Source organism: Triturus cristatus, chromosome 8 (genome assembly GCF_964204655.1).
Source record: "Triturus cristatus chromosome 8, aTriCri1.1, whole genome shotgun sequence".
Classification (NCBI taxonomy): Eukaryota; Metazoa; Chordata; class Amphibia; order Caudata; family Salamandridae; genus Triturus; species Triturus cristatus.
The window spans coordinates 1,611,245,630-1,611,317,718 of NC_140591.1; positions in this window are offsets into that span (position 1 = coordinate 1,611,245,630).

The window sequence follows — 72,089 nt, forward strand, 5'->3', positions numbered from 1 at the left end:
CATCCTCTTACGTGTCTCAACCAGTGTATAACTTTGTTCTGCAGGGATTCGCTGCCCTCAGAAGCATAGCAAGATTTTAATTTTGGCGCATGGGTCATGAAAACAGAGATACCCCTGCACCCGAGATGGTGAATTGGCAGGGGAGGTGGGGAGTAAGATGTAAAATTACCTCGACTAAATGTAGGAAGACTAGGAGGACGTCTAGAGAGGGGAATTCCAGAGGTTGCACTTGATGGTACAGGGCTTATCAATGGATCTAGGTGTAGCCTGGAGTGGTCTGGGTGCATTGATGGGAAAGTTTTGGTTTTACTTTTTCTCTCTTTTTAGTCTCCAGTCTGATGGTGTCCTGGCTGTGGGTGTGCCGAGAACTATCGTAGGTGATGAGCTTGTCTGCAAGATAAGCAGGGGTGCTAGTCGTGATGGCCGTATAAAAGATGCAGCTGGTTTTGAAGATGGTGTGGGCTGGCAAGGGGAGACAATGTCGTTCTATCAGGATGGAGGTGATGTGAACATGTTTTTTTTAGCCCTTTTGCTTGTTTATTGCCCCCTATTTTCCCACATTAGTTTCTGAAAGCAGATATACAGCACTTTGCTTCCACAGTGGTTCTTTTACTCCTTGTACAACTGTACTCCACAGTGGTTCCCCACAGCTCTTATGCAGCATTTTGTTGGTTTAGTGTCCCCAAAGAGTATCTTCCTAAAGTGCCTTTGGTAGCTCTTCTGTGGCTTTGTGCTCTCTTATTGGTTCTTGATGCCACTGATGGAGCAAGGATGCGAGAAAATGAAACTAGCTCGTATTACTCCTCCATTAACGTTCACTAATCATTATGGGGCATATCAACAACAACCGGTGATAATTATCGCTAAGCGCACTTAGCGCTCGGATAATTATCGCCGGGTAACGTGGATTTTTATCGCTGAGATAGCGTGCTATTAGCAACGCTTATCTCAATAGCGATAAAAATCCTCACGCTAAGTGGCTAACGTGAGATTATCGCTGGAAACCCAGCGATAATCTCACGTTACCTTGTTGATAGGGACAGGCAAACTTAGCCATGATATCCTCCTTCCATAGGATATCATGGCTAAGTCTGAAAAATACCAGACGTAAAAAAGCAGCGTTAACCGAGGTTAGCGCTGCTTTTTTTGTCTCTAACAGGGTTAGCGATATTCTTGATAATAGGAGAAATGTCGCTTAGCGACATTTCTCCTATTATTTTACTCTGGAACGCCCCCTTTGCATCTCATTAGAGATGCAAGGGGAAGCGTAGAGTAAAAGGGTGCAACATGCGAATTTGCGTGTTAGCACCCTGTTGTTGATAAGGTGCTAGTTTTATCTCTGCTTTTTTGGCTTTTAAAGCCAAAAAAGCAGAGATAAAGCCCTTGTTGATATGCCCCTAAATTAGTAGATGAATTGAAAATAACATACAATAGACAGTGACATATGGGGAGAAAAGCTTAAACATGCTTAAATTAATGAAAAATAAAATGCAACGTGACTAAAACCGCTTAATTTGCGAAAAACGCTTTGCGCATGTGCAAACTTGAACTACGTAAGGAGGGAGAAACCTTGCGCATGCGCAGGAGAAACTAACTTGCAGTCTTGAGGTACCACATGCCTCGCAAATGCTTGCTTGATTTAAAGAAAGCTGCTGTTATTAACGCTTTTGCCCAAGTAGTAATAATGACATGGGATAGAGTAGAAGTGGGTGGTGAACAGTGAGGATTACATGTTTACGAAAATAACATCTGTTTATGATTCTTTTATTAATAGTGTGCATTTGGGCCTGTTGATCCATGACTGTAACAGAGAAAATAGCGAGAGCTACGCATGCTCAATGAATCCATGAAATGACCCGGTGACCGAGAGAGAGTTGAATAACTGCCAAGCTCCAAGGACAGAAAGGATGGGAAAAGAAGAAGATGTATCGCTCATCTATTAAGCTTGTACTAAATAAATTACTGCATTTGCAACAAAATATGCACGTGAAAACAAAATATATGAATGAGTCGAAGGGGAAGGGTTAGCAAACAATAGGTTTTGCTGATAAAAATGAATTCATCAGCCTGGTGTGATGAAGACTCCCCCTAACCCCGTCCAATCATATTCCGTATTTTAGTAAAATTTGCAACTCTTGAGGGTGGGACATGAAGAAAGAAAGACTATAACTAGAATGACTTGAGTTAAGCGAGTGAGAGCTACAGAGACATTTGATGGAGCTGAGAGAGAACTGTTGCTGAGCACGAGGGAGCAGAGAGGGAGAGACGAGAGCAGACTCGGAAGATCCAGACTGCTGCCTGATTAGATTTGAAGATTGCGGAAGAATATCGAGGAGGGAGAGAGTGTAAGAGAGGGAATCGCCCCGGTGCATCGGATTTGTAGAGAAGTCTAGTAAGTATCAGACCTGTCCCGATCCGAGCCTATAATCTTTGTCTCCTGATCCTAAGTCAGGAGACCCTCACCAGTCCTTTGGCCAGAGAGGTGGTTTTCCAATCATGTTTATTAGGTAAATGTCATTCGGTCCAAATTTGCATATTCTTTGCAAATGTATTATAATGCACCGTTTGTCTCTACATCGATCCACTCTTATGCGTTTGATTTGTTGAATGGGTTTGTGTAATTGAATGTATTATGCTTTATGGTTGTTCTCTCGCTCACTTAAGAAAGATGGAATTTGCACTTTGTATCTGTATTTGATGAGCGTTCAACTTCATGACTGAAATTTTAGATAAACCTATTATTATTATTATTATTGCGAGTCTGTGGTTATTTCACTAAGAATTTTAGTTAAGTTGTTAATATCACCATCAACTAACTAAACTAATGGTCCATCGACCAGGGCAAGAGTGTTGATTCGTGAAGATTGGTTAGCCATTGAAATGATACTGTAATTGATTTGTGGTTACAGGGAAATAACTAATCGCAACTTAAGTGAATTATAAAACTTGACCCCAGCGGATTGGCCAGGGAATGCAAATGAACATATTTGGATAAATATATATGGGCCCATCGAAAATTCAGTTTTTGTGTAAAATATCCAACCCTGGCCTCTTTGCGCTGGATCACTACCATTGCAGCATTTCACAAAACACCGCAGTCCACTCCGGGGTGTTTGGTGGTTTAGTCCAGACAATACAATAAGGATATTATGCAGGCTCAATGTACCAAAATGTGGAAACAGTGCTGTTAACCTGTTTACAAAGACCATTACTGTGCATTAGTCGCATTTTCAGTGGCTAAAGTTGGGGTGGTGTAAAAACTGAGCGGCCATTACCACGTGCTAACATATTTACCACCAAAAGCTTTTGTCTTAGACATTACCACCCCACTTGAAATGAGACTGATTATGTTTACCAAACTATGCGACTTCCAAAAGATGTAGCAGCAAGGGTTTACTGCTAGGGAGCTGTGACATCAGTTGTTTATGTATTGCTGGTCATAAAAGTTCATTCTTTTGTGCGAGGAAAGACATTATAAAAAGAGGATTCCATCGGCTCTGGCTGGCTGAAATTCTCCCTGCAGCATTGCACCACGATTGGCCTTCCATTGGCTACCATGCAGCGGCAGCCGGCACAGGTAAACGCGGGAGGGCGGGGTGGGGGCAGGCAGTAGACAGACGACGGAATAGGTATAATTAATTAAATAAATATTACCAGTTCCATCGTCTGTCGGTTTCCTCCCCTGCCAGGCCCTCCCCACCTCACCACACTTACCTGTGCCAGCCGCCACTGCTACCATGTCTGTGGCAATGAGTTACATCACAAAAGGATAGGTTTTCAGTTTTTGGCTTGATCTATGGAAAGCTGTTGGTTCACAAGGTAATTTGAGTAGCTGAGAGCTTTATGCTCACAATTCCAAAATTCAGATTGAATTAATGTTTTGAGGCAGTTTTTTATTTGTGGTGGGAATTGCAGCGTCCTCCCCAGCTGGAGGGCATGCAAGCGAACACGCCACACACGGAGCTCTAGCTTGTATGTCTATTCCTCAGCATACAATCACACACTGCGCTCTCATTACATCATAACAGCTAATGACCACCCCTTAACACCTCCCAGCAAGTTACATAATTCCTCCATAAGGTCTGCCCAGAATCACAAGGGTCCACGCGCACATAGTCTCACGACACTTCAGAAAGGAGGCTTAAGGTAGAATGAAGTGTAAAGTTAGATCTTTCAGTTACCTGTGCTACTGCGCGCCTTTTAGTACAATAACAGAGTCCTGTGGAAAAACTATTTACACCCTAGTGTGTCCTTCCACTGGTGACACCAGGGTACTATTTTTATTTTTGCTTTTTTTGTGGGAACTGAAGTTTAGCGCTCAAAGGGTGTGGGTGTTTTGCTTCTCCTTCGCCCTCTTCACACCAGGCCCCCCTCCCCTCCCCTCTCTGTCCCTGTGACTGCCTCTCTGGTCATCAGCACCTTCATTCCTGTCACCCCCTGTCCTGCTTCTTTATTGCTTTAAACCCCATCCTTTACCCCCTTCCTACTCTGCCGGCTCTGAGCACTGCTGGCACTCGGCACCTCTCTCGTCCTCCCCACCTCCCTCCCCCACTCACTGCTGTGACTACCGGCTTTACCAGCGCTTTCCCTACAATTGTAGAGGCATTGGCTAAGCACATACCGGCAGTGCCAAATGAGACTGCCTGGCTTTGCCAATGGTTGTTACTTTATTGTTGTTATGTTTTTCCTGCCTGTAGCTCCTTCCTACAGAGATCCTTTCAATGCTATACTGGTTTACGAGCGTTGCTTCTCTTTCATCACTTGCACCTGCTCCTTGAGGAAGTGAGGTCGTCTGGCGAGTGCGCTTCCAAGGTTTGAAGGGTCCCAGAAGTGTCTGAGTTTGTGACGCCATTGACACCGTGTGTACATGGCACGCTTGTGAGGCTGCCTGTTCTGTGAGGTGGCAGTGGCACCCTTACGATGCCCTCTCTGCACGCATAAGCACCCTCTGTGGCTTCTTGCAGGACGCCTCTGTACCCTGCGTTATGCACACCGACCTTCGAGGTATCTTTGGTAATGCAGTACTTTACGCACGAGTGACTTCCGCCTTTTGCCAGGTGCGGCTGCCAGTGTTAGGCCCCAGTGCCCTGCTCCGCGGCGCCAGGGGTGGTGCAGGAAGGGGGGTGGGGGGAGGAGTGGGGGTTCAGGCTCCTTTACTCCTGTCACAGGACAGAGGCGATTTCTCTCCAGTCCCTGCCCCATCGTCACAAACTTACAGCTCGCCCTGACACTACGTCTGGGTCTGCACGGCACTACATCTTCACAGACTCAAGGCTTCGAGGGCGGTAATGTATAGGAAGGGCTGTAAATTGCTGCGTCTGTAAAAGCTGCTGATTCCCAGCAGATGGCCAAGATCACCGCGGGCAGAATGACATCACTGGGGTTACCGCAGCCGGCTACAGTGCGGTACCAGTAATTCCGTTGGCGGTAATTTTGCCATGTCCACAACAGCTCCCTTCAAATGCGCCTGACCCTGAGACTTTTTTTGAGATGCACGCCAAATAGGTTATTGGGTTTCAGTGGAATCAGTGCTTTCAATGGAAAGGTAGAGGTGCTGATACTCACTCTCCACAGTGCCTGTGTACCCCCGGGCTGCCGGTACTCTCGCCTTTACATTAGTATTGCACATGGACTGAGTAGAGCAGGTAGTTTCCCTTTCAAATTAAATGCGTGCAGTGCCCAGTACCGGACAGCACCTGCCCATGTAAAGCACCGGTTCAAGTAAAGCTGAATGCGCTCTGCTGACAGCGCATACGAGAGCTCCCCTCCCTGCCACTGGAGCACGTGAGGGCGACAGAGGGGCCCTCGCTTTATAGGAGCCAGACTTCCATGCGTCTGTCTGTCCCCTCTCCTCTCACGGGTCCTGACGTCACCAGACACGTGCCCCGGGATCCCGTGTGAACTCACCGGGAGGGAATGCGTCTCCAACCTCTGGGGCCTACTTCAGCCAACTTTAATAAAGCGTTGCATTAGCCATGTGTGAGCATAAGACCGAAGGAATGCGGCCTCGCAGCACCTACTCGCCGCCCGGCATCAAAGGCCCATTAAAGTGCTGTCACTCACCTCAGGCACTTATCGAACACACATGTTCCTGACGAGAAGAGTCCATGCGTTGTGACATGAAAATGGTTTCCAGCACCTTCCATGACACGTGTGGTGCAACACACACCGCATCCATGACGTGCACCCCCGGGGCCTGGGAACCCGAGGAAGGCGTCCTGATTGTCCGTTCCAACTTGTCCCTAGGAAACTTACGGACATATAACTTGGTGGTAAGTGAGGGCCTCCCAGACTACTCTGAGCTCACACACTCCTTTCCTTACTCCCTCAGGTCTGTCACTCGTTTCACCTCCCACTGTTGAGTGCAAGCGGTGAATACACAGTCCAGTTTGTCTGGAGTCCATACAGTTTCCAAAGTTAGACTCATCCCAAACCTCATCTTATCACTATGATCTCCCAATAAACACTTTCTAGATTATTTCCTCTTCTATCCCTCCATTATCCTTTTCAATCCAACTAACAGACTCACATGTCCACCGGCCTAATTAACTCATATTTCCCAAAACGAATTATCCAGTAATACTTATTGGGTTCCGGAGTAGCTTGCTTCTCGCTGAAAAGCACTTTGACGCCTCATCAGAGGTAGTAAGCGCTATATAAATACAATTACAATTACAAAGTCTTTGAGGTTCTTATGCAAGGTGTATACACACTTGAGAGGGAGGGACAAGGAGCATAGAAGACGAGAGAGGGGTAGGTCCTGTACCGATGCTCCTAGAGTAAGTACACGTACAAATGAGGTAACAGTTCCTAAGAAAACCAGTGCCACTATGGTCTACTGTGATGCGAGAGATAGACAGAGCAAGAGGTGGGCTGTGGATAGGGTTCGAGGATAAAAGTGTAGTGAAGGCCAGATACTCCTGGGTGGTACTAGAAGTGCCCTCACACACCCTTGCAGGTGCAAAGCATCATCATCGGGCGGTGCTCCTCGTGGGGGTGGCGCTGCAGTCCCTCACGGGCCCTTCAGGAGGGCTCTTTGTCGGAGATCTTTTGGTGGAGTCGCCGTAGTTGTGCGTGCGGGTGTGTGGGGTAGGGGAAAAAACAGTGTAGTGGTGAGGCTAAAAAGACCTTATGGTACCCGAACAATTTAATAGTGGGTCCGTAGGGTCTGGTAAAATATAACGGGGGATAGTGTATAAATGACACTCTGAGTAGGGGAAGGCTAGATGTAAATAAGCCCCACTGCTCTCGACCTGTTTAAAGTGAGAGAGAGGGTGTAAGAGGGGTGGTCAACATGTTTCGCGCTGCCCGCGGTCCCTAGTGGATCCTTAGCGTTTCGTCAGGACCTTGATGGAAAAGTAAAACAAAGAGGAAGGGGATTCAGGACAAAAAGGAGAATAACCTATAATCCCAACATAGAAAAAAAGGAGCACGTGTTATTCGTGTCCTTGGCGTCGAACCTATAGGGAGAGGGAGAGAACAGAAAAATTAAAAAACATGAGAAGCTTCTCTCGGACTGGGACTAAGATACCGTACACCAGTGTAGAGAGCTTGCCAGCTGAAATCATGCTGGGGTATGTGGTTGTACAAGGTGTCAGAAAAGAGGAGGCAGGGTAAGTGTACAACCGTGCCCTAATGTGGGCCAGAACGAGATACATGCAGGCTCAATTCACCGTGTAGGAGTGGTGGATAACCATCCTAGTCAAACATGCGGCACGATATTTATTCATGGGTGCGTGGCCACACGATGCTGGATGTACCGTGAAAGTTCAGGAAGTCGAAGTGACAGGCAATAACAGTAAAATCGATGGTAAACGTGAGCTGCCCAGTCTCGTAAACAGGTGGCGAAGGGGGGAACTAAGTACATATCTAACCGTAATTCTATCAGTGCCCGCAACTGGTGTAGGCTACATAAATCACAGGGTGGATACTTGAAGCTTAATGGTAGACTGGAAAGGATACGTGAGTAAACACATGCCAGGAGTGCTAGATCTCAATATCCTACCCGCAAAAGTCAGGGTCCAGGCTGTACCGGGTATGGACCGTCTAGGGCGGGGGCTACAGCTACGAAAAACCAAGTTATGGGGAATAAAAGGCTACGTAAACAAGGGGAGCCAGGTAAGCAGAAAAACTAGCAAATCCGACTGGTTTTTAAACAAGCGGTATATGTGAGGGAAAGGGGGGGGGGTTTGGGTTCGCTCGTGATCACCGCTGACGGCGGTAGCGAATGTACGTCTGAAGTACTTACATCTGCCCCGGTAGTTCCAAGTCGGTAACCTAGGGTGCCTCCAGAGTCGCCGGTAACAGTCAATGGTGAGGCGGTACATTATATACTGACGTTGATAGGGAGTTGCTGTTCCGGGATCAGAACTAAAACTAAGGAGGGACTAGCCTAGGTGCCGGAATGGTGGCGGCCATCTTGGAACAGGTAACAGTGTGGAGCTATTAGATATGGAGAACCATCTCTTGTGTTTAGAAAAATTATCTCGCGAATCTGAGAGATAATAGTTGATGGCGAAATTGGTGCGCAGTATAGTAGAGTGGTAATGCGCACCTAACAGAGTTCAGAATTACGAGTCAGTGGTATATGCTCTGTGTGTGGTACCCAGCTGTCTATACAGGATGTATAGTGAAAGGTGCTGCGGCAAAAGAACAGTGTGCCAGCACCACCCAAGTTGGCATCATAAGGTTAGGTGCAAGTGCACAAAGATTAAATGGTAGTTTAGTAGGAAACCCTAGCTGCGGGTAGTGGGTGCATATAATTGACCGCTACATTATGGGTGTATGTTTGTTGACAGAAGTCATAAGTGTAATCACTGTGCGTGAACGTGACAGGCATACAGCAGTATGTACCTAGGGTACAGCTGTGCATTGAGGGGAAGTAAAGTCACAGCTGTGCGTGGCCCGGTGTGATGATGTTAACTCGGGCAGTGAGGGTAGAAGGTACTCTGCAGAGTATTAAGGAAGAAGAGCACTCCATGGAATGTCATCGTTGAGGCCGGTGACGTTTGACCTGAGTCTGAAAACCCAGCGTTGCTCAGTCTTGAATAGGGTCGTCGGTGTCCATGCAGGGTTGTGGTCAATCACAGTCCAGCTTAGACTATCAGGGGAGTGGTTGAGTTCCAAGTAATGGTTCTGCAACCTGGTCTGAGTTCTTTTGCACCGTATCATGCTCTTGTGTTCCCCGATCCGGGTTTTTACAGGTCTGGCGGTCATCCCTATGTAGCGGAGTCCGCAGGGGCAGGTGAGTAGATATATGCAATTTTTTGAATTGCAGTTGGTGTGCCGTCTTAATTGCCAAGGTCTGGGCAGTCCTAAATCCACCTCTTTCATAGGTTTAGTTTGTGGACAACAAGAACATGACCCACAGGGAAAATGGCCAGTAACTGGAGGTAAGGTCCAAAGGGTTTGGGGCGGTTTCGAAATGGTTCTGGGACGGGTGTGTACCAGAATGTCTCTCAGGTTCTGAGTGCGTTTGAACGCAAACAGGGGGAGGGGGCCCGGGTCAAATGATCCAGTTCTAAGTATCCGCCAATGTCTTTTCACTATTCTCTGGATAGTGTTGGAAAGGGGGTGAAAGAGGTAACGCACGTGAGAGCAGTACTCTCAGGTCTCGTTTCAGTTTCCAAAAGGGAGTCACGATGGTTGTTCCTGGCCCTCTTTTGGGCTGTTTTTATGATGCTGATGGGATAGTCCCTGGCAATAAGGTTCTTTTTGAGGATGGCCGCTTGGACTTCAAACTCAGTGAGAGTGTTACAATTTCTTCTAAGACGGAGAAACTGACCCACAGGGAGGTTGTCCCTTAATGCTTTAGGGTGGTGGCTCTGATAGAGTAAGAGGCTGTTTCTATCAGTGGGTTTTTTGTAGTTCGTAGTCAGAATACCACCATCTTTGAGTGATATAGAAAGGTCCAAAAACGGTCTAGACTCAGGAGATAGGGTCCCAGTGAATCTAAGGAAAGGGTCAATTGTGTTCATCCAGATGAAAAATGCAGCGCATTCCTCTGCACTTCCTCTCCAAAAGATAAGGATGTCGTCGATGTATCGGCGCCAAAGAAGGATGTTGTCATGGAAGGGGTTGGTGGGTGTTCTGATTTTCTCTTCCTCCAGATTGGCCATGTAGAGGCATGCCAGGCTCGGCGCGAAGGTGCTGCCCATGCACGTACCTTGGGTTTGGTGGTATAGTTTGTTGTTAAACGCAAATACATTTTCTTTGAGGGCGAGGTGGGCACAGTCACAAATGAAAGGTATTGGAGTGACATAGGGCCAGGGATCCACACTGTGAAGGGCACGTTCAAGGACAGTGAACTGTTACCTCTTATGCAAGGTGAGCAGGAATAATGGTCCAATGTTTAAAAACTAGGCCCCTTCCGATACAGGACAGAAGCGATTGTGCCGTGGATACGTATAAAGTGATGGGAAATGTTACACACCTCTCCACCTAATCACTGTAGTGATAAGGGAAGTATAACTCAAGACAAAGGGTCTCATTTACACTCTGGCAGAGGGTCGGCTAGGCCTCTAGACGGGAGCGGGAGCAGTGACCCCCACCTTCTTTGCGGAGAACCATCTGCTCTATTTGCGGCTGCCCATGGCCCATGCAGGGGGCCACTGAAGAGGGCGGCCCTCTAGTGCCATCTGGGCACCAACCCACACCCTTCTTTAAATGTGGGGACTCAGGGAGGAGTCCCCCCAGCCTGGCTTGTTGCGCGCTAGGCGCATAACTTCCGGCGTGGCCGAGCTTTGGGGGGGGGGGGGTATATATGCCTCTCCCGCCATACTGGCATCCTCTCTTGGGCCGGACATGGCGTCTGGTCTTGTGTCGGTCGGCGTTGTTGCGGTCTCCTCTGCCCCCTCTGGACACGCTGTGTCTGCAGCATGCCTCGGGTGTTGTGTACCCAGGACCAGGTGGTGGTCGTCATGCACGGTGAGTTTGGGGGCAGGGAGGATCTTGGGGCTTCTCTTGCCACTTTTGTTATGGAAAAGTGGTACCCGCAATTAAAAGCGCCCAAGCTGCTGTGGTGCAGAGCGGGTGATCACGCCTGGGGATTCTCGTCCATTACATAGGACGCAGGTAGTGTGCCCTTGACTGCCCCATCAGAAGGGGCTCATTCAGTAGGCTTTTACCCGGGCGGGAGGTTGTGACTTTCCGGGCCCGAATTGAGTGGCAGGGGTTCAGGGGCTGCGTCTTTTCCCCTTGGGGGGCAAGTGAGCCTCAGTAGAGGAAGAGCGGAGGCAGCGTTGGGGTTCCTGTGGTGAGCGGGTGCGCGGTTGGTACTCTAAAAGTTATACGGTCAAATCTTGTGTTCACTGGCTGTGGTCCCTGAGTTATAAATTACAGCCGCTGTTGCGGGTCAGAGGGCTTCACCACATCAACAGAACCCTTCGACACAAACTCCAAACCATCCAGAACGCCTCAGCGAGACATGTGCTTGGGACACTGCGCCACAAACACATGACCCAACACCTACAGGACCTCCACTGGCTCCTCTATGAGAAGAGGATCACCTTCAAACTCCTCACCCACACCTACAAATCCCTCAACAACTCCGGACCCAAATACCTCAACGAGAGATTATCCTTCCTCATATCCAAGAGGAACCTCCGCTCCGCCGACCTCGCCCAGGCAGAGGTCCCCCGCATCTGCAGAAACAGAGCAGACGGGAGAGCATTCTCCTACATTGCAGCCAAGTCTTGGAATGAGCTCCCGGTGAACATCAGATGCTCCCCGACCCTGCACACATTCTGGAAGAACCTCAAGACCTGGCTCTTCGACTGATCAGGAGCTGCTCCCACCTCCCTCCCCTCCAGCGCCTTGAGACCCTCATGGATGAGTAGCTCGTTCTATAAACCCCTGATTGAGTGCCGTGCCGCTGCGGTCAGCCATTATGTCATCTAGGATGTAATTCATCCTGAGCGTAGAAGTCGCTTGCAATGTTTGTTGTGTTGGAGGTCCTGTAACGTGATTGCCGGCGGATGTATTGTGTGGGTATATCATGTGGGCGGGGCATTTACGTCCATTTTAGGTTGGCCGCCATTAGCATTTTGAACACTTGGGGAGAGGCGCTCTCTGCGAGGCCCGGTCTTTCAGCGGTGTGCGCAGTTTGAATCTGGTTTTCATTGGCGGTGCTTTCAAATCCTACGAGCCCATATGTGAGATGGCGTGTGTGTATTTTGATAGTGGTACATTTGGGTGGGGTGGTGCTGTAGGGGGGCCAAGACTCCCTTGGGGTGTTCACAAGGGGATTAGAGGTGGTGCTGAATGCTTGGGCGGGGAGGCAGCAATATTCTCGCCATAAGCACCACCATGGCAATCCTCCCAGGGCGGTACCCACAGTCCATGGGATGCGTAGTGGGCAAGCGGATTAAATGGCGGTGCCCTCATGGTCTTGGAGGGCGTGTGTGCTCACCATGCAAACCAGGGGTGCACCGGGCACCCGCGGTAACAAGTGCCCGAGGCCTGGGTGTCCTGCAAGTGAATAGTGCATCCCTGCTGCACTTTCCACTATAAGGATGCAGTGTTTCTGCAGGGCGCGGTGTTGATTCCTTGTCAGAGCGAGTAGCGCTGCTCTATCCCCTGCGTGGAGCTCGATGCCCACGCTCCAGTGTGTTCCTCTGCGTCCGGTGCACGCAAAGTTTTCCTTATGCAGCTCCCTTCCTAGGGATTGTTTATGAAGGGATTTGTGTGGGCTATTTGGGATTCCTTCGTCGATTTGGGTGTGGTGGCAGCAGCCTCCGGAGTGTCGCCAAACAGCCTACCTGCTGATGTACCCAACATACATCTGAACCCTTCCATGCCGAGAGTAGGGTGCATGGGAGTTGAGGCGCACATGTAACCAGGCGGATTCCATCGCGTCATGGTTCCTTCGGTTGGGCATCGCCCTATGCCTCTCAGCAGGGGACTTGAGCAGTTTAGCATGTTTTCTTGTTTCGCGGCTACTCGTTCGGTAGGGCCTTCAATGGATTTCTTTACACTGCCTTGGGTTGGAAAATGCTGGTGGATGGTCCCTATGTGTCATGGCATCGGGTGGATGGTCTGTGATGGTGATGCATGCGCCGCACAAGAGCATGCGCATAGTGAGCCTGGTTGATCATGCGGTGGGTTGGAGATCTCTTGCGTGGGCGGTTCCCGTATTAGCGCTGGGAAATCCAGCTTCCGCGTATGCATGTACTGCATCCTCGGCGTGCTTCGTGTACAGGATAGCTGTTCTTCTTGACACTGTTGCCAGCGCCGCATGGGGACTTTTGCGGCCGCAGTTGCAGTTAGGGACATTCACCCATTGGTGCTGGTATTGTGTAGGTGAGGCGGACATGGACTACTCGGTGCTCCCGGACAACCATAGAGATAGGCGGGGGAGGAAGCTGACTTCTAGCAGTGGGGCTGCTGTCCCACACTGGGGGAAACAAGGTGTTTAAAGCACTAATGGCTACAATGTTGAGGAAATGATGGCATGGCCATTATTCAAGCAAAGTTAGGTAGCTGGACTTATAGTTCTCCCCCGTCCCCACCTACTGGTCTGCGACTGGGTTCTCACTGGCAGAAGTTTAGTACACGAGGAAGGGATATCACCCTGGAATCACAGCAGTTATATTCGCAGACAGAACGTGAGGGGGTAGCACGCCTTATGGCCATGTTATGTAGCAGGTCTATAGGTATATATAATCTATAGGTCTCAGATTTGAATACTAGCACGTTTCTTAAGGTGTTCTTGCAGTTGGCATAGAGATCGAGGTGTAATCCCCAGGTCAAAGATCCTTTCCAAACAAGATAGCTCACTAGGGTATGTGCCTGTTGCTAACCCCATCTGTAATGTGCAGTGCATGAGTAGCTTTTTTTTTTTTTTTTTTTAAAGTTTGAATTTATTGAAGAAATAAAGAAGGGAAGGAGAAGGGAGAGGAAAGGGGAATAATCATCATGACAAGCATATACAAAAAATAAGCAGATCAATAGAAACTCTCATTAAAAGCAAATATAACAAGCATGAGGTTTACATGAACAGAACCTACGTATAGGAATGAAAAAATACCATAAAATATAATAGAAGTAATATCATAGCATTATTTACTAAAGGCATTAAAGAAAACAAGAAAATCATCGAGGCTTACGTACTTCAACTGTGTCAGGATCTGGAGAAGCGTGCATTGGAGCAAAGGAGGAGAGATAGGACACTAAAGGGAGCCAAATCAGGTCGCGTTTAATTGCTAGGGAAACGGGAGATACGTAATTAGTATCTAGACGATGATGGAAGCAAACTGCATTCCACCAAGATTGGTAGGAGACATTTGCAGCCTGCTTCCAATTAGAAGTAATGGTATGGAAAGCCACAGCAACTAGGAGGTCAAGTAATAGATAGTGGGAAGGAGATTGCGGGAATGTAGGTGATAGGGAACCTAGAAAAACTTGTGAAGGGGAAAAGGGAATTTGAAGTTGGAATATCTTTTGTATTTGTGTCCAAACTAGGTGCCAGAACTTGGAGATAGGAGGGCATTCAAACAACATGTGTTTGAGATCTGCAACGGGACAGGAACAGGACCAACAAATAGGGGATGTGTCAGGTGAAAAACGGGATAAAGCATGTGGAGTACATAAAGTTCTGTTATAAATGAAATATAAGGTTTGGGTAGTATTAGCAGCTCTAGAGGCTTTATGAAGCTTAGCCCATATTTTGTCCCAAAAAGGTATTGGCAAATCCTGGGAAAGATCCAATTCCCATGCATTCTCAATTTTAGATTTTAGTCTGTCAGTGGAGTACCGGAAAGAGTTATAAATAGCAGAGGCTGAGGGAGACGTCTCCAATAATAAAGAAGTAGCTTTGCGGTCCAAAGGAATATCGATAGATGGTGCCAAGGAGCGAAGATATAAGATCAGGACCGGGAGAAGGGCATTGTATTGCGATCGAGCAGAAGAGGGTAATGAGAAAGAGGATTGAAGTTCCTGGAATGAGAGAGGGGTATCTTGGGAAATCAATTGAGAGATCCAACACAATCCTCGAGAATGCCATGTCTTCCAAAAGATGGTGCGATTACGAATTTTGAAGAGAGAGTTGTGCCATTTCGGTTGTTCGTGAATGGAGAGGAGGGAGGGATATGATGATATTCTATAAGGGAGAAGAAGAGTACGGGAATGAGAAATAACAGGCGTACGAAAGTGAACTAAAGAAGACGTGAAGGATAAGAACTCGCGAAAGGTAAAGGGGGACAGAAAGGAAGATTCCATACTTAACCAGACGGGCGGATAGTGCGGAAGATCGGAAGAGAACCAACGGGTCGATTGTTTCAAAGAGAAAGCTCGATGATATTCTCTGAAATCCGGAAAGCACACACCAGACTGGGCCTTATCCTTGAGCAATGAAGCTAAAGCTATCCGAGACCGCTTGCCATTCCATAAGAATTTCAGCAACAAGGAATCAATCCGTTTAAAGAAGGAAACTGGAATGTGTACTGGAAGCATGGAAATGGTATAAAGAAGAAGAGGGGATAACATCATTTTTATAGAATTGAGCCGGCCCCACCAGGACAGAAAGAGCGGGTTCCAACGTTGAATAGCCGTGTCCATTTTATTTTTTTTTTTATTTTTATTTATTGAGCAGAGCAAGAGGTTGATAAAACGAGACATTGCAGAGTACAATTAGCGTTTGTTACATAGATAATATGGCTTAAAAGTGTAAAAAGTGCAATGAAAGAGAAACACTTGTGGAAAGTACAATGTACCTAGTATATAACAGCAAGAGTACATATACGGGGAAAACCACTAAAGTGCAAGGTCTAAGCATAAGTAATAGCAGTAGTATTGTGATAAAAAAAAAGAAAGAAAAAAAAAAAATAATAATTTTCTTCGTTGACAACTAATGGTCAATATAGAAGCATACATTTAGAAATATCGCCACTTCAGTGGTATAAAATCTATAAAGTGCTGAATACATTCCCGAAGGAGACCCATCAAAATTGTAAATCACTTCAGGATGAGAGTGCAATATGCCAAGTGCAAAATAGCAAAATACAGTACTTTAAACCATTAAAGTGCAAGTGCAAGACAAGGCGCATTACAAGAGAATTGTATTCAAAAGAATTCAACATCATGGTAACCACAATAAAAAGCTAATTTAAGCGATTCACCACTACCAATTCTTTTAAAAACAGTTGCCGAACAAAGTGCCAATGCATTATTAAGGGGAAAAAAAAAAACAAAAAAAAAAAGGGGGGGGAAATAGAGTTTCAACGAGCGGATCGGAAATGGAGAGGACCGCTAGATACATCACTTCCAAAATTGGATTTTACTATTAAGTCTTCTCCAATTTTTCAAAAAACTTCCAATTTCGCTCATATTTTTTTATGGCTCCAACCGTCCTAGCATAGGCCTCCTCGAATTTTTTAACCCTTTTCATTTTATTAATCCATTTCAAATGGGAGGGGGCTTTATTTGATCTCCAATTTTGCAAGATTAAAGAACGGGCTACCGCACAGGCAATAAAAATAAAAACTCTTTCTGGGTTAGACAATTGTAAGTCTCCCTTGCAGTAGCCAAATAATACAGTCTCAGCTGCAATCGGAACGGTACTCCCGATTGCACGCTCGATGTCCAAAAAGATGGATTCCCAAAAAGGCCTCAGACCGGGGCACACAAAAAATGTATGATGCCATCCGCCTTCCCCAAGTTTAGCGCATCGAAAACACCTATCTTCGACATCGGGAAACCTTTTGCTCAAGGTAGAGGGTGTCAAATAGGCCAGCCACCTGGAAAGAAAGGCCATCCTCTTGTAATTGGCGGCACGGAGTGCTCTGCCACCAGAGTGGCTGACCCACTCCCACTCCCTCTCGGATAAACTGCAGTCAGTCTCCCGAAGTATTTTTTCCAGATGTTTCTGGATTATGGGAGGATGCAGTTGTTTATGAATCAGCTTATACCAGTTGCCTATCCCTCGTAGTTTAGCTCCATAAAGGGCAGTTGACAGCTGGTTGGGAGATTCATTTATACCTCCATAACTTCTCAACCAGGAGACTAAGCGGAGGTATTCAAAATAAGCCGGTTTCCGACGAGCCCCTAACCTGGCCAATATTTCCTGCCAGGAAATTGGTCTATTCTGTATTATAAAATGTCTCAATTGGGTTAAACTGAAATTCTCCCAAAGAATAATATGACCAGCTTGTAACTGGAGACCGAGGGCGGCACATTCTTTTAGTTTGAGGTATGGAAAACCCGTCAAATTCATGTCCCTAAAAATTGCCTGTAGTCTAAAAAGGAAGTCCTTTAAAGTTTTATATCGGCTTTTCTTTGGAAGTTTGGCAGTCTTTAAAAACACTGGAGTGGATGAACCGATTTCTAACAACATTCTATCGATAAAAAAAGTATCTCTACAGAAACAAGATCCTAACAGTCTAGATACCAAATCGAGGAGGGCGGCTTCATAGTAAGATTTAATATGTGGGAGTGCGAGTCCCCCCTGATCTATTGGTAGTTGTAAGATGTTCAATTTAACTCGGGGGGCTTTCTTCTCCCATATAAATTGCCTAAAAAGCGTATCTATTTCCCTAAAAAATACCTGATTAATTTTAATGGGGAGGTTCGAGAATAAAAAAATCAAAAGGGGAAGTATCGACATCTTAATCAGAGATACTCGCCCAACTATCGATAATGGAAGAAGTGACCATTGATCCAGTAATTTAGTTATTTTTATCTTCATTCTTAAGTAATTTAGATCATAAAGTTGGGAAAACTGTGAGGAGACATAGATCCCAAGATATCTTATGGGATTAGTCCTGGCTGCCTGTGGTTTTAAAGAGTTGGGGAATATATCGATATCCGTGTTCAAGGCAAGAACTTCAGTTTTGTTTGCATTGATTTTATAGCCACCTATTTTTTCAAACTGAGAGAATTCACCCAAGACCTCCTCGAAATTTATCCTATTAGGGGCCAGATATAAAATAATATCATCGTCAAATACCTTAAGTTTGGGCATATCTAGAATTGGGGGATGGATAGCAGCATTGATGCGGATTCTTGAACCAGGGGTTCTATAAAAAAAGTAAAAAGTAAAGGGGAAAGAGGGCAGCCTTGTCTCGTTCCCCGCTTAATTCGTATCATTCCTGCGCAGGTAGCATTTATTACAAGTTTAGCTGTGGCGTCCTGATAGATATTGCTTAACATTTCTACCACATTAAGGGGGAAACCAAATTGAACTAGAGTAAAAAATAAAGTTTTCTAATTTACAAGGTCAAAGGCCTTTTCCGCATCGACCATTATTATACTTGCGGGGATATGGTTTATATTAAAATACTCCAATGCGTGTATTAAAAATTGGGTATTAGCAGCCATTGATCTACCCGCAATAAAACCCGTTTGGTCTCTATGGATGACCTCCTGAGCGGCTGGTAATAAACGATCGGCCCAGACTTTCATTAATAATTTATAATCGGAATTTAAAAGACTTATAGGCCGATATGAGTTCATGTCATCAGGATTTTTATCTTTTTTAACGAATGAGATTATGATCGCTTCTTTGAATTCACACGGGACCTGGCCTCCTTCTCTTATAAAGTTAAACAGGTTTCTCAGGGGAGCAAGTAGTTGCTCTGCAAACACTTTGAAAAACTCAATCGGAAAGCCATCTTGCCCACAAGCTTTTGATCCTGGGGTTGATTGAATGGCTGCCAAAATTTCGCCTTCCTCCACTTGGCTTTCCAACTTGAGAACCCGCTCTGGGGATAACTGGGGGAGATCTAGAGTTGAGAAATACTCTTCAATTGAGTTATTCTGAATTTTATATTCGGTAGAATAAAGCCGGGTATAGTGATCCTGAAAAAGTTGGGCAATTCTAGAGCTATCGACTGTTTCCAAACCGGTAGAGGGATTTGATATTTTTGTTATTGAGGCTGATTCCTGTTTCTTTCTTGTAGAGTTTGCCAGGAATCTGCCGATCAACTGACTCTCCTCGTAGACCCTCTGTTGGAACAGTTGGGAGTTACAAACCTCTTCAATGGTAAAAAAGTCTTTCAATGCCATTTGGCTTGGAGATATTCGTTGGGAAGAGACTGTAGTTGAAGGGCGTACTCCCGCTCAAGGTCTAACTGTAGTTGAGCTATCTTGTTCCTTCGGTCCTTGGATTGGGCAGTAGTATAAGCAATTATAAGGCCCCGGGCTGTCGATTTAAAACCGCCCCAAACAGAGAAGGGAGAAGCAGTGTTCTGGTTGATCCTGAAGTATTCCCCAATCCAGATCCTGAAATCTTTTACCCATTCCTCATTCTGCAAAAGAAAGCGGTCCAGCTGCCACCTGGATCTCTCCCTATACTTCATTGATTTTAATTTCCAGATTGATATAGGCATGGTCAGAGAAAGGGTTGCATCCTATGCCCAATCCAAGGGTCTGAAGAGACCTAGAGCTAAGGAAGAAATCTAATCTAGATGCCGTGTGAAATCGATGAGAATAAAAAGTAAAACAATTCTTTCTCTGGATTCCTATCCCTCCAGCTGTCCACCAATTGGAAGCTCTCTATAATAGTCTCCAAAACTTTTTTAGTGTTAGGTTTTAATTGACCCCTCTGTTTATTTGTCGTATCTTTGCTTGGATCTAATATAAAATTAAAGTCTCCTCCGAGTATTATCTGCCCCGGAGCACCAGATAATAGATTGTAAACTTGAATCAGTGGTCCCTCATCGTCAACTATGGGGCCATAGTAATTAACCAAGTTAAGCCTCTTCCCATACAGCTTTACTGCAACCCAGATCCATCTCCCCTTCGAATCTCTTTGAACTTCTATGACCTCCCAGGGAAATTTATTTGAAAGATAGATTGCAACACCCCTTGCTGCTAAACCTGAGGATGCAAAAAAAACTTTCGAGAAAGTTCTGGGTATAAACAGTTTGGGGGAGTTGGATTTTAAATGGGTTTCTTGAAGAAACAGGATTTGGGGACGCAATGAAGCTAGCCATCTGATTAAGGCGCCATATTTTTTTTTATTCAATATACCGTTTACGTTGGCAGATAGAATCTTGCATTTATTGAACTCCCTAACCATCTATGCGTTTAATTATGACCAAATCTCTACCTTGTCTAGCTATAAATGTCCTAATTGTAGCCTTACTCAAAAAAACCTCTTGCTCTATTTTTCCCGTGTCGATTTTCTTGAAGACATAATCAAAATTAAATTTGAGCGTATCAGACAACAGAGGAGCGAACCAAACACCCAAATCTTTGATTTTAGATGGTTGCCGTGAGAAACCCGTTTGGGAAAAAAGATGCTTTTGACAAATAGGGTTTAAAGGTAGAATCTCGCACTTATCAGCATTTAGGCGATAACCAGAGACCCCGGAGAAGGAAGACCCCTGCTGGAGAAAAGAGGGAATAGAGGAAACAGGATCAGAGCAGTAAAAAAGAATATCGTCAGCATAGACCGAGAATTTAACCTGACGCGAACCAAATTTAAAACCAGAAATACTGTTATCCAGACGAATTGTGGTAAGAAAGGGTTCCAAGGCTAAAACAAAAAGTAGGGGGGATAGAGGACAGCCTTGTTGCACTCCCCTATGTAACGAGAAATAATCCGAGGTCATCCCATTGACAAAAATGGAAGCCTGGGGATTACAATATAGTAAAGAAATAATAGAGATGAATTTGGAAGAAAAGCCGATCCAGCGCAAGGCCTGAAACATAAAATCCCATCCAATCCTGTCAAAGGCTTTCTCCGCGTCTAAAGAAATAGCCGCGAAGGGAAGTGACAAAGAGGAAACCTTGCTAAGTATATTAAGAAAAACACGGGAATTGTCAGATGAGAGACGGCCCTTGACAAAACCTGATTGTTCAGGGCCAATGAGGTCGGGTAAAAGGGGATCCATGCGCAATGCCAACATTTTTGCCAGAATTTTATAATCCGTATTAACCAGGGAAATTGGTCTGTAGGTTTTGCATAACGAGTGGTCCTTATCTTCTTTGGGAATTAAACAGATTAAAGCCTGTTGAAAGGAGCCGCTGGAAGAACCCGCTGCAAGAAAGGATTGGATTAATAGTAACAGTTTAGGGAGAAGTAGAGAGACGAAATGGCTGTAAAATTCAATAGTAAAACCATCAGGGCCTGGAGACATACCGTGTCGCAATTTAGATACAGCATGGGAAATTTCAGAAAGCGAGATGTCCCGTTCTAGGGCAATAAAATCAACGTGAGAGGTCAGGGGAGAGGGAAGCGAATGAAAGTATGAAAGAAGACCCGTAGTCTCCGGGATATGCTCGGAGGTATAAAGATTGTCATAGAATTTAACAAACTCTGAAAGAATGTCTTTATCTTTAAAGCAAGAGTGCCCAGTGGAAGTCTTAATGGACTCAATCTTTGTACGCTCCTTTCTTATCTTTAAGTAATTGGCCAACAATTTCCCCATTTTATTCTTACCTCCATAATACCTGGAATTACATTTTAGCAAAAGGTTGGAGGCAGCATCAGTTGTAAACTTATTGAAGGAAATTTTCGCATCAATAAGCTTTTTAAGAGAAATCTCAGAATTAGAAGCATGATAATCAAGCTCTAAAATCTTAATATTAGCTAAAATGCGTTCGGATTTGGCTTCTCGAAGTTTCTTTCGTCGAGCTACAAAATTAATAATAAAACCCTTAGAGGCTGCTTTAAAAGAATCCCAAACAGTAACAAAAGAGGAATCAGGGGTATGATTGAGAAGGAAAAATTCAGTGGCAAAGGCAGTAAATTCGGAACAAAAAGTAGGATCCAAAAGCAAAGCATTGTTGAAACGCCATCTGCCAGAGTGAGGGGAAAAAGGAAGTAGGTCAAGGTCCACATGAACCGGAGCTTGGTCCGAGACTAGGATGGAACCAATGTCAGAGCGTATAGCGTGCTGGGATAGGGATTTACTAAGGAAGATATGATCAATGCGGGATTGTGATTGATGTGGAGGGGAGTAAAAACTGTATTCTCTAAAATCAGGATTACACAATCTCCAGATATCCACCAGGGCATTATTTTGAAAAGTGTTTAACAAATTGGGAGTGCATCCTAGAAGGGACAAATTTAACATTGGAATGACGATCGAGGAAGGGATCAACAATTTGGTTACAATCTCCCCCGAGAAGTATGTAATTTCCAGAAAGAGAGGACAACTTAGTTGAAATAGAGGGCCAAAATAATCTGTCAATCCCAGTTGGGGCATACACATTAAAAAAAGTGATAGGAATATTATCTATAAGCAGAGTAACAATAAACCCATCGACCATCAACATCACATTCGTGAGAAATTGAGGAAATATTTAACTTTTTATGTAATAGAATCACAACACCATTTTTCTTGGAAACTGTGTGGGAGCAAAAAACATGACCCACCCAACAACGCTTGAGTTTCAGAGCCTCCGTTTCAGAGAGATGAGTCTCCTGAAGGAGGGCAACATCAGATTTAAGTCTCGCTAAATGTGATAAAACCCTTTGCCTTTTAATGGGGTTGTTTAAACCCTTAACGTTCCACGATGTAACACGGAATGAAACAGCAAAGAAAAACAGCTAATAACAACATGCTTATTAATGCAGTGAAAATAATTTGAGAAAAACTGAGAGAATTGTAGCAAATTGATTAAGGAGAGAGGGCAGGAGGAGAGAAAGCAAACAGAAAGAAAAGGAAAGAAAAAGAAGGAAGTGACCACTATAAAGATAATACTAAGACTACGGAAAGGAAGGAGCGAGAAGGAGAGGGGGAGGTGAACGAAAGTGAAAAAAGAGAGGAAAGAGTATAAGGTAAGAGATCAAGTATAGAAAAAAGGACAGAAACAAAAACCAACAAGAAGACAGTACACGTTCGGAACGAACGACTGAAGAACATACTTACGGAACGAAAAACTCAAGAACGAGGATGGGGTGATGGCGCCGGGAGACAAAAGACGACAATATCCAGAGCAGACATCAAATCTCAAATACCATGGATCTAAGAACCCAGCATATAGAAGTAGTCTGGCACATCATGGTATGAGGGAGGAAGGGGATGTCTGTGGAAACAAGAGAGACATACAATTGAAGGGAAAGACGTGTCATAGGAAAACAGGAAAAAACAAAACTACAATTGAACTACATATGGGACACAGGAGAGCGAAACGGCTGTCGGAAGAAGAGACAGTAGGGGATTCACAACATCAGCGATAATGAAGAGACAACAGAATCAGAACAAACGAGTTCCAAGAAGAAAAAACAGGTCTTGTCAACCAGGACTGGAAACATCCATAACATCTGGGCCTTGCCGCTGGAGAAACGCCTGTAGGGCTGCAGGGTCTTCGTAAGTGGTTGTTCTGTCTTTATATGTGACCTTGAAGAGACAAGGATGCAGTAGTCCATATCTAGCATTCAGGGCCCGCAATTGAGGTCGCATGTCCAAGAACTTCTTCCTTCAATCTGCAGCGGCCTTGGAAACATCTTGTGAAAGTTAGACGCGATGACCTTCCCACATAATTTGCTTCTTAAGCTTGGCAGCTGAAAGGACCTGTAGGAGGTCGGTGAATTGTAGGAATAATATAATGACACCTCTAGGTTTACTAGTGACCTTCGGACCAAGGCGGTGAGCTCTTTGGATTTTAACGGAAGTTAAGGCAGGAGCATCTAAGATCTTGGCAAGGAAGGATTGGAAGAAGACTGTGGGGTTCGACCCCTCTGTAAGTTCTGGAAGACCATAAAGGCGTAGATTATTCCTACGATTTCTATTTTCCAAATCCTCCGTCTGATGTTTATGTAGAAGTATCTCCGCCTCCTTTGACGGAATATGGGAACAAGAGGATTGCAAAGAATCAGTGGAAGTTTCCAAAGTTTGAACACGTGACTCCAGAGACGACCATTTTTCCTGCATGGCCTGCATGTTCTTAGTGGTAGCTTCCATAAAGGGTTTGAACGCACAAAGTTCTTCCAAAATGAGATCCATGGAAGCGGATGAGGAATTACTCCCTGGAGATAGTGGATCTTTCTTCAGGTGCTTAGAGGAAGCTAGAGAGGACGGCAGCTTTCCTTTACTGCGAGCTTTAGGGATGGCGCTTCGTATTAGATCTGATTTTGGTACTGTGGCATCTACCATGACCTGAGGAGGAGAGTCCGAATCTGATTCCCCGGGCAATTGAGAAGAAGCAGCCAGCTTTAAATTCTGGAGTTTCCTCATGAAGAGGCTAAGATTCAATTGAAAGAAAGCTTAGGTCAATGATGAAAATACAGGAAACCTTGCAAAATCAACGTTTACTGTCCTGGGGAGCGACAAATGAAATCTCCTGAAGATGCACGATGTTTCAGCGGGGCATCCCTCTGGTTGGCTATATATCAAGTAGCTTGTGAACGCGAATTCGTCTTGCCGAATCCGAGAGCAACACTCCAACACCTCCATACTCAAGGGGCGTTAACCACGCCCCCCCAAAAGCGGGAAATGAAAAGTTAAGAGGAGAGGAAAAACCATGCATAAAAGTTCCAAAAGATTCAATCAACTGGAAATACTTAAAGCCTGAAATGCTGGGTGAAAATTCCTTTCAGTGATGATCCAGAAGCAGCATATCCTTAAAGGAATTGCAGGAACAGCCGAGGATGACAAAGGACCAGATTCACCAATTCCAGCAATATTGTATTGAATTGCGTAAAATAGCTGAGACACTTGAGAGGTATAGCTGAGAACAGAAAGTCAATTATTTGCCATGTGGGTTTAATGAAGTGAAGAGGTCTTAGAATAGTTATTAATAGTCAACACATCTATTGACTAAAGACAGCATTTGAGGGTTGAAAACCCATAATTCGCAGCATGACAGAATTAGGGAGAATATCTGTGAGGCACTGCAGACACAAAATGGCGGTTGTTTCTCCATCTGTGAGGTACGAAGGAGATTTCTTCTGAGAGAAAAAAAAAATAAAAAAAAATAAAGCAAAGTTGTTCTACATCAGACAATTGTGAAATATAATATTGCTTGAAGCATCCTGATAGAAACACCATGGGCCGTTTAAACATGAGGCGCGTATTCTATGAGAGATCACACGGAGAATATGCGAGTGACAAAATGGCGGACGCGCTCCATGCGCAATCCGCGGGTGTGAGCGATCCAAAGAAGCAGCCAGCACTGCTCACCTCATCAGCCCTGACCGTCGAAAAACAACTCTGCCTGTGCTCCGCGACATCCCCGGATGTTTACAAAGTCCGCATGGGTGTAGAAATCACACGGAGGCTCCCGTCTCGTCTACCTCCCAACGGAGCTCTTGAACCCGGCGGCCATTCTTCCCGGCGCCTCATGAGTAGCTTTGAGTGTGATAACATTAGTACCAGTAAGTTGCATTGCAATTACCAGCTTTTATTAGATATCAATAAATAATTACGATTGTACTGGGTGTGCTATGCACAGTTATTATTAGTGTAATAATAAGCTCTCCCCCACCCCAAAAATGTGAGAAAATAGCAGAAGTTGGTGGCACACAGGAGTGCCTGTGGGACCGACTCAGAGCGGGCGACGAAGTGGCTTGTCGGTGTGTCCAGGGTAGGGTCACCTTTGAGAGTAGTGGTGTGGCGCACACCAGTGCATGGCAGTGGGATACATCTCTTGCGGGTTTAGCAGAGGCTCTCGACACAAACTTTGCATTTGGGGGGCTACACCTGGAGCAGCGAGCGTTGCGTATTTCCACGGATGGCCATGCTTTCATTTGAAGTGGGCATAAGGATAATTGTGCTGAATAGGTAATGTAACAGGCGCTCATGTATAGCGTTTCAATACCTTTGCGTAGCTCCATTGCGCAACAGTTTAAATGATTGTGGAGCCAAACCTGAGCCAGGTTGTATGGGGTAAGGGCCTGAATTGTGTTGCAAAATAAATGTGGATGAGATTTGCAGGGGAGCAGGTGGCTGTGTGCCCAAGGGGGACGGGGATTTGTAGGCCCCCAGCCTTGATTCAATACTCAGGGAACTAGTGTTTTTAACTGGTCCGGTGATTCAGGGTGCAGCCTGTGCTTATGTGGTTTACAGGGCGAGGCTTCAAAGTCTGGCGGTGGCAGCACGTTCATCTTTCTGCAATGGTGGCCAGGCGGCACACCAGGCGATGCCATGTAAAGATAGAACCTAATTTTATGTCTTGATCAAAGCAAGAAATTTTTGGGTGCCATAATGCGTTAGGTCACATGGTTGCACAGCATCAAGAGTTACTGTAAATGTGCAAGAGGAGTATGGTAAGAATGCGTGCCCACCAGTCTTGATTGTCCACCCTGCCTCAGGAGAGGGGACAAGGAAATATGAGTTGGTCGGTCTTTAAGTCTTGGGGCATGGTGTTTTCTTACATTATGATGTTCCAGAACACGAATAGGCATGGAGTGGCACTGTTGGTGCTGTGCGCTTTGAGCAGTTTGTTCCGGGGGTCCAGGTGTTCGCTTTGTTAGGCGCGAGCGGTTCACTTCACAGCACTGGTGATACTACAAAGCATCTATATCACATAGGAAGACAACCTTTTGAGGTATTCTCATTTAGCTAGGGAGTTATGTGTAAATTTCACCCCAGTGCACCATGTGGAATCAGACATCTGGCTTGCAGCCAGTGTGGAGGCATTCTAGGTGGGTAAGTGAACAGTCGGGTTCTCAGGTCCATGTTTGGTGGATGCACTATGGTCAAGGTGTAGGTTTAAGTAATTGGAGTTGGCACTCTTATTTGACCAGGGGTTCGATGCTACACGAGGGCATCGCCGCATTGTGGCCAGAGCACGGGCATTGTGTGTTTCCCAGGGGGTAGCAAGTGAAGGCAAGGCTCTTTCCAAATCTGACACCAGAACACAAGGTAGTCAGGGCCACCTTGCCTGTTGAGTGACTTGTGTAGGCAAAGACTCATTAGAGTTCTTGCACAGTCCCATCATTTCAGAATTGAAGCGTTGCCTTAGGTATCCCTGGGCATAAAGGAAGGCCAGACAAGAATGCAGGGGATCACGGAGCATGTGCACCCTGTTCTTAGCATAGTATATGCAGACTGCATCACCTACACCAAGAAAGCAAGCATGTCTTTAAGTGTTGGGTTGGACCCATACAGAACAGCAAGGAATAATCTAGCCATGCTAACTTGCCAGTGCAGATAATTTATTAGGGAGCGATTGAGCGCTGCAGGTGGCCATCCCTTGCTTGAGAAAGATGAAAGCATTATGTCCCGGATAGTACTCAGATATGGGTCTAGTGACTAGCGGGCCATCGCACCCCAAGGTTGGGGGGGTCAATGCTGTTGAATCCTATGGGGGACTAGGAGGGTAGGGGACTGGTGCTTAGGAAACCCTGACAGAGCTTGGGAGATGTTGGCAGTAGGTCCACAGCCCTACAACAGTTCTCCCCCAGCAGTGGTATTAAATTAGCCCCAATTTTCACCATGTGAACAACACATAAGAAGGCTGGGGACACAATTTCACCTGTCTGTTGAGCCACAGCGGGCTGTTCAGTGGGGGGCTCCATAACAGGGAGTATCACGTTGACCTACAATGCATAAGTTCGTAGGGGCATAGCTGAGGCACCGGGGTCCTCCATTTGCCTGATCTTCTAGGTCCCCGTAAAGGCGCCATATGGCTTTAGGCAGTAAATCTTGATGTTCCATAGGCAAATGCCACAAATTTTTATCTTCCAATGACTAGTATCCGAGATATGAAGGGCCAATTTTCTGCAGCATGTGCCTAAAAAAGTGGCTAAAACAAAGTCGGGTTCTTCGAAGGCAGGTATTGGTCCCTCCCATTATAGTTTGAGCATGTAACCCATCCGTGTTGAATTGATTGCCCACTTAGCAATATGACTATTGCACAGGGGGGTGGAGGGTGATTCGAGGGACATGGGTGGTGTGGCGGCAACGCTAGAAGGCCAGCTTATGCTGGGTAGGAGGTTCCGCATCACCAACCAATAGGGTGCCAAGTGGCAAAAACAGTAAATAGCTTTAATATATGTGTGTCTCTGGCCTACAGCTGTATGGAGCCAGTCTCATTTAGAGGTACGCCCAGGTGAAAATTGTGTACTTCTTAAGGTTCGCATGACCAATGCGGTTTGTGGTATCTCCTAGCGAATCCACTGAAGGTGTACTGCAACAGGAAACTGGGAATTCCGACAGTTTTGCGGGTTTAAAGCATACAGGGTCAGAGATGCACAGTAGGTACTGTGCATCTGTGATTCGACTGCAGTTAAGCAAGCGGGGTGCGCTGCATAAGTTGTCACTACACGAAAGGGTGAGGTGTCGCCAATAGTGGGCACAATACATATATTGTTTCAAACCAGATTGACACCATTAAGGTGTTTGCCAGTGTTTAGCAATCAAAGGGGTCTGTGCAATTGTCTGGTCAACAGGGCAAAGTAAGTGCACCCCACAACCAAGGGTAGGGGACTTGTTCCTGCAGTTAAGCTCAAAGGCCCCGCCCGGTTAGCTGTATTAGCTACGGTGGCTAGGGATGCTGTCAGCCAACATAGTGTGCTGCAGTCCCAGTAAATGAGTAAACAAGGTGTCAAGCGCCAAAAGCTACAATGTAAAAAGAGCATTTGGCACGCGCAGTATTCAACAAAAAATTAAAACTTAACGGAGCAGGTTATTTCCCTGCTGGGGCTGCACAGGGTGGGCAGTGTGAACCCCCGCCCCCTTTTTGGAATATTCTAGGATGGGGTAAAGTAGGACTTAGTAAATCCTGAATGTTAGGCAACACATTGCAGACAGTGTGCACTGTATTAAGTCAGACAGATTCCTAAGCTGCTATGCCTAGGGGGTTTCACCACAGAGGGAGCTTAGTGGGCAAAATTCCCATAAGGAATAAGGGATGCATGGCAAGTGCAGGAGGACTCCCTTGCTCATTGTCACACACTTCTACTTATGAACATTCCTGTGCGTCATGATTTAGCAATCAAAGGGACTGTGCAAATGTTAAGTATAAACCTTCTCACCCTAATAGCCAAAGTAGGCAGGCGGGTTGTATGAGTGGTCACCTACCAAGTGGGCTGCTGTCTCATAAATGAGTGACACAAGGGTTCAGGCACATACGGTGCTAGAAGAACGGCAGCTAGGTGAGATCAGCAAATAGATGGGGCAATGTGAGCCATGGTGTCTGAATTCTTCCCGCCCAGAGTTGGCACGGGGCTGAGTCATGTGAGGCAGTGGAACTTTCCCACAGGAGGGTGATAGTTCTTGGCACAAGTTCACAGGCCAAAATGGCCTTTGGTTCATCAGATACTAGCTGATCCAGGCTTACGTCAAAGGCTATTGTGATATAGATGGGGTTAATCTATCACCAGGGGTGATGGATCTCTTCCTTCTAGATTTGCAGGAGGCTCTAGAGATGAGAGTTTGCAGGTGAGAATATAGCTGTTTTGGTGGGGAGCTCTGGTGGCGACAGAGGCCGCACCCAGAGCTGTGGCGGAGTTACAGGGCGAGGTTCCTGGAAAACCGCGTTGGCGACCCGTTAGTCCTTTGGGCGGTTGTGGGCCTGAACAACCAGGGGCTTGCCTTACTAGGCTCTGCCCTGAAAGGGGTGTGAGTAATAAGGGACCAATGTGTCACGTGATCCGGAAAAAGGATCACCCCATAAGGTGTAGCACGGATTGGGTTCTCCCCAGTGCTGCTTGGCTCATCAGGCGGGCAGGCAGCACAGTTGCCTGCCCTTGGATCGCCCGTAAGATAACCCACCATATTGCATACTGCTGTATGGAATAAACCTGCAACAATATTTACCCAAACAAAAGTTGTGTTGTGTATCTATTTATTTAGCATGCATGTTTTGTGTTTGTGTGGGTGGGGTGTGTTGCCAATGGTGGCACTATGCGGCTGTCTGTGGCCCACTCAGGGGGCCACTCAAGAGGGTAGTCCTCTAGTGCCATCTGGACACCAACCCACCCCCTTCTCTAAATGTGGAGACTCAGGGAAGAGTCCCACCAGCCTGGCCTGTGGCGCACTAGGCGCGTCACTTCCGGCGTGGCCGAGGATTGCGGGGGTATATATGCCTCCCCCGCCATACTGGCATTCTCTTTCGGGCCGGACATGCCGTCTCCCACCCTACCACTTACCCGGCATGGGGGTGGCAGGCAAGATGCATAGAATGTTGTAATGTTTTCTTTTTCGTTGCAGGCGGAGATACAGGGCAATCTGGAAGAAAATGGGTACTGAAGGGTACTTCTGCAGGGCACAATAGGGGTGCCAGAGCCAAATCCCAGGAGCCTCATGAGAGGTTCCTAGGAAACCGTGTTGGCGTCCCGTTAGTCCTTCAGGCAGTTGTGGGCCTGAACAACCGGGGGCTTGCCTTTCTATGCTCCGCCCTGAAGGGGTCGTGAGTAATAAGGGACCAATGTGTCACGTGATCCGGAAAAGGGATCACCCCATAAGGTGTAGCACTGATTGGGTTCTCCCCAGTGCTGCTTGGCTCATCAGGCGGGCAGGCAGCACAGTTGGTTACAGCTGCCTGCCCTTGGATCGCCCGTAATATAACCCACCATATTGCATACTGTTGTATGGAATAAACCTGCAGCAATATTTACCCGAACAAAAGTTGTGTTGTGTATTTATTTATTTATTTATTTATTTAGCATGCATGCTATGTGTTTGTGTGGGTGGGGTGTGTTGCCAATGTTGGCACTATAGAGATCCCACCTACCTAGCCCTGATCTCAGCGTTGAGACGTGAGCCGCTGTCGGCACGCCTCCTTTCACAGCACTGCAGCGCTAATGCCATATTTAAAGTGCCGGGTCTGCAAACATTTTGGGTTATAGAAAACAAACTCCCAAACATTGGATTCTGCAAGAAGCTGAAGTCCTGGCTCTTCGACTAGCCCCCTTCCGCACCCCGTGAGCCAGTCTTCCACCCCTGCACAGCACGCAGAATACCCTCGCAGATGATATGTGCTCTACAAATACACATACCATAAAATAACAAAGACGGTATGGCGCTCTACAAATACACATACCATAAAATAACAAAGATGGCATGGTGCTCTACAAATACACATACCATAAAATAACAAAGCAGGGTTTTTTCTCTCAACAAAAACAAATAGCTCTGGCATGCAGGGAGTTTTCCTACTGCGCGAGGGCGCCATTCTGAACTTTCTCTGGGTAGGTCCGCCATGGTGGTGCATGCAATGCAAGGCAGACACAGGCAGAGTAAATCACCCACCCTCAATAGGGTGAGTTGACCTCACTTTGACCTGGTGGCACCATGGCGGACACACGGCCAGGTCTGAGGTTTGCACTGTATGAGCCAGAGGAGAGTCTTCCAGTGTGAAACAGGCGATCCCCCAATTTTAAATAGAGTGGGGAAAGTCTCAATATGGAGGGACACCGCTAGCGACTGCGCTCCACCTACTCCACGAAGCTCTAGGTAAGGTCCTAAGTCTCTTGTGCTTGGAAAGCTTCCAGGTGATTGATGGTTTGTTTAGATACATTTCCACTGGAGTAGCTCAGATTGAAGTCTGTATGGACTGAAGGACTGATTATGAGGCAACAGGTGTGATCACCTTCATCTCTATAAGATATTAGACAAGTGTCTTAGCAGTGAGAGGAATGAATTGGAGAAGTGTACGCGACATGTGCCAGCAGCTGGAGGCAGCAAGCTATGTAGTCAACAAAAAAAGCTGGACTCAGAACTATGGCGACGAAAGAACGTTTCAAGTAATTACTTGTTGGTTGGAATGCGTTGGAGTGGACTAGGACCGTAGCTATCAATAGCAGATGCAGTGGAACCAGGGCAAAAGTGTGTTAAAATTATAGCTTTTTCGATCACCAAATCAGGGTATTGGGACCCATGCCTCTTTCTTGCATGAGGGCCCCTGGCATCCTTGCTACGCCCTAGGCGTGGAGTGTGGGGTTGGGAGAGTGCATAAGAGATGGCATTAGGATAATTCATTGCGATATTTGGATTCTGTTGTGCTACTGGCAGAGAATACCTTCCGTCACGCGCTCTTGCTTTATTTCATAGGTCCCTTTTCGGGAAAGTCACTGGTATCATGGCCAGCAAGGGGCAGGTTCCCTTCTCCCTGGATCTCAAGGAGGTGAACCTTTTCGAGAGATGGTCAGTTAACCCCCGGTGAGGCATCCTGGTGGGGGTGGAGGGGGTGGCTCTCTGTACCTTGTCTTCAAGATGCGGTGGACACCAGAATGGTATTAGCAGCGAGAATCAATCAATCAATGACATTTGTAAAGTGCTCAACTGCGTCAGCGGAAGCGCCCCGGAGCTCTAAAGAAGAGAATGCGGCCAGTCTAACATGTCTTATTTTGGTCATAGAGCCAGGTTTTAATTCTTTCCTGAAGCATTGCTAGGACTCAGCCATGCGAAGTTTGATTGGCAAGGAATTCCAAAGCTTTGCTGTCAATCCCTAAACAACCTACCTCCACGATGAACTCTAGCAAACCTGGGGATATGCATAAGTCAGAGGGGGTTGGATCTCAAGGATCTCTCCTGTTGGTACCTGCCAAGTCTGTTTCTCAAGTAACAGGGACCTTTGACCTCCAAGGCTCTAAAGGCCAAGATGAGAGCCTTCAATTCAATCTTTTTTTGACACAGAGATCCAGTGTAGCTGCTTTAGATGAGGTGAAATGTACTGACGGAATGGGAGCCGCCGGATTAGCATAGCAGCCACATTCTGTAGGATCTGGAGTTTATGGATGAAAAAAGCAGAAAGACCCGGGTAGAGGCTGTTGGCATAATCCAGGCGGGATGTCTAAAGGGCATGAATCATGTTTTTCAGGTTTTACGGGTAGCAGATGTAACAGCTTCCTGATTGATTTAAGCTTAAGAAAGCAGGTTGAAGAAATCTTCTTAATCTGAGCTGCAAAGGAGAGGTCGGAGTAAAACAGTATTCCAAGGTTCCTCAAGGTTAACGCCGGCACCAGAGGAGGATTCACTTCTGCCGGCCCCCAAAGATTTGCCGCGGGGGGAGGTACACTGAGCATGGCTAAAGGAGCCAGGTAAAGATGAAACAGCAGCGGGGTGAGTGAGGAGCTCTGGGGCACTCTGCAAACTAGAAGTTTAGGGAAGGAGGAGGAGGAATGATGGAGGAAGACCCGCTGTGAGCACTTTCCAAGAAAGCTCCGATCCAGGATAAAACTGTGCCCTGGAAGCCAAGTAGGCTTAATCTGCCCAACAATGTGGAGTTTGCCAGCATGTCGAATGCTGCCGACAGGTCTAACAGCACCACCATGGCAGAGGTTCCATCGTCCAGGGATTCTCTTACGGACACCAACACTTCCAATAAGGCGGTTTCTGCGCTATAGCCATCACCAAAGCCAGATTTGGTGTCATGTAGCAAACCATTTGCCTTAACGAAGGATGACAGTTCCCTGGTGGCGGGCCAAGTCCCGAAGAAGTGAAGGAATGCAATGGTAGTTGCTCTACTTAAAAAGCCTCTGTTGGATCCTACTAATCAGGAAAACTACCGACCTATTTCATTGCTACCACTTTTGGCTAAAGTCACTGAGAAGCATGTCAACCGACAACTCTCTCTGCTCATCAAGGCTAACGATCTTCTTCACAGGACACAGTCGGGGTTTCAGCCATCCTATAGTGCGGAGTCGGCCCTGTAGTTAGCCTTGGAATCTATTTGCCAAATGTTGGATCCAAGTGTGGCATACAACACCGTATCGCACAACCTGCTCGTTGAGCATCTGTGGAGATGCAGTGCCTGCCATGTGGTCTTATGGTGGGTTGCCTCCTTTTTACAGAGGTGCACCTTCCAGGTGTGTCAAAAACCATAACACTCCAAAGTGTTTAATCTGCAGCAAGGAGTACCTCAGGACTCCTCCCTGAGTCCAGCTTTATTCAATATATACATGCACCCCTGGCTGAGATCATTGACCGTCACGGGTTCATAGTGCTGATGATACTCAGCCAGGATGCTGCTAACACGGCTACTTTGCTAAGGTCCTGTCTGGCGGATGTTGCCGTAAGCATAGAGCAAAACTGTTTAAAGTTGAATGCAGGGACGGCAGAGATCTCGATCCTGGGCAAACAACCCAACATCTGGTCGACCTCTTGGTGGCCTAAAACTCTTGGCCCTCTACCCAGCCCCAAATCTGGGCATTTGGTTTGACCAGAAGCTGTCTCTTGACAGCCAAATCACAGCGCTGGCTGGGAAATGCTTTGGAATCCTCAGGACCCTGAAACAGATCCTGGACCTGCTCCCAGAATCTGCAGAGAAAACTGTGGTACAGGCCTTAATCAACTCAAGGCTGGACTATGGTAACGTGTTGTATCTGGGGGTGTCACAGTCTCGCAACTCCGAGTGCAGAATATGGCGGCTTGTCTGCTACTCAATCCTCCGAAACGCGTCTCTATGGGGTCTTTACTTGCTAAGCAACATTGGCTTCCTCTGAAGAAGAGAATCTCGTTGAAACCTTGTGCTACCGCTATAAAGCTTAGACAAGTAGGCCCCCCTGAACCTACAGTAGTTCTTCTAACCCTATACCCCTCTGAAGAATCTCAGGTCTTTGGGGGCTAGGAGGGTTTGCATCCCGACAGTTAGAAGAGTGTGGCTTGGTGGCAGCTCTTTGAGATTTCCAGCTTTGGCACTGTGGATTTCGCTACCTCTCTCCCTCCCACAGGGCCCTTCGGAACGCCTTTTTAGAAAAAAATTAAAAACTCTACTGTTCAGATAGAATTGACCTGTTACTTTTTGAGAGTGTGTAGCACATGGGATCTTGGACCTCAGCGCTGGGGCACTTCGTTCCGAAGTAGCCATGCGCTTTACAAGCTCCACTATTATTATTATTATTACTATTAATGTGAATTGCAACTGAGTTTAAAACTGGCAATCACATAAAATCACATAAAAACAACACATATTAAAAATCCAGCAGGTTTGTTCAAAACTAGAAAAATTAAAGCGTGCCGGATATCCTAGGAGCCCTTTGCGCGTTCGGGCCTGAGTTGCCTTGAGTAAGGAGGTTTGTTCAAAACTAGAAAAATTAAAGCTTGCCGGATATCCTAGGAGCCCTTTGCGCGTCCGGGCCTGAGGTGCCTTGAGTAAGGAAATTGGGAAGCGGTCTACTGGCACTAGACCGCTGACCAATCAAGATGGCGCCCACAAAATGGCCCCGGGACACAGAGTAGAAATGGCTCTATGCTCCATGTAAAGAACACATTATTACGCTCCCATAGAAGATCACATAAGCCCGGCTCGGGAGGGTGGGGGCGTGAGCGGGGGTGCGCGGGGGTCCTCCCGGGGGCAACAGGCCCGATTGCCAGGGGGAGGAGGGAGTACTCGCGGGGGTTGGGGTGCGGAGGGCTGGGAGCGGGGTGGGGGGTGCTCCACGGGGGGGGCAGGGAGCGGGCGCGGGGGGCTCCGTGTTCCGTGGTGGGGGTTGGGGGAGGGTGGGGAACTGGAGTGGGGATTGCGTGTGAGAGCGGGTCAGACACGGGGGTGCGGAGGGCGGGGGTTGGGGGGTGGCGGTGGGACGACAGGGGGGGTGTCAGGGTCCGGCACGTTTCAGTGGGAGGTGGAGTCCCGGGCGGGGAGCGACGGGGGGGGAGAGTGGGGGGAGTGGAGCGGCTGGGGGAGAGGTGGGTCGGAGAGGGCGATGCCGGCGCGGCGAGGGGGTGATTCCTCAGGGGCAGGGGGCAGGAGGGGCTGGGGGATCGCCGGGGGTGCAGCGGGTCGGGGGATAGGTTTACCACCGGCATGTCAGACGCCACTTTTTTCTTTCAGCAGGTAGGCGTGGAGAGGGGCTCGGGAGAGCTTCATGCGGCTCCAATCCGCTGAGAGGATGGGCCGACTCTGCCTCATGCGGGCGGTCGTGCTCCCACGAGGGACCAGTCAAGGGAGCCATCCAGGAGTCGGGCAGTAGGCCCCCGCCAGCCTCACCTCGTAGGGTTGATGCGGCCTCCGGGGGCAGGGGCCGGAGTGGCGACAGTCCAGACAGGGCACGTGTGGAGCAGCGCACAGGGCGGAGGAGCGGGAGTGTGGATTTGGAGGACTTGTGGCACACATGTAGGGAGCGGGCGGGGTTGAGCTGGCTGGAGCCCGTAGAGGGCGGTCGGTGGCCGGAGCATGGGCTGACAGGGCTGGAGTCCGAAGGGGGCGGCCCTTACATTTGGGATGAGGATGGGGAGAGTGTGGAGGAGGGGGAGATTCGGGAGGGGGAGGGGGGGCAGGGGGGAGAGCGCCATAACGTTTGTTCTAGTCCATTGCAACCCCAGCGATTCCAGGCGGAGAGAGTGTCGGCCCCTTCTGCGAAACTGGTTAGGCGGCGGGATCTGGTGAGGACGCCGACCTTGACGCCAGGTAAGGGGAAACAGGGGGTGGGGGCAAAGGGTGCCGCACCGGTGGGGCTATCGGTGGGCACTGATGCGAGGGGCGACGATGTGGGGGTGCGTTTGAGCAAGGAAGCATACGTACGGGACACTGGGGCGGGGACAGATGGCGCCGGCAGCGAGGGGAAGGAGGCCTTGCACGATAAGGGGGTTGGGGAGGCACCCATATGGAGCTGATAGCGAAGGAAGGCTCCAAGGAGGACGTGCTGGAGCTGGCTCGGCGGCCCAAGGTGCCCTTGAATATCGAGAACTGGTCGGCAGGGTTTTTGATCTCTGCGAGTGTGTACTGTGATAAGTACCCGGAAAGGTCTCTGGCATTGTTTAAATACATGGACGTCATCCGTCGGGCGCAGGCGACGTACGGGGGTTATGCCTGGTCGCACTATGACGAAGAGTTCCGAGCGCACCTGGCCTGGGACCCGGAGGCAAAATGGGGGGAGATTGACTCGGACCTATATCAGCAGACGATGGGCGGGGCTAAGTTTGGGAAAATTATTTATACAGCCAGCCCCCCCCCAGGGGGCAAGGAGACCCCGGGGGGTCTCCATACCCCACCCCCCCGGCCACTCCCGGGGGGGTGGGGCAAGGAGAGAGTACGGGGGGGGCAGCGTGGGAGCGTGTTAGGACTACAACAAGGGAGCTTGCGCGCGGCAATACTGCAAGTTCCGCCACTAGTGTTCAGAATGCGGAAAGCGCCATCCGGTGGTGCATTGCTGGGGGACAGGGGGCAGCCAGGGGCAGCAGTCCACTCTGACGGGGCAGCAGCCCGGGGGAAGGGGAGGAAAGGGGGGACAGGGGGCTTTGGGAAAAGGCTTGTACGCCAGTTAAACTGGACCGGCTGGAACCCCTCTTGGCGTCTTATCCACCGACCGAGGACGCGGGGCTGTTGCGGCAAGGGTTTTGGGAGGGTTTCCGGCTGGGGTACGAGGGTCCGCGGATTGCGAGGTGGGCGGAGAACTTGAAATCCGCCCAGACGCATAAGGCGGTGGTGCGGGAGAAACTGGGCAAAGAGGTTCGGGAGGGGCGGATGGCAGGCCCCTTTTGCGGGCCCCCGATTGCGGATTTGATCATCTCCCACATAGGGGTGGTGCCGAAGGAGGAGCCGGGTCAATATCGGCTGATACAACATTTGTCATGGCCCGAGGGGACGTCGGTCAACGATTACATAGCGGCTGATCTGGCGTCGGTGTCTTATTCTTCGGTTGATGTGGCGCGACGTCTGATGGCGTCGGTGGGGTCCGGTGCTATCATGGCTAAGTGCGACATCAAGTCAGCTTTCCGGTTGTTGCCGGTGCATCCGGTAGACTATCAGCTGCTGGGCATACAGTTAGACGGATCTATTTTTGTGGATAAGGCATTGCCCATGGGGTGTTCAATCCCCTGCGCGCTGTTCGAGCGTTTCAGCACATTTCTGCAGTGGGCTTTTTCACGGCGCACGGGGCACGAGACGGTGATGCACTACCTGGATGACGTCTTCCTGGTGGGGCGGCCCGGTTCGGCAGACTGCCAGCAGCAGCTGGACGGTTTTACAGAGCTCATGGGCTACCTGGGTGTGCCCCTGGCGCCAGAGAATACGCACGGTCCCAGCACGGTGCTGTCGTTTTTGGGGATCGAACTGGATTCGGAGGTTATGGAGGCCCGCTTGCCAAGGGACAAAAAAATACATATGCTGGTGCTGGTGGATATGCTGTTGGGAAAGCAGAAGGTGACAGTGAGAGAGGTGCAGGTTTTGTTGGGGCATTTGAACTTCGCGTGCCGAGTGGTGCGGGCGGGGCGTACGTTTTGCCGGCGTTTGGGACTGTCCTTGTCCAGGTTGACGTTGCTGCACCACCACTTGTGCTTGTCCGCGGGTACGAAGGAGGATCTGCGTATGTGGCGGGCCTTTTTGGAGCATTTCAATGGGATTCCCATGGCACCCCCGGAGGAATGGGAATGGGACGTGACCATCTCGTCGGATGCGGCCGGGGTCGGAGGTTTCGGGTTGTACTGGCAGGGGAGGTGGTGTGCGGAGACCTGGCCACAAGCCTGGCAGAACGGGGGGAGGAGCATAGCATTTCTGGAGCTGTTCCTGTTGGTGGTGGCGGTGTCAGTGTGGGCGCGGGAGCTCGCGCATAAAAAGTTGCTGTTCAAAGTGGACAACATGGCAGTGGTGCATGTCGTTAATCGACAGTCGGCTCGGGATCCGCAGATGCTTAAACTGTTGAGGGTGTTCGTAGTGTAATGTTTGGACCATGACATTCTGTTTCAAGCACGTCATGTGCCGGTGGTGGACAATGACATTGCGGATGCTTTGTCTCGTTCACAGTGGCAGAGATTCCATGGGCTAGCCACGGAGGCGGACAAGTGCAAGACGCCGGTGCCAGCGGGGCTGTGGTCCGTAGGAGAGAGAGGTTTCGCGCAATTGGTAAGGCAGTCGGTGGCCCTGTCCACATGGAAGGCATACGAACAGGCGTGGCGGGAGTTTTTGGAGAGCGGGGTGGCCCGGCATGACAATCCTTGGGTGCGGAATGAGCAAGTGGTACAGTTAATGTTGGCACTGATGGACAAGGGACGGTCAAAGGTGACGATTGCCGGAAAACTATCCGCCATAGTTTTTATGGGAAAGATGTTGTGGGGCTACGCGCCGTCGGCGGGTAAACTGGGCGCGCGTTTGCTGGTAGGATGGGTGCGCAAGAAGGGCAGCAGGGCACCGCAGCGCGGTCCCATCACGGGAGGTATGCTTGGCGGCTTGATACAGCTCATGCCGAAGATCTGCCGCAATCGGGAGGAGGTCCTGTTGTTTGCAACCCTGATGTCGTGGATGTATTTCGGGGCATTTCGGGTGTCCGAGCTTGTAGGGCCCCGGGGCAAGCCAGGACTGCAGTGGGGGGGAAGTGGAATTGCGAGCGCGGGAGGTGGCGGTCCGGCTGCGGTGCGCAAAGACCGACCAGAGGGGCAAGGGGCAGTGGGTGGTACTGGGCCCAGTGGCGAATCAAGCGGTGTGGGGAGCGGCTGGCTGGTGAGGGGCCACCGGGAGGACGGGGAGGTTTTCCCCGTCCTCCCGGTTTTCCGCCGGGCGGACGGAGGACGGTTGACAGCGGCACAGCTGCTCTGGGTACTACGGCACGCGCTGCAGGCCTTAGGGGAGGATCCCAGGCACTTTGGGACACACTCGTTTCGCATTGGGGCGGCTACCGATGCAGAACGAAATGGGTGGGGGAGGGACGAACTGATGCGCTTGGGGAGATGGAAGTCAGATTGTTTCAAGACGTACATTAGGTTGCGGGGGCACGGGATGGTGGAGGAGTCATGAGGTATGTTCGTTGGTTGACATGTGTCTCTTTTCAGGTGCAGTGGCGGGGCCGGACGTGGAGGGAATCTCGATTTTCATCGTAGGACATTCTTTTGTGAAACGGACTGAGCACTCTGAATGGGATAGGCACAGGAATCTCAATCTAGGACTGGACCCTGGGCTGTTCAATTGTCAGTGGCGGGGAAAGGGGGGAATGAGGTGGCATGAATTAATTCCCATGTTGAATCAGGTGGTACGGGGGGGCACTTGTCCAGATGTCTTGATTATCCATGTAGGGGAAAATGACTTGGTGCAATGTAAGGGATTGGCCTTGCTGAAGCAGATGCAGCGGGACTTGAGGGAGATAAGGAGGCAGTGGTCCGGGTGCCATGTGATTTGGTCTGAGTTCATACCCAGGAGAAAGTGGAGGGGGGCAGAGCATCCTGCGGCAATAGACAGGGCGCGTAGGAAGATTAATAGGGACATGCGAGTCTTTTGCGCTAAGAAGGGTTTTGGGAGGATGGAGCACCCGGACTTACGCTATGCGGCGGTATATTTCTTTCGGGAGGATGGAGTTCATCTGTCCCGCTACGGCATGGAACTGTACATTGTACAGCTGAAGGAGGCATTGGATAGAGCAATAGGGGTGTGCAGATACCCGAAGCGTTCACATTCCTAGGGGGGGGTCGAAGGCTGTCGAGGACACCCTTCGTGTGGCGTTTTTTCCTAGTTGATTCTGTTTAAGGTTGGATGGTTACAGTTATGAGAATAATATAAGAAGTTGTTTAGTTAGGTAGGTATAGAAATGTTAGGAATGGCCAGTTGTTTATAATGGTTGCGGGGGGGGGGGGGAACAGGTTAGGGGAGGGGGTGGGGGGAAGGTAGGAAGACTTTACCTAGTGAGATTTCGTTTTGTACGGCACAGGCCAAGGGAATGCTGATGTAAGGTGCACCTGTTTCCAGACTGCAAGGGTTGTGTTGTGTGCTACTTTCCAGTTCTCCCCCTCATGTAGCTTGTCTCCCATTGCATGTCTTGTTGTCACAAGGCGCAAAGAGTCTTTTTATTTCACAGTTTTCAAAGTCATTGAATGTGATGGAATGCTGAAGAGATTTTTGCTGCAACTTAAAGATGAACTATTTTCTTGGTATAAACAATGTTAACAGAGTTATTGCTACCAAGTGTTTAAGAGGAGGCAATGTAGCGCTCACCCAAACTGGTGCACCCGGACTTTCTAACATAATGCTCCTTGACTGTCCTCAATGAGCTATAGTTGTGCTATTCATAATATTCTGAAAGGGGGACAATTTTAAATGCGCATGCGCAGTAGATGAGAATAGGAGCATTTCCTCTTTGTGTAGTGGATGGAGTTTCCGCATTGGCACACATGTCCTGCCAGTGATGTGACAATGTTCTGCTCTAGTGTGTGCCTACTAGTCACATCCTGCAGCAAACATGTCATCAGAAAGGCTGCATTGTTCCCCAGGACAGCGGTGGGAGATGCTGGGTGGGCAGAGCTGGGTGCAGGAAGGGTGTGAGGGTGTGATGCGCATGTGCAGGGTGTTACCAGGCATGGGGCCCCTGCAGGCAAACCCAGACTATGACTTCAAGTGTGTGCCACCAGTAGATCCAAGTCAGGGAACAGAGTGGCAGCTGGTGGCATCGCCAGTCAACTCTTGACTAGCGTGCGCCCTTTTTTTAAAGCTTTGAATAGTTAAAGAACACATCACATGGAGAGCCAGGAGACATCACTACTTTGCACAAACTTAATTCCTTTATGAGCTTCTACTACCACAATACTGTCCACCAAGACCATGAAGACTCATCACATGCATGCATGTATGTGGTATGTATGTAGCACATCCCTAAGTGACGGGCAGCAGAGCACTGCACAGGCCCAAAGGCAACGATGCAGTCATTGAGTGATAGGAGAGGTGGCTGGTTTGTGGACTGTTATTGCATTGTGATGTTGTGTGCTTTAAGGAGGCGTCCTCAGCTCACGCCTAGACCCCAGCAGGGCCGGGGCTGTCCTTCTGGATCTTGGGCCATCATTCCAGATCCTAGGCACACAGATGGAGAAGGCCTGTTGCCTTGTTTGCTTTGTTGCGCATCTCTGTCTCCAGTCTGATGATGCCCTGAATGTGGGGCTCTAGAGAGCCACTTAAGATGGGGACCTTGTCTGCCAGAGGTCCAGCCATGAGAGATTTGTAGATGATGGAGCTGGCTCTGAGGCTGGAGTGAGCCTCCGGGGGAAGCCAGTGGGTGGGGATGATGTGGTCATATTTCTATTTCTTCAGGCCCTTAAGGAGGTGTGCTGCAGCATGTTGGGTGCCCTTTAGAGGGCAGTGTGGAGTCTGGGAGGCCATGGATGAATGCAATGTCGCCATCCAGGTGCAAGAGCATGGCGGCTTGAAGAGCAAATGTGACATGACTTTCTGGGGGGAATTGCTTCACCCTCTTTAGTGAAGAGAGCTGGCACCAGTGCGTCTTGGTGGTGTCGGCGATGTGCTCTTTGAGGGGGGGATCAGTGTTCAGGGTTAATCCGAGTAACTTGGCACTAGGCGAGATTTAGGGTTGAGTCAGTCCACATGCGGCATTGAGCAGTGAACCCGGCCATTGACTTTGGCTTCCTTTTTGCTAAAAAGCATGTTCTGAAAAATATTAATAAATACAGTGGAAGGAACGAAGGCAGGGTCAAGTACAGCCCTTGCAGGCATCTTTCAATACGTGTGTGAAGAAGGCGAAGGCTCAAATGCTTTGCAAATGGAGGTCCCACATTAGCCTCCTACTGCATAAATTCTCACTATTTCAATTTCCAGATTCCTGGTGCAACAGTATAATAGTTTGATTATATTAAAGAACCCTACAGAGCAGAAGAACCCACACAGGCCGATGCACTCGATGAATGAGGATTGGACGATATCGTGGAAGGGATTGTAAAGCACAGCGGAAGACTGGACCGGAGGAAAACATCCCAAATCCAACCCAGGGGGCTTTCAACGCCAGTCTCTCCCTATCAGACAAGGTGTTTATTTTTTCCTTCATAGGGCAAAGATGTAGGCGAGAAAAGAAAATACTGTTATTTGTATTCCATTATTTTGTCAATTACACCTTGCGGTGGCCTTTGAAACACATACAAGTGAGGTATTGAGGATCATATGGACAAACATGGATGTGGACATGTGATGCAAGAACATTATACGGTTCTACATTCTTCGACACCACCACAAGTGAGGGTTGCACAGACTGGCCTGCTGGAGCCGTCATTCCTGACCTCGAAAGGTGTCCGCCCCGTGGTTTGGCTGTTGGCTTGAACGATGCAGTCTCTGAAGCGGCTCAAGGTGTTTCGTCTCCTGGTGACCCTCAGGTCCTCCTGCTGTTGTAGGCAGTTGAGTCCGCCGCAGTCGGTGAAGACGCTGGAGTGATACGTCGTGGCTCCAAAGCCATCCCTTTTTAGGGTCACCCAAGAAGAGGTTTTTCATGGTAAGTGGGACTCCTGACAATGATCAAAGGTTCATCACTCACTTCCGGACCCTCGCTCTTCATCCTTTATTCCTCACTCTTCACACCTCACTCCTCATCTCTCGCACCCCATCACTCACTCCTGGACCCTCGCTCTTCATCCTTTATGCCTCACTCTTCACACCTCACTCCTCATCTCTCACGCCTCATCACTCACTCCCGGACCCTCGCTCTTCATCCTTTATTCCTCACTCTTCACACCTCACTCCTCATCTCTCGCTCCTCATCACTCACTTCCGGACCCTCGCTCTTCATCCTTTATTCCTCACTCTTCACACCTCACTCCTCATCTCTCATGCCTCATCACTCACTCCCGGACCCTCGCTCTTCATCCTTTATTCCTCACTCTTCACACCTCACTCCTCATCTCTCACGCCTCATCACTCACTCCCGGACCCTCGCTCTTCATCCTTTATGCCTCACTTTTTATACCTCACTCCCCACCTCTTGCTAATCATCCATACTTTTCTTTTCACCGGTTATGTATGCAATGGACAACGGATAATGTGATTGAAGGTGCTCTTCTCTGTCCTTTTTAGTGCATCCTCATCCCTAGGGCTCATGCCTCAGTTCTCATTCCTCACTTCGTATGCGCCATGCCTCACACCTCACTCCTCTATTATGGCCCTCTTTTCTACTGATCACTGAAGTGTTAATGGCATCAGTTATGCTCAGTATACACAATCAGTGCTGTTAATGGCATGCATGCAGACACTGGGTATAAGGTTCGACAAAGCCTGTAGGCCTGGCTTTGTAATGAGTTCAGACGGGTGTATGGGCCTGAGGTGCAGAGTTCAGTGTCAGCTGCAGAGGGTGACTGCATTGGGGATGAACTTGGCCCTGCAGTGTGCAGACAGGTGCAGTAATGCTGACCATGGCACAGGTGCTTGCAAGACTGGAGCTTGGACCAATGGCAGAGTCTGGATGTACACATAGAACAGGCCCAGGCTCTGCATGGCATGGACTTTACTGACAGTGTTCTCCTTGATACAAGTCAGATGCTGCTAGACTTGTGGGCATGTTATATGCACACCAACTGCAGGGGCAGATGGATGCTGTAAAGGCCAAAGAGTAGAAAGGCCAAAACAGTGACACTTCCTCTGGTTAGTGACGCGGGCCCCTTAGTGTAAGGTCTGGATGCTGGAGATGTAGTATGAGGATGTACCTTGGACTCAGTAATGCTGCCATATTTTGTAGCTACACCTCAACGCTGCTACAAATAACATACCTCAGTTTATATACATAAAACCGGGGGCATTAATTTCCAATGAACTTCAGCATTTTCTCATGGAGTGATTTAATTTCCCTGTATGCTCACAGCTGATCAGTGCATGCAATTAGGGCTATCATCATAAATATATTATATGAGAAGGAGGGCACACGAGAGGGGCTAAAGATGCAATTAAAAGGGATACAAATGCAGATTGGCAGGCGTATTAAGTGAAAGAAAACACATTTTTTTGTAAAATAACCAACATTGTTGAAGACTTTCAAAACAGAGAGGGAACAGTGTGTGTGCATTTTTGTTTGTATGTAGGTAAAAAATCCTGTTGAAATCCGACAGGCACCTTACCATACTCGACTGAAAGCGCCTATAACACCTGTGACCCCACAATGTGGACTGCAGGAACAGCCAATGGGAGACCTCCGTGTGGCTGTATCCAGGCAGCGCATGCCTGTCTCCTAGGCCCTACCCTCCTGCCATTGTTAATTAGTAGTTTGCAGGTGTGCTACATCTGGAAGGAAGCATTCTCCACAGTGATTCAATGGGGGTTGTCCCACATGTCCAATGATGCCATGTCCCATGAGGGGCATGGCCCTAGGTGAGTGCCCCCGATGATCTGACTGCTGCAGGCTGCACGTGTCCAGTACAAAACCAGGGGCTGAGGTTGAAGACCACATGTTTTTGATAGTCTTTCTACTACTGCCTCAGTTGGGTTCTGGGGACCCATCTCAACGCCACCACACCTATAAATACACTGCAGAGCATCTGTCTGGGCTGCAGTGGTGCAGCTGATTCTATGTCCTGGAGGCTCCGGAAGCGGGGGCCTGAGGTCTGGGATCTGTTTTACCAGGACAGCCTGTCTGTTCCATGATTCCCAGCTCCTAATTAAAACCCTCCCAAAGCTTCACTACATGTTGCTGCTTTCAGGGGAGATAAAGAGGAGGAGAAGGAAATATAGAACGAGAAAGACAACAAGAGAGAGACAACTCAAGCGACTTGCATCACTGTACCGAGTTTAGGAAACCCTGTGCTTCTATGTTGATGATGCTGGGGCCCAGCCTATGTTCAAGGCTACGGTGGCTATTGTTTAGGAAGCTGTGTAGTGTACTTAGCGCTACTATTCAATAACGAATACATGTCTACAGATTATCCTGAGTGGAGAAAACTCAGCTTATTGAAGAGGAAACCTCACACACTTAATAGTGTCATGCTTCATCATAGGACTTCTCTCCATGTATCGGCAGGACAGTGCCACTGAGGCGGACTCACCCTCCTCGAAGAGTGTAACGGAAGGAGGGAGTTTTGAATAAATCTTACTGGACAACACCGACATGAAGGGGATCCAGATGGAAAGTAATAATGCCTTAGTGTTCCATGGACAATACCTTTATTCAACTGGACACTAGGTATGATTACAATCTACAGTAAATGGGTGTATGGAGATCAATAGATCAATGACTCACACCCAAAAGTCTGTCTGCTAACATGTTCCTGCCCAACTAAATTAGCCTAAATAGTCTGGGGCATTCATCAGGGCTTGTGGATCCCTAGGGGTCGTTTGACTGATTGTGTTGCTAGATAACACTAGATGTGCCTAAGTGGGAGATTATCCTCCTAACTCACTCAAGTGGGTCCTACCCGATCATCAGATGAATAGGGACTTGATACCCTAGATTTATTGGGGAACCGGCATCTCAGTCACAGAGGGGGTGGTGTCCTTTAAAGTCACACATAGATCAAAAGGTACACCACTCGGTAGGTACTACCTCTCTTCCGCCCGTACTGTGCCGCTGGAACTGAAGTGCATCGGAAACGCCTCCTACAATGTCTGTCAAGAACTTGAGGGACGCCCTGCATCCCCGACATAGAAAACCAGACCAGCAGCATTCTAAATGCACCTCTACAACAGCATTACCACACACTGTTTCAGCTGAAACCCTACAAACTCAGCCAAACAGGACAACACATCTCCCAGTATACGCTGTACTGCAGCAGAAGCTGTGAACCTCCCCTCCCAACGGAACAAGAAAACATGTGATCCGCACATCCTCCATCTCATACGTATGTATGTTTGTATGTAAGTATGTATGAATGTAAGTATGTATGTGTGTCTATAAGTATGCATGTATGTATGTATGTATGTGTGTCTGTATGTTTGTATATATGTGTCTGTCTGTCTGTATGCATGTGTGTCTGTATGTATGTATGTGTCTGTCTGTCTGTATGCATGTATGTATGAACGTATGTGTGTCTATATGGGTGTCTGTATGTATGTGTGTGTGTCTGTATGTATGTATGTATGTGTGTGTGTCTGTATGTATGTGTGTGTGTCTGTATGTATGTGTCTGTATGTATGTCTGTCTGTATGTATGTATAAATGTATGTATATATGTATGTTAGATTATGTTAGGTCGGGTATTTATAGAGCGCGCGGCTACTCCCAGGATTGTCCCGGCGCTAAAATAGAAAACACACACCCGTATGTGGTAGCTGTATAATGCAAACCAAGCCAAAGGGCAGCAGAAGACTGTGCAGGGACAAAGGTAGAGAAGCAGTCATGGAGTGATTGGTGGGAAAGGCAGGTTCTGCGAGCGGAGGTGGACTCTTACTGCATCAAGATGCGCGTTTTTAAAAAAGGCGTGTCTTCAGTGCTTTATTAAATTCTAGGAGTATGGGGAGGGACTAGATGGAAAAAGGGATGTCATTCCAGATCCTGGAAGCATAGATAGAGGACATCCTATGGGATTTATATTTCAACAGACAGGATATCCGTTACCGTTGTGACAGACTAACCCGTCCACCGAGATCTAAATCAGGCTCTAAGTCATAAATGTCTATTAAAAGAAAGTGAACAAAAATGTATAACATATTGGAAAACACAGAAATAGACACACAAAAAAACATGAACGACCGCCTGGCGGAATATCTACTGCAATGGGGGGGATCTAAACTCAGATGATAGATGCAAGAGTGCAGGTGTGTATTCAGAGATGAGAGAATGATGGAGACAGTGGAAGGTCAGCAGTCAGAGATGGGAGACTGAAAGAGATATTGCTGGGCAGGACATCAGAAGAAACAGTACTGGATCAATGATCAGAGACTGAAGTGACAGTAAATGGTCAGTGATCAGTGACTGACCGAGATAGTATGAGGTCAATGATCAGAGAACAGAGAATGGAAGAGGTATGGCAAGGTCAGACATCTGATAGTACATGGTCAGAGGTAAGAGATCAAAAGAGATAGTACAGGGTCAGAGATCAAAGATGAATCGAGTGAAGGGTCAGTGATCAGAGAGTCAGAGCGATAGTACAAGGTCGGCCATCAGAGACTGAAAGAGATAGGACAGGGTCAGCAATCATAGATTGAAAGAGAAAGGACAGGGTCAGCAATCAGAGATTGAAAGACATAGGACAGGGTCAGTAATCAGAGATTGAAATAGATAGTACAGGGTCAGAGATCAAAGATTAATAGAGTGCAGTGTCAGTGATCAGAGAGTCAGAGCGATAGTGCGCGGTTGGCCAACAGAGACTGGAAGAGATAGGACATGATCAGCAATCAGAGAATGAAAGAGATAGGACAGGGTCAGCAATCAGAGATTGAAAGAGATAGTACAGGGTCAGAGACCAAAGATTAATAGAGTGAAGGGTCAGTGATCAGAGAGTCAAAGCGATAGAACATGGTCGCCCATCAGAGACTGAAAGAGATAGGACATGGTCAGCAATCAGAGACTGAAAGAGATAGGACAGGGTCAGCAATCAGAGATTGAAAGAGATAGGACAGGGTCAGCAATCAGAGATTGAAAGAGATATGACAGGGTCAGAGACCAAAGATTAATCAGTGATCAGAGAGTGAGAGCGATAGTACAAGGTCGGCCATCAGTCACTGAAAGAGATAGGACATGGTCAGCAATCAGAGACTGAAAGAGATAGGACAGGGTCAACAATCAGAGATTGAAAGAGATAGGACAGGGTCAGCAATCAGAGATTGAAAGAGATAGGACAGTGTCAGCAAACAGAGATTGAAAGAGATATGACGGGGTCAGAGACCAAAGATTAATAGAGTAAAGGGTCAGTGATCAGAGAGTCAGAGCGATAGTACAAGGGCGGTCATCAGTGACTGAAAGAGATAGGACAGGGTCAGCTTACAGAGATTGAAAGAGATAGGACAGGGTCAGCGTTCAGAGATTGAAATAGATAGGACAGAGTCAGCAGTCAGAGATTGAAAGAGATAGGACAGGGTCAGCAATCAGAGATTGAAAGAGATAGGACAGGGTCAGCAATCAGAGATTGAAAGAGATATGACAGGGTCAGAGACCAAAGATTAATAGAGTAAAGGGTCAGTGATCAGAGAGTGAGAGCGATAGTACAAGGTCGGCCATCAGTCACTGAAAGAGATAGGACATGGTCAGTAATCAGAGACTGAAAGAGATAGGACAGGGTCAACAATCAGAGATTGAATGAGATAGGACAGGGTCAGCAATCAGAGATTGAAAGAGATAGGACAGTGTCAGCAAACAGAGATTGAAAGAGATATGACAGGGTCAGAGACCAAAGATTAATAGAGTAAAGGGTCAGTGATCAGAGAGTCAGAGCGATAGTACAAGGGCGGTCATCAGTGACTGAAAGAGATAGGACAGGGTCAGCTTACAGAGATTGAAAGAGATAGGACAGGGTCAGCGTTCAGAGATTGAAATAGATAGGACAGAGTCAGCAGTCAGAGATTGAAAGAGGTAGGACAGGGTCAGCAATCATTAATTGAAAGAGATGGGACAGGGTCAGCAATCAGATATTGACAGAGATAGGACAATTTCAGAGAGCAAAGATTAATAGAGTGAAGGGTCAGTGATCAGAGAGTCAGAGCGATAGTACAAGGTCAGCCATCAGAGACTGAAAGAGATAGGACAGGGTCAGCAATCAGAGATTGAAAGACATAGGACAGGGTCAGTAATCAGAGATTGAAATAGATAGTACAGGGTCAGAGATCAAAGATTAATAGAGTGCAGTGTCAGTGATCAGAGAGTCAGAGCGATTGTGCGCGGTTGGCCAACAGAGACTGGAAGAGATAGGACATGATCAGCAATCAGAGAATGAAAGAGATAGGACAGGGTCAGCAATCAGAGATTGAAAGAGATAGTACAGGGTCAGAGACCAAAGATTAATAGAGTGAAGGGTCAGTGATCAGAGAGTCAAAGCGATAGAACATGGTCGGCCATCAGAGACTGAAAGAGATAGGACATGGTCAGCAATCAGAGACTGAAAGAGATAGGACAGGGTCAGCAATCAGAGATTGAAAGAGATAGGACAGGGTCAGCAATCAGAGATTGAAAGAGATATGACAGGGTCAGAGACCAAAGATTAATAGAGTAAAGGGTCAGTGATCAGAGAGTGAGAGCGATAGTACAAGGTCGGCCATCAGTCACTGAAAGAGATAGGACATGGTCAGCAATCAGAGACTGAAAGAGATAGGACAGGGTCAACAATCAGAGATTGAATGAGATAGGACAGGGTCAGCAATCAGAGATTGAAAGAGATAGGACAGTGTCAGCAAACAGAGATTGAAAGAGATATGACAGGGTCAGAGACCAAAGATTAATAGAGTAAAGGGTCAGTGATCAGAGAGTCAGAGCGATAGTACAAGGGCGGTCATCAGTGACTGAAAGAGATAGGACAGGGTCAGCTTACAGAGATTGAAAGAGATAGGACAGGGTCAGCGTTCAGAGATTGATATAGATAGGACAGAGTCAGCAGTCAGAGATTGAAAGAGGTAGGACAGGGTCAGCAATCATTAATTGAAAGAGATGGGACAGGGTCAGCAATCAGATATTGACAGAGATAGGACAATTTCAGAGAGCAAAGATTAATAGAGTGAAGGGTCAGTGATCAGAGAGTCAGAGCGATAGTACAAGGTCAGCCATCAGAGACTGAAAGAGATAGGACAGGGTCAGCAATCAGAGATTGAAAGACATAGGACAGGGTCAGTAATCAGAGATTGAAATAGATAGTACAGGGTCAGAGATCAAAGATTAATAGAGTGCAGTGTCAGTGATCAGAGAGTCAGAGCGATTGTGCGCGGTTGGCCAACAGAGACTGGAAGAGATAGGACATGATCAGCAATCAGAGAATGAAAGAGATAGGACAGGGTCAGCAATCAGAGATTGAAAGAGATAGGACAGGGTCAGAGACCAAAGATTAATAGAGTGAAGGGTCAGTGATCAGAGAGTCAAAGCGATAGAACAAGGTCGGCCATCAGAGACTGAAAGAGATAGGACATGGTCAGCAATCAGAGACTGAAAGAGATAGGACAGGGTCAGCAATCAGAGATTGAAAGAGATAGGACAGGGTCTGCAATCAGAGATTGAAAGAGATATGACAGGGTCAGAGACCAAAGATTAATAGAGTAAAGGGTCAGTGATCAGAGAGTCAGAGCGATAGTACAAGGGCGGTCATCAGTGACTGAAAGAGATAGGACAGGGTCAGCTTACAGAGATTGAAAGAGATAGGACAGGGTCAGCGTTCAGAGATTGAAATAGATAGGACAGAGTCAGCAGTCAGAGATTGAAAGAGGTAGGACAGGGTCAGCAATCATTAATTGAAAGAGATGGGACAGGGTCAGCAATCAGATATTGACAGAGATAGGACAATTTCAGAGAGCAAAGATTAATAGAGTGAAGGGTCAGTGATCAGAGAGTCAGAGCGATAGTACAAGGTCAGCCATCAGAGACTGAAAGAGATAGGACAGGGTCAGCAATCAGAGATTGAAAGACATAGGACAGGGTCAGTAATCAGAGATTGAAATAGATAGTACAGGGTCAGAGATCAAAGATTAATAGAGTGCAGTGTCAGTGATCAGAGAGTCAGAGCGATTGTGCGCGGTTGGCCAACAGAGACTGGAAGAGATAGGACATGATCAGCAATCAGAGAATGAAAGAGATAGGACAGGGTCAGCAATCAGAGATTGAAAGAGATAGTACAGGGTCAGAGACCAAAGATTAATAGAGTGAAGGGTCAGTGATCAGAGAGTCAAAGCGATAGAACATGGTCGGCCATCAGAGACTGAAAGAGATAGGACATGGTCAGCAATCAGAGACTGAAAGAGATAGGACAGGGTCAGCAATCAGAGATTGAAAGAGATAGGACAGGGTCAGCAATCAGAGATTGAAAGAGATATGACAGGGTCAGAGACCAAAGATTAATAGAGTAAAGGGTCAGTGATCAGAGAGTGAGAGCGATAGTACAAGGTCGGCCATCAGTCACTGAAAGAGATAGGACATGGTCAGCAATCAGAGACTGAAAGAGATAGGACAGGGTCAACAATCAGAGATTGAATGAGATAGGACAGGGTCAGCAATCAGAGATTGAAAGAGATAGGACAGTGTCAGCAAACAGAGATTGAAAGAGATATGACAGGGTCAGAGACCAAAGATTAATAGAGTAAAGGGTCAGTGATCAGAGAGTCAGAGCGATAGTACAAGGGCGGTCATCAGTGACTGAAAGAGATAGGACAGGGTCAGCTTACAGAGATTGAAAGAGATAGGACAGGGTCAGCGTTCAGAGATTGATATAGATAGGACAGAGTCAGCAGTCAGAGATTGAAAGAGGTAGGACAGGGTCAGCAATCATTAATTGAAAGAGATGGGACAGGGTCAGCAATCAGATATTGACAGAGATAGGACAATTTCAGAGAGCAAAGATTAATAGAGTGAAGGGTCAGTGATCAGAGAGTCAGAGCGATAGTACAAGGTCAGCCATCAGAGACTGAAAGAGATAGGACAGGGTCAGCAATCAGAGATTGAAAGACATAGGACAGGGTCAGTAATCAGAGATTGAAATAGATAGTACAGGGTCAGAGATCAAAGATTAATAGAGTGCAGTGTCAGTGATCAGAGAGTCAGAGCGATTGTGCGCGGTTGGCCAACAGAGACTGGAAGAGATAGGACATGATCAGCAATCAGAGAATGAAAGAGATAGGACAGGGTCAGCAATCAGAGATTGAAAGAGATAGGACAGGGTCAGAGACCAAAGATTAATAGAGTGAAGGGTCAGTGATCAGAGAGTCAAAGCGATAGAACAAGGTCGGCCATCAGAGACTGAAAGAGATAGGACATGGTCAGCAATCAGAGACTGAAAGAGATAGGACAGGGTCAGCAATCAGAGATTGAAAGAGATAGGACAGGGTCTGCAATCAGAGATTGAAAGAGATATGACAGGGTCAGAGACCAAAGATTAATAGAGTAAAGGGTCAGTGATCAGAGAGTCAGAGCGATAGTACAAGGGCGGTCATCAGTGACTGAAAGAGATAGGACAGGGTCAGCTTACAGAGATTGAAAGAGATAGGACAGGGTCAGCGTTCAGAGATTGAAATAGATAGGACAGAGTCAACAGTCAGAGATTGAAAGAGGTAGGACAGGGTCAGCAATCATTAATTGAAAGAGATGGGACAGGGTCAGCAATCAGATATTGACAGAGATAGGACAATTTCAGAGAGCAAAGATTAATAGAGTGAAGGGTCAGTGATCAGAGAGTCAGAGCGATAGTACAAGGTCAGCCATCAGAGACTGAAAGAGATAGGACAGGGTCAGCAATCAGAGATTGAAAGACATAGGACAGGGTCAGTAATCAGAGATTGAAATAGATAGTACAGGGTCAGAGATCAAAGATTAATAGAGTGCAGTGTCAGTGATCAGAGAGTCAGAGCGATTGTGCGCGGTTGGCCAACAGAGACTGGAAGAGATAGGACATGATCAGCAATCAGAGAATGAAAGAGATAGGACAGGGTCAGCAATCAGAGATTGAAAGAGATAGTACAGGGTCAGAGACCAAAGATTAATAGAGTGAAGGGTCAGTGATCAGAGAGTCAAAGCGATAGAACATGGTCGGCCATCAGAGACTGAAAGAGATAGGACATGGTCAGCAATCAGAGACTGAAAGAGATAGGACAGGGTCAGCAATCAGAGATTGAAAGAGATAGGACAGGGTCAGCAATCGGAGATTGAAAGAGATATGACAGGGTCAGAGACCAAAGATTAATAGAGTAAAGGGTCAGTGATCAGAGAGTGAGAGCGATAGTACAAGGTCGGCCATCAGTCACTGAAAGAGATAGGACATGGTCAGCAATCAGAGACTGAAAGAGATAGGACAGGGTCAACATTCAGAGATTGAATGAGATAGGACAGGGTCAGCAATCAGAGATTGAAAGAGATAGGACAGTGTCAGCAAACAGAGATTGAAAGAGATATGACAGGGTCAGAGACCAAAGATTAATAGAGTAAAGGGTCAGTGATCAGAGAGTCAGAGCGATAGTACAAGGGCGGTCATCAGTGACTGAAAGAGATAGGACAGGGTCAGCTTACAGAGATTGAAAGAGATAGGACAGGGTCAGCGTTCAGAGATTGAAATAGATAGGACAGAGTCAGCAGTCAGAGATTGAAAGAGGTAGGACAGGGTCAGCAATCATTAATTGAAAGAGATGGGACAGGGTCAGCAATCAGATATTGACAGAGATAGGACAATTTCAGAGAGCAAAGATTAATAGAGTGAAGGGTCAGTGATCAGAGAGTCAGAGCGATAGTACAAGGTCAGCCATCAGAGACTGAAAGAGATAGGACAGGGTCAGCAATCAGAGATTGAAAGACATAGGACAGGGTCAGTAATCAGAGATTGAAATAGATAGTACAGGGTCAGAGATCAAAGATTAATAGAGTGCAGTGTCAGTGATCAGAGAGTCAGAGCGATTGTGCGCGGTTGGCCAACAGAGACTGGAAGAGATAGGACATGATCAGCAATCAGAGAATGAAAGAGATAGGACAGGGTCAGCAATCAGAGATTGAAAGAGATAGGACAGGGTCAGAGACCAAAGATTAATAGAGTGAAGGGTCAGTGATCAGAGAGTCAAAGCGATAGAACAAGGTCGGCCATCAGAGACTGAAAGAGATAGGACATGGTCAGCAATCAGAGACTGAAAGAGATAGGACAGGGTCAGCAATCAGAGATTGAAAGAGATAGGACAGGGTCTGCAATCAGAGATTGAAAGAGATATGACAGGGTCAGAGACCAAAGATTAATAGAGTAAAGGGTCAGTGATCAGAGAGTGAGAGCGATAGTACAAGGTTGGCCATCAGTGACTGAAAGAGATAGGACATGGTCAGCAATCAGAGACTGAAAGAGATAGGACAGGGTCAGCAATCAGAGATTGAAAGAGATAGGACAGGGTCAGCAATCAGAGATTGAAAGAGATAGGACAGGGTCAGCAAACAGAGATTGAAAGAGATATGACAGGGTCAGAGACCAAAGATTAATAGAGTAAAGGGTCAGTGAACAGAGAGTCAGAGCGATAGTACAAGGGCGGCCATCAGTGACTGAAAGAGATAGGACAGGGTCAGCTTACAGAGATTGAAAGAGATAGGACAGGGTCAGCATTCAGAGATTGAAATAGATAGGACAGGGTCAGCAGTCAGAGATTGAAAGAGATAGGACAGGGTCAGCAATCATTAATTGAAAGAGATGGGACAGGGTCAGCAATCAGATATTGACAGAGATAGGACAATTTCAGAGAGCAAAGATTAATAGAGTGAAGGGTCAGTGATCAGAGAGTCAGAGCGATAGTACAAGGTCGGCCATCAGAGACTGAAAGAGATGGGACAGGGTCAGCAATCAGAGATTGAAAGAGATAGGACAGGGTCAGCAATCAGAGATTGACAGAGATAGGACAGGGTCAGAGACCAAAGATTAATAGAGTGAAGGGTCAGTGATCAGAGAGTCAGAGATATAGTACAAGGTTGGCCATCAGAGACTGAAAGAGATAGGACAGGGTCAGCAATCAGTGATTGAAAGAGATAGAACAGGGTCAGCAATCACAGATGGAAAGGGATAGGACAGGGTCAGCAATCAGAGATTTAAAGAGATATGACAGGGTCAGAGACCAAAGATTAATAGAGTAAAGGATCAGTGATCAGAGAGTCAGAGCGATAGTACCAGGTCGGCCATCAGTGACTGAAAGAGATAGGACAGGGTCAGCTTACAGAGATCGAAAGAGATAGGACAGGGTCAGCAGTCAGAGATTGAAATAGATAGGACAGGGTCAGCAATCAGAGATTGACAGAGATAGGACAGGGTCAGAGACCAAAGATTAATAGAGTGAAGGGTCAGTGATCAGAGAGTCAGAGCGATAGTGCACGGTTGGCCAACAAAGACTGGAAGAGATAGGACATGGTCAGCAATCAGAGATTGAAAGAGATAGGACAGGGTCAGCAATCAGAGATTGAAAGAGATAGGACAGGGTCAGCAATCAGAGATTGAAAGAGATATGACAGGGTCAGAGACCAAAGATTAATAGAGTGAAGGGTCAGTGATCAGAGAGTCAGAGAGATAGTACAAGGTTGGCCATCAGAGACTGAAAGAGATAGGACAGGGTCAGCAATCAGTGATTGAAAGAGATAGAACAGGGTCAGCAATCACAGATGGAAAGGGATAGGACAGGGTCAGCAATCAGAGATTTAAAGAGATATGACAGGGTCAGAGACCAAAGATTAATAGAGTAAAGGATCAGTGATCAGAGAGTCAGAGCGATAGTACCAGGTCGGCCATCAGTGACTGAAAGAGATAGGACAGGGTCAGCTTACAGAGATCGAAAGAGATAGGACAGGGTCAGCAGTCAGAGATTGAAATAGATAGGACAGGGTCAGCAATCAGAGATTGACAGAGATAGGACAGGGTCAGAGACCAAAGATTAATAGAGTGAAGGGTCAGTGATCAGAGAGTCAGAGCGATAGTACAAGGTCGGCAATCAGAGACTGAAAGAGATAGGACATGGTCAGCAATCAGAGATTGAAAGAGATAGGACAGGGTCAGCAATCAGAGATTGAAAGAGCTAGGACAGGGTCAGCAATCAGAAATTGAAAGAGATAGGACAGGGTCAGCAATCAGAAATTGAAAGAGATAGGACAGGGTCAGAAACCAAAGATTAATAGAGTGAAGGGTCAGTGATAAGAGAGTCAGATCGATAGTACAAGGTCTGCCATCAGAGAATGAAAGAGATAGGACAGGGTCAGCAATCAGAGATTGAAAGAGCTAGGACAGGGTCAGCAATCAGAGATTGAAAGAGATAGGACAGGGTCAAGATTAATAGAGTGAAAGGTCCTACAAAGAACTATGGCAACTGTAACTTGATATCTGGTAAAACATGTATAACTCAACAGAGAAGATATTTACCAGGAACATTTTGTGATTTTATTATGAGATGATTCAATGTTATGTTCTATTTTTGCTAAATTGAGTTCTGATATATTTATTTATGCAAGTTAAATTTCTTTTTCCTGAGGAAATGTTATGAAGGGGAAGGTGTGTTGGGTTATTTCTTGTGCAGTCAATGGAATGTTAGCTGGGCTCAGGTTGGAGAGTGGAACGATAATGTTGGTGGTGATGGTTGGTGCAGTTGTACAGAGCCGGCAGCAATAGCCTCTGGAGTGGGTCATGTAGACAAATAATAAAGACATTCTTCAACCTAGCTGATTCTCAACTTTTTTTTTAGAAAGTTGGGAGTGCTGGATAAGAAGAAAATGAGAAAAAGTGGCATAAAAAAACAACAGCAGCAGGGTGCTGGGGAGCCAGAGATAGAGAAATTGTGACAAAGGGAGAAGGTAAGAGAGAGAGGGAATTAGGAGCAAAGGGAGAGAAAGACAGTGAAAGTAGGGAAGTGGGGAGAAGAGAGAAGTTGAGAGGGAAAGGTAGGACAAAGGTAGAGAGGGAGAAGGAGCAACAGGATTGGAAAGGAGAGTGATTAAGCCATATTCTTATCTATCTTGCCATCATCAAGAATCCTCTCAGGTCGCCAAGATCTTTCTATCTGCTAAATAGTGTAAAGGGAAGAAAATCCAATTTTAACACATAATCAGACAAATCAAATTTGAGACTCTAAAGAACACTGATTCCGAATTTAAACTTTTAAGGGTTTATTACAAAGCCAAAAATAACTGTACATACAAGCACCTCATCGCGAGGTTAAGGAAATAAATGGGCACTAATACAAAGAATATCCTACGCAGGAGTATAATCCGACTCAGAATAAGAAGAATAGTCAGCTCTAGAAGCATTAGGCAACCAGTAACTGCTCCAATCTCTATATTAGAAGTCATCAACCTACAAAGAAAAATCAGTTAGTCTATCCCTACCCTATCTCTAAGGTGACATCCCTACTTAGCATTTTCACCAGGCACAAGAGTAAAAAGGTGTCAGAAGTGAAGACTTCCTTAGAAGTGCACTCACTTTGCTCAGTACAGAGCTCGTTCTAAGATGCTCCTTCTAGCTTCTCATCTCATCCTCAACTGCTCAACCCACGGGGCACTGTCCCTAATTCAAAATCCCTAAATCGTAGAACACGCCCTCCGTCACACCTCTTCAGCCAGGTCTTCCTCCGGTACTTTTCCACCGAAACTTGTACTTCAACCAAAGACGGTTAGCTTGACCTTGGGTCCCAGGCACCTGAAAGTATCATCCCTGCATTCCAGTATACTCCCATGTTGGCTTCTCATGCCATCTTAACTCCTAAAGTGCTAGTCTCCCTAACAAGCTAGGTGTCCCTGCACCTGCAAAAGAAACATGGGAACGAGAAACTTTCCACTTTCTGAGATCTGTTACTCTCACAAACCCCAGAGCCTTTTCAAGGGAAACAATTTTCGGCCTACAATATTCAGCTAACATAAGAAACGAACAGGCCTTTCTCTTAAACGTATATGCGATCAGGCCTTTACACATTTCTAACCCACATTTTAAGCATAGATTTTGTTGCACTTCATACATGAATAAGCAAAACTACACGTGCAGACTTTAATATGGTGCACGTTTAAATCCTAACACATCACATTATACGTGAACTAATTTGTTATGCATTATCTAGCATACATTCTCGATTAAACATTTCATTACACTTCATAAATGACTTGGTTACATTTCTATTTGCACTGATATATGCTACTTTTAGTACTACATTTCTAAGCCACACGTAAATAAAATCCCACTAAATATATGGGTGCGGACTACCAGTGATTATAATGCACCCCTACAAATTTCAGACTAACATGGCGCTCTATCAAGAGTGAGAGGGGAAAACAGAAATGGAGAGAGTGAAGAGAGAGGAGAGAGCAGAGAATGGTGTACATTAATCTCTGTATAGATTTGTATACATGCAGTGAGAGAGAGAGACGGGGAGAGATAGAGAGACAGAGGTGAGTGAGACATGAGAGAGTAGAAAATGGTGCACATATATCTATATGTACATTTGTATATAGGCAGTAAGAGAGACAAAGGAAGAAAGAGGTGAGTGGGCCATGTGAGCAGGAAGAAACCACGCTCTTCTCATGCCTTTTAAAAACAACCTATCGTGCCACACCGTGGTATTCCTGTCCCAGGCCATGTGGTTCCTCACAGTGGGTGCTGAACCGCAAGAAACAGTCATGCTTAAGCTCCGCCTCCTCCCCAGCAACGGGTTTATGAGTTGTTCTTCGTTTTATTATCACATCTGTGCTTTTGGTATGCCTTTCTTCAGCTAATCTACAACATGGAAGCTTCCTCTCCCCCACTGGGCCCTCCCAGCCAGGCGAGTGTTGATGCTGTTTTAAATGTGCCCAATGCTGTTCAAACGCCAAAGAGGCAAGGGACATCCCTGTACCAGACACCGGAAGAGGGGGGCACCCTGCCAGCAAGCAGCGAGGAAAACACGCCCACACTGTGACATGAAATAAAACCGTGTGACACTTTCTAAGCATTAATTGTCAAGTGAGAAGTCACTTACTAGTAGGCTAATTTTTAAGTGATGAAAACAATGACACAACACATACACAGCACCAGCTGTATGGGCGTGAGCCACTCTGATCAGACAGATGACTGGTGGCGCACCACACACACACACACAGATCAAATGACTGGTGGTGCATCACACACATGACTGGTGGTACTTCACACACACACACACACAACAGCAAATGACTGGTGGTGCTTCACACACCACAAATGACTGGTGGTGCTTCACACACACACACACACACAGAACAAATGACTGGTGGTGCACACACAACAAATGACTGGTGGTGCTTCACACACACACGCACACACACACACACAACAAATGACTGGTGGTGCTTCACACACACAACAAATGATTGGTGATGCATCTCACAAACAACAAATGGCTGGTGGTGCATCACACAACCACAACACATTACTGGTGATGCATCACACACACACAACAAATGACTGGTGGTACATCACACATACACACACACAACAAATGACTGGTGGTGCACATACACAACAAATGACTGGTGGTGCATTACACACACAGCAAATGGCTGGTGGTGCATCACACACACACACAACACATTACTGGTGATGCTTCACACACAAACACACAACAAATAACTAGTGGTGTGATTCACACACACACAACAAATGACTGGTGGTACATCACACACACAAAGAACAAATGACTGGTGGTGCATCACACTAACACAACAAATGACTGGTGGCGCACCACACACACACACACACTCAACAAATGACTGGTGGTGCTTCACACACACACACACAACAAATGATTGGTGGTGCATCTCACAAACAACAAATGGCTGGTGGTGCATCACACACACACACAACACATTACTGGTGATGCTTCACACACAAACACACAACAAATAACTAGTGGTGTGATTCACACACACACAACAAATGACTGGTGGTACATCACACACACACAGAACAAATGACTGGTGGTGCATCACACTAACACAACAAATGACTGGTGGCGCACCACACACACACACTCAACAAATTACTGGTGATGCATCACACACACACAACAAATGACTGGTGGTGCACGCACACAACAAATGACTGGTGGTTCATTACACACACAGCAAATGACTGGTGGTGCATCACACACATACAACAAATGACTGGTGATGCTTCACACACAAACACACAATAAATAACTAGTTGTGCAATTCACACACACAACAAATGACTGGTGGTGCATCTCACACACACACACAGAACAAATGACTGGTGGTGTATCACACTAATACAACTAATGACTGGTGGCGCACCACACACACACACACAGAACAAATGACTGGTGGTGCACACACAACAAATAACTGGTGGTGCATCACACACACAACAAAGGACTGGTGGTGCATCACACTCACACAACAAAAGACTGCTGGTGCATCACATACACACAACAAATGACTGGTGGTGCATCAAACACACACACAACAAATGACTGGTGGTGCACACACACAACAAATGACTGGTGGCACATTACACACACAGCAAATGACTGGTGGTGCATCACACACACACAACAAATTACTGGTGATGCTTCACATGCAAACACACAACAAATGACTAGTGGTGCGATTCACACGCACAGAACAAATGACTGGTGGTGCATCACCCACACACAGAACAAATGACTGGTGGTGCATCACACTAACACAACAAATGACTGGTGGTGCACTTAACACACACACACACTCAACAAATGACTGGTGGTGCTTCACACACACACACACACACAACAAATGATTGGTGGTGCATCTCACAAACAACAAATGACTGGTGGTGCATCACACAAACAACAAATTACTGGTGATGCATCACACATACACACACACACACACACACACAACAAATGACTGGTGGTGCACACACACAACAAATGACTGGTGGTGCATTACACACACACAGCAAATGACTGGTGGTGCATCACACACATACAAAGGACAGACATTGCACAGCCTGGGCCCCAGTGGTGGCGTTGAGGGCGTTTGCTATATGTGTCTTGGGGCACTACTATGGCTCTGCAAACTGGGCAAACCACAACCCTAAAACCTTTCTTGACTCTGAAGCTGCGGAGGTGCCATATCCCTTTCTGTTGTGTTATTTCCTGGTGTGCGCGTTGTCCCTTGTGCCCTCACACGCATCCTTGGTTCCCTTGTGCCCGAGTGTCTGTGTCTCATGCCCCCAGCGCTGTCCGTCTTCTGTTTTCCTTCTTGTTTGCTTATGGATCTATGATCTCAGCCTTTGAATAGGTCAGATGTTGCCTCCCTTTCATGTCTCCTCGCTGTGGTGCTCAATGAAGGATACACTACAGTCTTGTGGTCCGGCTCTTTCACTTTAGCACACGGGCAAGCAGTCCAAGGCTTCTCAGGGAGGCAGTGAGTGGGCCACAGCTCAGAACTCAACAGTCAATGGGATGCCCATCTCAGTACTTATCTTTTAAGTACTTTTAATCTCACAACAGAACTTAATACCACATAAATCAATGAGAATGTAAATGAGGCTCGTAGCCTAAGATGTACTTCACATTACGGTGCTATGGTCCCACTCTGCCGGTGTCCTTTCTCCGTGCTAGGATTGGGACTCTATGTCTACAGTCACCAACATGCAATGGTCAAGGCATAGATGAGACACAGGTCAAATGCATCTAAGTGTAATGTCTTTTATCCATGTTGCAAAGTCTCAAATTTCTGTGGCACTCATCAGCACCCATTAGCGTCTTCTCCTGAATCCGGTCTAAGCCCAGTGTTTGCTTGCTGGGTATCAGTGCAGCGGCAGCAGTGCGGTGGAGTGCTGTCGCCCTACTGTTGTCGCTCTTGTCCTCTGGGGGCCGTAAAGGCAGCTCCACAATGGCAGAGTGTTTGCAGAATGAGATCAGTGAGGTAGTGCTCTGTGACAATCCACCTCTTCCGTTTTTCCAACCAGTTGTAGGCAAGAGTTTAGATTCAACAATTGATGCTTGCAGGTCGAGTCATTCTGAAGCGATGGGCCTTCAGCAGTTGTAGTCTTCAGGACGATCAGGGCTTCTCTCTATGGCGGCGACATGGCTTCCATTTCTTTTATGATGGCAGCAGCACCAGTCTTTTTAGCCCTCAGCAGATTACCAGGCATCACAGCGGTACTTGCTCTGTAACAGTCTTATTGTGGCTTACATGGGAACCTCACAGATAGACCAAGGAATCCCATAAAAGCATGAGGCACTCTTTGCTTCACTTTCTGCAATAGATGGCTTTCTCTTGCTCCTCCACACACCCGCAAAATGCTGGGCTTCTCCTCCTGGAAAGTCTCTTGCCATGCAGGGTTAGACATGATCCTTCCCTCTCTCTGCAGGAATGCAGGCTTCTAAGCACTTCAGGCACGCATTCAGATCATGCAGCAAAGCATGCAAACTGCAGTGGATGTACCCTCACCTCTGGTAGACTGGCAGTCATGCAGACACCAGGCCTGGATGCACAGCAGCTCCTTGAGTACTCTGAGGAGCACTCCATCCTTTGTCAAGAAGAACTTGAGACTGAAATAAGTGGAGTGGTTTAGATCCCTCATATATGCATATTTACAGACAGAAATTATGGATCCACTCTCTAAGGATTCAGATCTGGCTTGGGTTGGTTCTCTTTTAAATGTCATTTGCAGGCTGCTCTTTGGACAAAGCCTTTGTGCAAAGTGAAGGTTCACACAGCAGCAGGGTCGGACTGACATATAGAATGATCAGGCAGTGCTCGATGGGCTGGTGTAAAAGGTCTAAAAGATCAGTGAGTGGGACAGTTTTTAAACTTTTGATTTCCCTGATATTATCACAAACATTGCCAGCAGCAAGCAGTCTGCCATAGCTTCTAAAACACTTACACAGCGTTTGTTTACAAGTTCAGGACAGGCTGATTTGCAAATGTGAGCCACTTTTTTAGCTATTCGTTCGCAAATACATGCAACTTTTATTTTGGTGCCTAAGCCTATTTTCTGCTCCAGTTTAACCCTGCACAGCTGGTAGCATAGGGGCTGGCTTGAAGCAGGAGGGCGAACGCCAGGCAGCGGTCTCATCTTGACGGATATGTGACTACAGGGAGCTGCTCCTACCCCCTCGCCATTTCAAGTCTACTGACTGGCAGAACTCGATTCCTCAAGAGTGTGAGTTACAAACCCTGATCAAGAAGGGAACTACCCAGAAAAATCCTTTATTAGGACTGGAGGGTGCTTTGATTAGGATCCTGATGCCTGATGAATGCAGGAGTGACCCAACACTGAGGGCGCAGTCTAATCGGCAGAAACAAATTGACACTTTTGCAGTAAGGAGAGATGAAAAGATCCTAAATTTCTCCTTTCACCACCATCCTTCATGTTTTTAACCCTGGCCTGGTGGTCCAGGAATAAAATAGTACCACAGACACATCCAAGATAGTTTTAACTTTCACAAACTGCACACTTCTTTGGTGATCCAACTATTTTATGTTGGTATTGCCTTCCCCTCTCTTTTGCTCCACCCCAGGCATTTGTCTGCACAGGGGTATCAGTTAGGAAGCCGGATGATAAAGCATTTCACAATTTGTGAGTGAGGGCAGTCTTTTCTCACAGTTCACGTGCCACTACAGAACCCTAATACACATTCCCACCTCTCGTTTGTGTGTAATAGATTGTGATCAGAGAGGTCAGGTGGGAATGCAACCCCTCCCCCTTCTTTGTGTGAATCGTGAAGCAGGAGTAGTCAAAACATTGGTATAATGAAGTGTGAGATCTTTGCAGGCTTCATAAGGCAGTAATCAGGTAGGCAGCTCTTGCTTAGAAATGTCCTCACCATTAACAACAGAAAGTGAAGTGCTGCACTTCACCCCCATCTACCAAATGGTAGTGCTCAGGAAGAACTAATCAGCAGTCCTTGGCTAAAAAGGCCCTCAATGAATTTGTAAAGTCTCCATCTCCCCTCGCTTCAGTGTCTGGGTCGCCAATGGAGTCTGGGATACCTACAGCCACAGGAATGCAGGCCATGTACTTCCATTGGTTAGAGATGCTGTCGTCGTCCTTCACCTTGTACTATGCTAAAGCAGCGGGAGTCAAAATAGATACTGCTAGCCCAATACTCAGACTGACACAACGCACAGAGACCTACTACCACCCACATGCTACTCACTCATTGCACATTCAAGAATGTCACGGAAAGGTTCTGGGTTTCATGTAACAACAGAACTTTACATTAGAGGAGTCAGTAGGCTTGCATAACCATGAAACAGAGAAAAAGGTCCAGTTGAGTCACAAAACACGGTACACCGCCACCACTGCATTATGTGATAGAAATGTGGCATGGACAGTAGCCCAGTGCCTACTATGAGGGTTTGCATGTGGCACTATGTGTATTTTTTTTGTTTTTGTTTTTTGCACTCACTAATATTCTGTATTTATTTAGCATATTTTCTCTGGTACAGGTCCCATTACCAGCCATCAGACTTCAATTTCAATATATGTGTCTAATCCAGACCAAAGGTCAATTTTTCCAACCGCAGTTATTTAGCTGATACCTAATTTTTTCTTGCTGCAAAGCCTACTAAGGAGATAATTACTAGGGTGGTAACTATGCATGTGCATTCATCACCCCTCAGTTGTGAGATACGTATCTGGTAATGGGGTAGAACGTAGTGGAGGTGAAATTGCTACATGCGTCTCCATAAATTTCCTTATTACCGGGCCATTTACCTATTCACCTGTACCGTAACTGTACCTAGTTTTACCACATCCGATAATGTTGAGTGCAGTGAATCCTAGAAACTTGTAATTTTATATGGGCCAGAAAGTTTCGGGCTGGAATGGAATTACCATTTCACTCATGATTGGGCTCCGAATCCAAAAGTCCAAGAAGCCACTGTAATATTTTAAAAAATAGGTCAAACAATTGAGATTACTATGCCATGAACTGCCATCTGGCCTGTTAGAAAATGACCTTCTATGAAGGGTCACCCCACATTTCTTGCCTTCTCCCCTCATTGGCTTTAGGATTTGTTTTTTAATTCTTTTTTATTTTGTCAAATATAACATCGTTAAGGCAGAGGTTTTCCATCCGTTGGATATACACAATATTCAGCAGAAGTTCACAATTCCAACACTTTGCTGCGTTAAAGCGCAATACATCAAATTCATACCCCCTAGCACATCCTGAACATCCTCCACCCTCCTTAGTGGTCCCCATCAAAGCTCTCATCCACTTGTTCTTTTGGTGGGTCACAGATGTTACCCCTATATTTGTTCCACATCCCCCATAGCTTGTTCCATTTTTGAGGGCAGCCGCGGTTAGCGAACACTGTTCTTTCTGCCACCATATCCGTGTCCATATCGCTACACCATGCGCTAAGCGACGGTACTGCCTCCGCCCCCCACTTCTGCGCTATGTTGCGTTTAGCCATCATGACCCCCAATGTCGCCCAGTCTTGTGCCAACTGTGTTAAGTCATTTGGTTGCCAAACATTTAGCAGACAACTCCTGGGCTCCGGCAAGAGGGACACTCCCTCTGCCTGCGAAATCGTCCTCATCACTTTCACCCAATAGACCCTAATCTTCGGGCATTGCCATATGGTATGATAAAAGGTGCCCTCCTCCCCACATCGCCTCAGACAATATGGGTGCGAGGCTCTACCCATCTTAAACATGATGCATCTGGTGTAGTAGGTTCAGTGCGAAATTTTGAGCTGCACCAATGTGAGTCTCGAGGGTATACCCACTTCCCTTGGGGAGGACAGCGCCTCCTGCCACGCTGTGTCATCCAGGTCACCCACGTCTCGGATCCATTGGTCCCTGAGTGGCATCCGGTATGTTGTTTACTAACTTGCGGTAAGTAAATGACGTAGCCCGCTTATGCATGTAGTCTGTTAGGAACCTATCCTCCATAGGGGAAGCCTCCGGGACCGCAGTACCAGGCGGCAGGGCCGTCGTCAGTGCATGCTTTATCTGTGTGTATCGGTAGATTTCAGTGGGTGCTAATTCGTACTGTTGCTGGAGGCGCTCGAAGGTGGCCACTCCCCCCTTATGCCACATGTCCCCCACCGTGGATATGGCGATGGCATCCCACTGATCAAAGCCCTTACTATTCCTAAGTTGTCCCAGTTTCCCCGTGTCCCATAGAGGAGTGAGTTGGGTAATGACCCCTTGCCAGCCCAGTTTTGCCTGTGCTTTGTGCCATATGGTAACTGTGTGTTTCGTGGGTCCTATTAATGTACGAGTGTGCTTCTTATTATAGAGGGGGGACAGCATACTTCCTGTTCCTAATAGAAATCTGTCAGCCTTAAATGCAGGGTCCGCTTGTGTTACGTGTACCCACTGGTTAATCACCTTCAATTGTGCCGCCCAGTAATACAGTTGTATATACTATGTGTATTTTTAATGCTATGCATATACATGTAGTCATTAAGGGTTCTTTGTATTGATTGTTTACCAGGGTTGATGGGCTGTTATCTGATGTGGTAAATGTATTCATGTGGGCAGTAAGTGGGGGTGTTTGTACTGTTGAATAAGTGCATGTGTTTTTTGTTTTTTTAGCAGTATGAGTGCATATTACTTTTTGAGGTGCACAGTGATATTTGCTTATGTGTTAGTATGTGTTTGGGCTAGGTATTACTTCGTGACTGGGTGGTCCGTGGCTTGGAACATACCCTGTATATTCTTCATAATTCCCTGTGTGTGGGGATGGGTTTGGTTGGATGATACCCTAAGCAATAGATGTGTCCCTTTTGTGTTGGGTTGGATGATAATCTGAGCAAGCACACAGTTATTTTATGTTGAACTGTCTATGGTTGTAGTCCTTTTATATTGAATTGTCTATGGTTGTATGATACCTATAATTTGCTAGCGTGATGTGCAGTAGCGGAAAAATTAGGGTTCCTTTGTGCTGTAGTGGTTCTGCAGGGCGTACACTTGTGGGGTGTGGAGGTTGCACCTGCATGGAACATGTGCGTTCCTTTGCTTAGCGAGATGTGGTGTGCTGTAGTAATTCTGCAGTGCGTACAGTTGTGGGGTGTGGAGGTTGCATCCTGTCTGGAACATGTGCGTTCCTTTGCATAACGAGAGGTGGTGTGCTGTAGTAGTTCTGCAGTGCATACAGGTGTGGAGGTTTCATCCTGCCTGGAAAAAGTGCGTTACTTTGCGTAACGAGAGGTGGTGTGCTGTAGTAGTTCTGCAGTGCATACAGGTGTGGAGGTTGCATCCTGCCTGGAACATGTGCGTTCCTTTGCATAACGAGAGGTGGTGTGCTGTAGTAGTTCTGCAGTGCATACAGGTTTGAAGGTTGCATCCTGCCTGGAACATGTGCGTTACTTTGCATAACGAGAGGTGGTGTGCTGTAGTAGTTCTGCAGTGCATACAGGTGTGGAGGTTTCATCCTGCCTGGAAAAAGTGCGTTCCTTTGCATAACGAGAGGTGGTGTGCTGTAGTAGTTCTGCAGTGCATACAGGTGTGGAGGTTGCATCCTGCCCGGAACATGTGCGTTACTTTGCATAACGAGAGGTGGTGTGCTGTAGTAGTTCTGCAGTGCGTACAGTTGTGGGGTGTGGAGGTTGCATCCCCCTATATGTGTATGACTGGTGTTGTCTTGCAGGAAACACAGATATACAGTAGTTCATCTTTATGTATGGTCTATCTTTGCAATGATCTTCCTTTACAAATGTAAGGAATGTAATTATGCATGCAGTGTGATGTAATGTTATGACATCTTTCTTTACAATTCTAGGAATGTAGTGATTTATGCAAAATAATCCTATGGATCTTATCGTTCAATTTTAGTATTGTAATTATTCTCGAAATGTGACTTACATGTAATGTATGCAATATATTGTGACCCTTCCTTGTGATTTAGGATTGGGTACTTACATTTACAGGAGGTGTGGAATGCTTTTGTTCTTTCACTTTGCTTCCTGTCATTTTTAGGTCTCGGCTAGCGATGGCTGCGCTTGCGCAGTCTCGCTCGCGAGAGATAATGACTTGGGAGAAGAGGGGCTTGCACCCGCCCCTCTTCTACCCTGTTCTCCATTGGCTGGCCTAGTAAATGCTGGCCAGCCATTGGAGAAGAGGTCCCGTCACTCCAATCATGCCCCGTCCTTTTCGGATCAGGGGGCGTGTTTTTTGCGAAAAGTCTCAGGGAGGAGACAACAGCAAAACACGCCCCCGAATCCGAAAAGGAGGCTGTGTTTCTCCGAGGCAGTTCTTCTCTGCCTCGGAGAAAGGCGGTGGTGTCCCGGCGTTGCTCCCTCACCTGATCTCCTTGTTCATAAAAAGACCGACTCTCTCCAGCGAATATTCTTAACTCCACTTCTAGGTATTTTGAAAATACACACGGTACACACATGACACGTTAAGTAATGTAAACCCAGTAAACTTACCATCTTGATTTTCGGGCAGTCGATATTCCGATCGCGATATTTTTGCATGTCGATGTGAGAAGCTCGATATTCTGGCAACAAACCTTCCAGGTGTGCTCGGCCCCTCATTTGACCCACTGGACAGCGAACATCTACACGGCACCGGTCTCTTCATCGCCGCGTCCCTGCACCTCTGCACAATGGAGATTTCCTCGGCGCCCGCATTCCAGACCAAAAAAAAACCTCGCGAAATAGCTCAACCACTTCCTTTACTCTGCTCCCTAAACGTCATCATATATTTATCTTTTTTTTTTTTAAGTTAAAAGGGTCTCTTTGTATGGACTGTGTCAGGGGCAGGGCCGCCCCCTTCCCGCATGACGTCATGCCGCTGTGAAGGAGGCAGGGAGGGGATTTTTGATTTGAGGGACGCTTGAGAGAGCTGGCTTTATGGCGAATGGACACTTTGTTGCTGCTGGACAAGCTACCAGAGAAAGCAGGGGAGGAAACCTAGAAGGTAAACTTTATTGTGCCAATGTTTGTTTCACAGACCGAGATAATCCTCTGACAGGCCATGTGCTGCGTGTGTGTGTATTTTTCTGCCAGGTAGTCTTTGAGCATTCGCAAATAACTGTTGTACGTACGGTGGCTCCATCGCGCCTACTTGGGAGCCTGGGTGGGTGGGCCGTCGTGAGCGTGGCAGTAAACATTTTACAGGAGTAAAGTGTTCAGTTAAGGATGCTCGCTTTACACGTGACGTCGACCCTGAGGTTTAACAATTAGGGGTTAAAAAGGGGGTATTAAGGGAATCTACACTGTACGTTGTGTCGTAGTCTGCTGACGCTGAGGAGATGGGGTTCGGTCCAGCAGTGAGATGCGCCCGTGGGGCCGTGGGCACGTTACAATGGGCTTTGCTACTCCCAGACCGTGCTCTCTGGTGTTGTGATCCCACTCCCAGGAGTGATCCCTCTCCCAGGATTCATGACGATTGCTCATCTTGGCGGCTGACCGTTCACAGGCGCCCTCACCCGAAGCGTCTACCACCATGAAGTCTTCTGTGATGTATACCCGCTCCCTACTACGCTCACACACAAAACCTACGTCAATATTTTTGTACCCAATGGGCTTGCTTCATGCGAGGCACAAATAGAGAGGCGGGAACATTCTCGTTTTTAACTTGAGAGCTTACTATGTATATTGTGTTCCACGCGGTTTGCCCTAGAATCTGTGCTCCCATCAGCCACGCGTAACCTTCCAGATGCGTTCAAAGGCATTGGGCATTGCAGCTGCACTTCAGCGACATGTAGGCACTATGGAAACACTGAAACACGTTTTGATAATATGACCGAAATTAGCTTACATGTTTTAGACCAGGCAGTACAAGCAAGCAGCATCTATTCTAGACCACATGTGTCTCCCATTAACCCTTACTAATCCAGTCAAACAGTGAGGGGGCGGGGCAGGGGGGTTGGGCTGGAAGTGTTGAAGAGCTGAAACCTGATGTTCCCTCCCTGAAGGCAGTAAGAATCGTAATGCTTTTGTGCACCTCCGGTGATTTGCGGTCTTGTATTTCTTCCACAACTATGTTGCCAGTGCCCAACCACCCACGGCTGGGCTTGCCAGGAGCCTCCATGTCCCCATGAATATCACGTTGTTTCAGCCCGATCGAGGAGACTTTCTGACTACATCTTCCAGAATGCATTGTGCTAAATGAAAACACAGGCCTAGAAACAGGGTTTCTGTTTCACTCGAACAGTTGTCTGGTAACAAATCTTTCAAACATACCAAGTGGGGAGACATCTGTCATGTATGTTATACTCCCCTCTGGAATGTGTGTGAAGCCTGCATGTTACAGGTTTGATGCCAGGCTCGGTGGATTCAGCCTTTCAGCTTTCGGGGTTAATAAAGTGAGTGGTATTGTGTACACGTGGTATGTACAGTGACTCGAAATGTGGTAAAAAGCGCTATGTAAAACATTTTATCGGTATTAATAGAAATCGAGGCACAAAGGTGTGAGGGTATTGAACTTGTGGTGTACAGATTCAGTAGACTCCCACCACAGGCACCCAACCTGCTGAACTATCTCCCCTGCTTTACGATGATACTCCAACCTACTTGGAATACAGAAAGTTAATGGGTACAACCCGCATCATGGTTTACCAGCATTTTATGCCCCCCAGCGGCGCATAATAATATTGCAAGCCCCAAAGTCTTGTGTAGGAGGCCACATGTAATAATATCCTTTTAATATGAAAGCGGGGGCATTTCATCCCACTTAATAAGTGGTTTCCGTATCTGTCGAAAGAGTGTTCAAGTTGCCCCATGTCAGGATTGAGTGGTTTATTCAGTCCTTCTTTTCTTTCCATTCTGAGACTTTTTAGGTCTCGGCTAGCGATGGCTGCGCTTGCGCAGTCTCGCTCGCGAGAGATAATGACTTGGGAGAAGAGGGGCTTGAACCCGCCCCTCTTCTCCCCTGTTCTCCATTGGCTGGCCTAGTAAATGCTGGCCAGCCATTGGAGAAGAGGTCCCGTCACTCCAATCATGCCCCGTCCTTTTCGGATCGGGGGGCGTGTTTTTTGCGAAAAGTCTCAGGGAGGAGACAACATCAAAACACGCCCCCGAATCCGAAAAGGACACTCCCTTTCTCCGAGGCATTTCTGCTCTGCCTCGGAGAAAGGCGGTGGTGTCCCGGCGTTGCTCCCTCACCTGATCTCCTTGTTTTTCTTTGTTAAAGGAGGCATCACTTTCCTGTCACAGACGCCGCACCTCTGGCCCTCTCCCCCATCAAGTTACAGGCATACTTAATACGCGCAGTGTCGGATATTGTGGGATGGCCCAAGACCTCATGAGTCATATTTTAACTCGGCACGAGATATTAAGGAAAAGCTTTGAAACCACGGAAATGTCACACAAAAGCACACATGCTTGTCTGAACTTTGCAGCTATGGGCCCCCGGCCATGGCCTTCTTAATTGACTCCGCCACATCATTGAACGATTTTATCCGTAATTCTACATTTCATGAAGTCAATTAAACAAAGGAACGTAAAATGTATCAACGCCTCTAAGCCTTTACTCGTATCTCCTCGCCCTCCTTTCATCGGAGAGCTTTCCCATTCCAAGATGGCCGCGGTCTCCGTCAGGTCGGATGCTTTATTTGAGTCCTTCTTATACGTCACCCGTTTTGTGTAATTTGGCTCCTAAGGCTCGCCGTCCCTTGGTTACACCTGCAAAGAGTCCTTAGCGACCGCCCGGGATGGTGCTTCGAGTCTCTGGGTTCACTCTATCCCAGAGGGCGGCCCGGGCAGAATCTAGGGGTGACATGGGGCTGCTCTGCCGGGTGACCACCACGGACCTGTGCGCAACCTAGGTCCTCGATGCCGGCCTCAGTAAGTGGAATCTCATGCTTCTCTGCAGTGACCTGCACATGTTCTGTATTGTTTAATCCATTTTATTTAAAAGGAAAATGTGAGTAACCCCGTCTTATTTCCGTCGGTAAACAGGTATGTAACCCCTACCAAACGTGCGGCATCATAAACAAGCTCTGGATTTTTATCGCACTGTCCTTTGCTGACTGCGCTGTTTAAGCCCAAACCTACTATGATACAAGCATTTACAATGCAACGGTCTCGGCATTGTTAAAGTTAGAGCTATTGGCATTGCTCATGACAATGCCGTTTCTTTAAATGTTTTAGAAACATAAACA